At 41.4% G+C, this 72,089-nt stretch overlaps 1 protein-coding gene across 1 annotated transcript; it reads right to left on the reverse strand.

Annotated features, from left to right (window-relative positions):
- Positions 1–437: 437 nt before the first annotated feature.
- On the reverse strand, positions 438–36,285 carry ZBTB10 (zinc finger and BTB domain containing 10). Its single transcript, XM_066378826.1, has 6 exons — positions 35,207–36,285; positions 26,668–27,556; positions 11,534–11,632; positions 6,325–6,501; positions 5,958–6,130; positions 438–5,716 (listed from the first exon to the last, which is right to left on the reverse strand). Exons 1-6 carry the CDS (start codon positions 36,146–36,148, stop codon positions 5,411–5,413), a joined length of 2,586 nt encoding a protein of 861 aa, XP_066234923.1. The 5' UTR covers positions 36,149–36,285; the 3' UTR covers positions 438–5,410.
- Positions 36,286–72,089: the final 35,804 nt, after the last annotated feature.

A 72,089-nucleotide genomic window follows, 5' to 3' on the forward strand; every position in this document is an offset into this window, starting at 1 on the left:
GGACTGGGGGCGGAGGACACAGGTTCGAAACCTGAGGTCTCCAGCTTGAGTGCGGGGTCGCTGGTTTGAAGCCAAAGGTCTTTGCTGGCTTGAGCAAGGGGTCACTCACTCTGTTGTAGCTGCCGCCCCCCCTCAAGGCACACATGAGAAAGCAACCAATGAACAACTAAGATGCTGCAACAGAGTTGATGCTTCTCATCTCTCCCTTCCAACGTGGCTGTCCCTCTGCCACCAAAAAAAACCCCCCAACCAACCAACCAAACAAACAAAAATATCCGGGCATTAAATGCTACATGGACATCTCAACCCACCTTTAATTCACCTTCTCCAAACTAAATCATAATGCTCGTTCCTTTAGTAAAGCCTGAACATCTAGTCATGCCATGATTTTCCTTTGTCCTACTATTAACACTACTACAAAAACCTGATAAAAGTATGTTTTCTCCATATTAAAGTTTTAAAGACTTTAAATTTCTACATTTATTTTTACTCCACTAATCCACTAATATACAGTTAAAATGGGATGAAGTGATTTACCTTTGCTCTTCAACCATTTCCCAAATTATACACACATGTAAATCACAGGGGAAATATTTTAATGTTTTCTAAAATCTGCAGAGAATCCCTCAAGGAATCATGATAGACGGACATGCTGATTACAAATCACTGCTGTTAACGGAAGCAGCTTTCCAAGCGCTTCTAGGAGGTAGTTTGAGTCACTTATGCACTTCATATAAAAACATACAAACAAAAACCCTTAAAATATTCTATAATTCAAACTTGTAAACCTTAAGTACAAAGATATGAATTATATATATATGTCAAAGTTTACAAAGGAGTTCCCCTACACCCCAATGTCTAGTTTTGTACAGTTTAAACGCAAAGAAATCTGTATTAAATGTCAGAGTCAACAAAATTCACAAGCCAGAAGCAGTTTTAGTGCTCACAAGTTTATATTTTTAGGTTTGATAAAGATTCTTGTGTATTTTCTAAATACACAGACAAAACAGTTTTGGAAGTTTACATACATGTCTTAGGACACTTATACTAGGTAGGTAAATTACATTTAAAAAATTGGTCTTTGTAAAAGATCTTCCCAAAGAGCTTTTACAAACAGCAGGCAGAAGAAAGTGTTCTTTTTTTTTTACAGTGTTTAAATGCTGATTCTCCCATTTCGTAATGGCCTCAACCATCCCTCTCCTCAACCCAAAATTGTTCTCAATAGCCAGTGTACTCCAAATATAAGTACCCAATATCACAAAATGCAGGGCTTAACGTGTGCTTATCCCTGACACATCTGAAATGATCTAGAGCCGTTCAACTTCACTTGAAAGCAGGGATACAGCTGGAATAAAACTGTCCATTTCAATCCTAAAGTGACTAAGAGATCACCTGTTAGTTCTAAGCACATATATTAGGTACCATAGATAAATTTAAGGATCTGGGTGACTGAACGGCACAAAAACTGGGGTTCATATCTAGTTCTTCATTTAAAACCCATCCATTTAAAAATGAAAACGCCACAGCCAATTCCTAGCATGTGTCACACTAAGGTTTGGTGTCTTATTTGTAGCCGGGTGACAAAACAATGGCTGTATCAGGAGGAAACAGTAGTGAGGATGTTTGGGGGAGAAAGGATTAGACACCCCAATTTCTAACATAGCTGTTGTAAAGGGAAAATATGTCTCCATAGAAGATTCCTTAAAGAGCTGAAATTCTACAGAAGCTGTCGCATGAGGCAGCAGTAAGGCCTCCCACAAAGTGCCCGGCGTCAGCATAGCCAGGGCGGCGGGCGCTGTCTGGAGCCCTTCCTCTTCTATCAAATGGAGACAGTAGCACCTGCCTTAGAGGGGAGTAGATTAAACAAAGCGCAACGGCACGAGTAGGCACTAAAAAATGGTAGCTTTTGGAATCATTATTCAGAAAAATAAACTCTTCATTCTATGTTGACAAAGTCCTAAAAATATAAATAAAGCTTATCAAAGTTTTAAAATCTATGATTTTTAAAACCCATCTTCATCACGCTTTCCCCATGATTACACTGCTCCAGGTAGTGTCAGGCCTGTCTCTCTACTGCAGTGACAGAGGTTCCCAGGCCCTGATCCTCTCATTTCCTGTTTCCTCCCTCTTTCCCCCTTCTCGTGTCTTCTTTCCCTTTTGGTTCCCACCATGGGACACGACCACCAGAGTACTCTAAGCGCTTCCCACGCCGTGCTCCTGATTCCCCCTCCTCACAGGACAGCTCGGTTCTCCCTCCAAACTTCAGAGCTGCTCATGACTGTTCAGTTCCCCTTCCTAGTGTTTCTTCTTTTTTAGCTCTTAGTTGGTAGGGTACTAAAATTTAGCTAAACATCTAGTGAACATGAAAAATGAGGGTCAAAAATAATGACAAAGCAGGGACCATAGGGAGGTAACTGTCTCTGAGAAGCCAAATAAACAGTGCATGACCTTGATTTATGTGAGAGGGTCTGTTACTACAGAGTGAGTAGGAAAGAAACAGCTTATACTCTTCTCCTTCATTAAAATTAAAAGCTCTAAAATATTTTTCATTTAAAATATAAGTTATAAGAGAAAAAATCAGCATATGTTTATCACATAATTCTGCCAGGGCTCCACAGACAAAATTATGAGTATTCCATTGATATCTCTGAGACCAATCCTAAGTTCTTAGTATCTATCAACTTCCTGAAATTGTACTGTAAGTCAGAAAAAGAATATACTTAAAAAAATAGAAACGTCCAGTAGTATACCTTAGTACTAAACTACTTTTTAAAAAAGATCTGGCAGGGAAAAGGTAGTCCCCCTCAAGATCATGGAACAAAATAAGTTAGGCAGTCAGCAAGTAGAAAAATCCATCAGTTCCGTTCCTGGTAAAACGTTCACTTTAAACAAGAAATTTCTGTATAGGCTGAGGCTAATATATTCAAGAGTATAAACATTTTCCTTTGGATTACCTTTCTAAAAACAAAATTGTAAAGTATATTTCAGTTGACTAAAAATATAGCCACATCTGTCACAACACAACATAAAAGGTAATGGACATTTATAGAATATTTTAAATTAACAGTAACAAGCAATCTACATCAAACCTTGTTTCCAACTAAAACCAAAACAAAAGCACAACAATCCCGTAGTGTACCAAGTGTGTATTTCAATTTACTGTATGCAATCTAACAAAAATTTGGTCATAATTTACCAGATATACATAAATGATTTAAGTAGTAAAAGAAAATTCAGCTTAAAGAGAGTAAGTTCATATCTTGGGTAAAGTAAAAGCACATTAGGAACGTAAAGCCAAGTCCAGTTTCTATGCAATAAGTGAACTGTAGTCTAATAAAGCAGATTTAGGTGATTTTCAGATATATATCTTTTCTCTTTAATATATATTTATATATAGACAGATCTACTGATTGTAAACTATGGTTTATTTTAAAGGATGGGGATAAATGGGATGAAAGAAATCTTTATACTCTACTTACATATTCACAATGCAAAACATTACGCTTAAAATACTTTTTCATTCATAGTATCTTTGCCCAACTAACATCTACTTTGGACCCCACCAGAACTACATTTTACTCATTTATCTAGAACATTGAGAATAAGATGTATTCTTCAGTCTTAAACAAAAATCAAACCAAAAACTATTCATGTCAGTTTTACAGTTATGTAGAAACTACAATAAAGTTTAGATAACAAAAGATGCATCTAACCATGTGACTGTACTTGATCTTTGATTTATCTGAGCAGAAACATCAATGTCTAACATTTTAACCTTTATTCTGCTGAAATCAGAGACTAGAAAGCTTATCTCTCAAAAAAACCTGTTTCGACTTTGACCAAATGAAGCACCAAAAGGATTATGTCTGTCAAGGTATACTTGCACCTTTCTCACATAACTAGCATAATTTAGTTACCTGATATAAAATAGGAAAATATACTCAATTTCTATTTAAAAGAAAGCTGAAAATATGATATCCCTCACTCTTATATAATATACAATATGTTCCTGATAAATGTTGTGCACGTTAACACTATGTGAAATGTTGCTGTGAGTTTTACAATCAGCTAATTCATCTACCGTCAGGCTAAATAAATCTGACAAATTCTACTTTGTAATACATCACTCTTGTACCCTGAACAATTTAGTTAATAATAAATTGTAAAACCTCTCACTATGTTATTTGTAAGACTTTGCTGATTGTTGGATCATGGTGACTACTAGAACAACTATATATCAAGGTGTAGTGACTTTAAGAAAATGAAAAAAAAATAATTGTCTTATCATAATTTTAAAACACTCAATATCCCAGTAAGTATGAAACAAAAGAGAATGCAATTTTTGTGTTAATTTTAATGATAAAAGGGCACAAGAGTAAAAACCTGATATTTCACTTATATTGCATAACAAGCTAACCAAACTGGACATGGAGGATAAATTAGAAAACAAATCATTTCACTCATTGTTTCTGAGACTCTTCTTTCATTAGATCTGTCTTTTCAAATAGGACTGAGGTATAGTACACTGGCAAAAATAAAGAGAGGCCAACGAGAATAGTGCCAAAGTAACAGATACCCAGAACCGAACACCAGGCCAGAAAACGTCCTAGAGTAACCATTTATCAGACTAGAGCAGCAGGAGCCAGTCACTTCTATATCATAATCACTTAGTGGTACTGTCAACTTCGCCACGGTAACTTTGAAACATCATTCTTCATTTGTGTAGTAAAATTCATGTCAAAAAGGAAGGGGGAATGGAGGAAGTCAGTTAGTTCATTCCAATAAATTACCTCTCCAGTTCTTATAAACATGCCCATCAGCACAAAACTGAGAAATGATACCTAAGATTAGAAGAGACTTGCTTTAACTTTTGAAGCAAATTAGAATGGAAAATACAGAAAGTACAACCAATGGGGTTGAAAAGGCCCCTCACTGAAAATCTGTATTAAAAAAAAATAAAATTAATAAAAATAAAAACAAGTACTAGTACAAACTAGCCTGAGTGGTTTGATGGACAGAGTAATTGGGCCAGCTGTCACGGTGTTGTCATGAATGGGTTTTCTTCACTCATGTTAAACTTGTACATGAATGTCAGCTCTTTAAGGACAGGTACTCCATTTTCATCGGACCCAGAGTTACTGTATAGCCTATAAATAAAAATACTTTACTCTGATAACTGACTGAAGATGTGAGACTCCATGTGATCCAACCACAAGGTTGTTTGCTGTACAGTCCTGTGCAAATATAAAAAAATTTTTTTTGCTATAAGGCTTTTTGACCCTACAGTTTTCACAGCAACATAACTACCATCCAGCATGTACCATATTTTGCAAGCCTTCAAGTTCAACAATTCAAATTGTCGATTCATATTATGTCCAAATGCAGCATCCTTGAGGAGTAGAATAGGCAGTCAATCATCTAGAGACATGCAGACATCTCCTGACTCGTCCCATCGAGACGGGTCGTTCTGGTCTTCTCCGTCATCAGCCAGCTCCTCGTCGGCTTCTCCCACTTCATTCTCCTCGTACTCTTCATCCCGCGGGAAGTCTGCATCCTGTCCCTGATCTACTCCTTCTTGCGCTCCTGGCTGTGACTTATCTGCACAGTCTACACAAACACCGTAGCGTCGAGATCCGTGCCTGATTCCCACACTGGCTGCTAACATGAAGATCTTCTTACACACCATACATTTGTATTTTTTATCCTTTTTATGCACCTAATTGAAAGGGGGAAAATCCAGTAAGGATAGTATAAACATTATAACACATTTGAATGACCCAAATTAAATCACCTGCATAGCCATGAGTAAATACGCCATTGTTTTTTCTCTGTGAAGTTCAGTACCAGTTCATAAATCATATTGTTTAAAACTACTGAATAATCAACTTGTTTAAAATTGCAGGTAACAGGGTTAAAATATATTACATTTTACTGACAAGTTAGGTAAAGTTACTTACCAGGGAATGTCTTTTCACATGCTCTCGGCGAGTAAACAGTTTCCCACAGATATCACAGCTAAAAGATCTGACTCCCGTGTGAATGAGCAAATGCCTCTTTAGTGTTCGTCTGTATTTGGCTACATAGGTACAGTGAGGGCATTTTAACTTGTTTGTGTTTAGAGATGATTCACCTTTGAGAGCAAAAAAACACACAAAAAAAGCACTTATATATAAACAGAAAACTTGCTATTGAAAGCTTACCTATCTCTGAGAATAGGACTCTTATGGGCCTATGTATGGGAAAAATATGGAAAAGAATTTGGGAACTTTTAATTGTTAAGCATTATTTAATAATTCTGTAGATATTTAGTTGACTGATACTTGCCATTTTCCCAAGTTTCTTGTTTTGGCCACGATTCAGGCAATAATCCATACTTGAAATCGTTTGAAGCACCTGGTAACAATCCATACTTGAAATCAGTTGAAGTACCTGGTAGTAGTCCATACTTGAAATCACTTGATGGGCCAGGCATTAGGCCATACTTGAAATCGTGTGAAGTACCTAATACAATTGAAAAGTGATTTTGATGTAATAATGGTAAAAGAACGCTCTCTTGCTAGAATCATAAAACACAGTAAATGAGCATTATAATAGAAGAGCTTAATATAAAAAAGCTAAACAAAAAACTCTACATTTTAGTCTAAAACTGAGGTGTCTTCTTCATACTTTATTACCCTAAATATAATATTCTGATTGGCAGGCATCTTTACACAAAATGAACCAAAGTTTAAAATACAGTTTAACAGGAAAAACTCAGTGAAATAAATCTGAATACTATTTTTTTTTTTAACTTTTCCATTGATTTGGGGGAAGAGGGGAAGAGAGAGAGAAGCATCACTTAGTTCTATCTAATTGTGCACTCAGTGATTGCTTTTCATGTGTGTCCTGACCAGGGACCGAACCCACGACCACAGCACACTGGGACAATGTTTTATCCACTGAGCCAGTCGGCCAGGGCCTGAACACTATTTAATAGTGTGTGGAGGCCACATGAAACTACTTCTTTAAATATTCTATTTCAAACATATTCAAAACAGAACAAAGTTGCCTGACCAGGCGGTGGCTCAGTGAATAGAACATCAGCCAGGGACGCAGAGGACCCAGGTTCGAAACCCCGAGATTGCTGGCTTGAGCACAGACTCATCTAGCTTGAGTGCAGGCTCACCAGCTTGAGCGTGGGGTCACTGGCTTGAAGCCCAAGGTTGCTGGCTTGAGCCAGGGGTCACGTGCTCTGCTGTAGGCCCCCCTGCCTCCGTCAAGGCACATATGAGAAAGCAAGCAACAAAGAACTGATGCTTCTTATCTCTCCTCTCCTGCCTGTCCCTCTCTCTGTCTCTAAAAAAAAGAAAAAAAGAAAAACAGAACAGGGTCTTAGTAGTTGTTATTTCTAATGATTCTGTCACTGGAGACTATCACCCTTGGGGCCGTGGGACAGAATAGTCTCTTTTGTCCCCCCAAATCACATGGTCTTGCTTTAAGACTAACTGATACAGAAAAGTGGACCATGAAAAATATAAACACAAGTGATGTAAAGTTCTTGGATTATTAGACTCGTTTGCCGTATCAGGCACAATGGGGGGGGGGGGGGAAGGGCGGCAGCAAGGTAACTGAATGCCTTTTTGAGGTTTCATCAAGATCTCTCTTTCTACATCTAAGCATTTAAAAATCCAGAAGGTAGATTCAAAACAGAATTGCTGAAGTCCCATAGGGACTTGGTGCCCGAGGATCTTCAGACTAGCTAAAATAGGAATGACCCTGCCCTGGCCAGATGGCTCAAATGGTTAGTGTCACCCTGATGTACAAAGATTGCAGGTTTGATCCTGGGACAGGGTACATACAGGAACAGGCTGATGTTTCTCTCAAATCAATAAATATTAAAAAAATAAATAAAATGGGAATGATCTCTGCACTTAATCTGACCTTGATATTCCTTGTATCCAGGAATCTTTTGGCAATGTGAATCCAGAATCTTCCATGGCTATTGCCACCATGACCCAATTAACCATAAACTCACAGCAGGTTATCTGCCCTCCTAGAGTTTTGTTTAACATAACAATCAGATTCTTTTAAAACTTAAAGAAGACACCCTGCACTACTCTGCTCAAAAGCTTGCAAAGACTATCCGTCTCACTCAGAGTAAAAGCCAAGGACTTCCAATATCCTACCATCTAATTGACCTAGCCCTTGCTCCAGCACCCTCTTGGGCATTCTGTTCCAACCACACTGGTCTCTGGGCTGTCCCTCTGTGACAAGGTGGCTCCTACTTCCAGGCCTTTGCACTCACTCTTTCCTCTACCAGGAACACTCCCTTCCAGGAAACAGACGTAGCTCACTCATACAACAATTTGTGCATTTTTTCTCTCACAGCATGAATTTGATGAAAGAATGCTTGCCAAAAATGGGTTATCTAAAAATTCATTTTCCTATATCTATTTTGCAGGTACATTGCCTCTCACATAAATGAATTTAAGGCTTCTTCTTTGGTGAAAGTATCAATACCCAACAGGGCAAAAAGGTCTCTGAGGTATTTAAAATCTGCACCTCATTACTATTTATGTAAATTGTTTTATAGTTGGAAAACCACCCATTCTTTTAAATGTTAGGCAAGCTCTCTCAAAAACCAAAAACAAAGAAAAAGAAAAGGAAAGCCCTCTGATTCCGTAATTATAAATTCAACTATACTGTATTACTGTTCCTGAATGGCTCACCTTCACATTTCTAATGTGTGAGCTCTGTGACTCACAGTTCTTGTCCAAAACAATGTAAAACAAAGTAAGCTCTAAGAGCAAAGACTGTGCCCGTCCTTCTGGTATTTCCAATGTCCAAAACAGATACTTTCAGTTATTTGTTGAATAAATGTATCTGGCAAATGCTAATATGTACACATGGTGTTTCTGGCTTGCCCAAAATACTTGAAAAATTAACATAAGAAATCATGTTAAATATACTGCTATACTCACTAAATATTATTCACTACTATAATAGAGATAGAATAGTCCTAACAGAACACAGAATTTGATAATCCAAGAGTGAGAATTAAAGATTTTTAATCCATGTTTTTCTAAATAACCTATAGTAAAAATATAATAAAAAGCATTCATAATAGGCAAGAAAGAGGACTCTGATATTCAAACTAATTCAAATTAAGAAAGCTGTATCCCAAACTTCTGTCATCTATCTAAATCCTTACAATTAGTAGTGGTATCTTATAGGAAACATAAAGGCAGCTTGAAGAAAGGTATTCCTTTATAATTCAGTGCACTGAAGGACCATTAAGGGCATTAATGAGCTACCTCAAATTTGTGTTTACTGTTCAGTAATACCCTTCTGGGTACATTATTCCATAATGGCAAACTAAGAATAAAGCACTGTTCTTAGAATCAAAATTGTAAGACAAAGGCTGATCTCAGGTGCAAAAATTCCAATGCATCAAAGTGTTCCCCTAAGGAGAAGTGACTCTAAATCAAGGGCTGACTTTTCTGAGAATGAGATAAATTATATGGACCATTACCCCCTGAAAATATGTATATGCAAATTTAAAACTTTACATAGGAATTCACACAGCCCAGCTGACCCTATCTATTCTTGGAACAGATTTCTAACCAAAAGGACAATAAAATATTCCTGTACTGGGTGATTCTCTGAACAAGCAAAAAGTCTTCAAATTTCAACCCATCTTATCTGTAAACTACTCATTTCCAAACCTTTTTTGTAAATTCTTTTCAACAGTTAGGAGAAACCACCTCAAGGCAGTTTCTTCAGAATTTTATCTTAATTTTGGTCACTGTATTCAGAATCCCAGCAGCTCCTGTAAGGACTATCACTAGCTGTCCCACCCCCCATCAATTTTTTAAAGAATTTCAAAGCTATAGAAATGGAAACAATGAACACTAATGTCCCTTTATATATACACTCAACAAATGTTAGTTTTGCCACATGTGCTCTATGTATACATATATACATCTTTTATGTCTATTTGAAAACAACCTGCACACTCACCACCTTACCCCTAAACACAGTGTGTATCTTCTAGAACTTTCTCCTCCATAACCACAGCATCTTTATCACAGCCAAGAAATTTAATATTATTAAACAACTATCATTTGACCCATACAACATACTCAAATATCCAACTGTTTCCAAAATGTGCCTTTTGTAACTGTTTGGACCCAGGGTGCAATCAAGATTGACACAGTACATGTAGCTGGTCCCCCTCAATCTAGTGGTTCCTCCGTTTGTCTTTCATGGCCTTAACATGTTAGAATCTGGACTAGCTGGATCTGTGTCTCATCTTCCCATGTGATCAGATACGGGTCAACATTTTGGCAAGGATACCACACAGATGATTCTGTGTGTCAGCATGTACACCATGTCAGAAGGCCCGTTATTTCAGTTTCTTTTACTACTAGTGCTAACTTTAATCCCTTGGTTATGGTAATGTTCATGAGATCTCTGTATTGTAAAATACACTCAAAACACCAATCTCTTTTGGAATTATTTCTTAGGCAGACATAGAAAGGCTATTTGCAAGTACTGAAAACCTGCTTAATGCTATAAGGCACGAAGCGTAAGACATGGTTTTCAACCACAAGAGTAAGTGCACGCTCAAGCGGAAGTCCAATGTCTTGGACAGGAATGAGCATTTGCGCCTGGGGAGCTGGGATTTCCCCTTTGTAACTGGAAGACACAGAGGCCATGGAATACACTTTTATGACACCCCTTTGCTCAGTCATCACATGGCTTAGCATCCAGTGACGACCTTGAATTTATTTCCTGTGTAGGTTGCAAGATAGGTATTTTTACAATTATATCTTTCTTCTATATTTATTAGCTTGGCATGCTGTAAAAAAAAGCTTTTTTTCCCTTTCTAATTTACTCGTAATGTACTCATGTAATTCTTTGGAATATTCTCTGTCCTTATGTTCTGGATGCTTCCCAAAAGCACGCTTGATATAAACATTAGTATTTAGAATCTTCTACAGCCATTAACAGCCATAGTACCCAGTTTACATCAAAGCTAACTCTTATACATTAACCGTTCTGCCTGACCTGTAGTGGGGCAGTGGAGAAGGCATCGACCTCGAAAGCCGAGGTCACCAGTTTGAAGCTCGGGGCTTGCACAAACAGGGCACGTAAAAGAAGCAACTAAGAGGTGATGCTTCTTGCTCTTTCCCCACCCTTCTCTCTCTCCTCTCTTTAAAATCAATACATTAAAAAAAATCAAATACATTAATCATTCTGATAATTACCATTCTCATTCCCTCTATATATTAGCAGGAAGCCACCATAATTACTTTAGGTATTTGTGAGTTTTAAAACGTCCTCCAAACAAACAAGCACTTATTTATTCATATTTACCAGGCTTCTCGAGTTTACCATAATCATAGCTACCACAGATGAAAAGTATTTACACATAATACTCTCCTTTCAGGAAAAGAAACTGTAATAGGTCCTTAATAAACATATACAACAAACACTTCCCAATCCTCAACTCCTCTTAAATGTACTCTTTTAAAAGACCTATCGTACCTACCAGCATCACCTCCGTCTTGACCCAAGCTGGCTTCAGCCAGTAAGTTTGCATTCACATTCCTATCACAGTCTGGCCCTGAGAGTAGAGCACCATCCAGATCTGAAAAGGAGATGGAAAATAATCTGTTATTTACAACCACACTATAGCTATCACCCAAAACACCACCACCTTTTGGAATTATTTCTCAGGCAGACATAGAAAGGCTATCTGCAAGTACTGAATACCTGCTTAATGCTACAAGGCACGAAGTGTAAGACATAATTTTCAACCACAACAGTGAGCACAAGCTCAAGAGGAAGTCCAGTGTCCTGGACAGGAATGAGTGTTAGAGCTGGGAGAGCTGGTATTCCAGCTCCACTTGTTATCTGCTACGTAATGTGCCTCAGTTACCTCGTGTGCATCCACCTGTGTCAGATTTGATACAGAAATCAGGTTAATGCAAGCTAAGTGTTATAATTACTGTGTCTGGCACCCACAAGACAGCCAGGACTGCTGGCACAAATGGATAAACATTGTTTATGTAGCAAGCGTTGTTTCTGTGCTGGTTCAGAAGTGGAAAAGACCATTTACAGCTAGAACAGAAAAGGAAGCTATCAGGGAAGAAGTAATTCCCCAGTTAATTGTGAACTATATAGAAAGGATGTGGGGAGGAGCATAAAAAAGAAAACTAGTGTGATGCATACTTTTGGTTCCAATCTGTTCCCTTTAAATTGGTTCCATTCCTTCCTCCGCCACAGCCTTCATCTGGGCACTTGCCCTTACTCTCCTGTAAGTCAGCAAATGACTCTCACAGTTCCTTAGTCTCCTTGCTTCTGAAACATAGTGCTCCCATCCCATTCATTTCCTACATACTGCCCGAGAGATTTTCCTAAAACATAAATCTTTAAAATGCTCCGTTACTTAAAATCTTCAATGGTTAACCACAGTGTTACAAGAGTCTTCGAACTCCTTAGAGTGCAAGGCAATTTTCAGGTTCCTGCTTATGAATCTAGAATCACCCCATTGGCACTATCTACTCTCTCAGATGAATTCAAGTTTCTGAAGCCAGTTTTGAATGCCACTTTTTATGGACAGTCTTTTCTCTGCCTCCCATTCATTGTAGCACCATCCTGTAGTACTCTAGATTCCCAACACTGAAGGTTTGAAAAAAAGAAAAGAAGAAAAAACCAAACCCCTCCTCTTTACATAAGATATTTATGTTTAAAAAAATTAATGGTGCAGTATTGTCATGCCATGGGCTCCTACCTAGCAGTGGTTCTAGTGTCCAGTGATAAATACACCACCCACCTAACAGGTGTGGTGCTTCCACGCTAAGAGGCACAGGATTGCACACCTTCATAATGACGAGGGAAAAACGTGTACATAGGTCATGTAGACCCAAGCCCCCTTTGTAGGCTTCAGAAAGAGCAGTAAAAGTATTGTAAACAGGGTGTTAATCTCATTTGCCTTAAAACAAACACACACACACAAAACGATTCTTGGTGTTATGTCAATGAATTAAAGGCTACAAGAGATACAGGGAGACCAGTTAGAAAGCTATTTTGATAATTCAGGTGAGAGCTGGTGGTCACCTTGATTTAGCTGAACAGTGTGGCAAAATGGAGAAGAGTGGATGACTTTAAGGAAGTCTGTGGGGGAAATTGCTAGAGCTGGTGAGACTGACAGCTGGGGCAGGAGCAAAGAGAATGCATGCTGTTTCCAGCCTGTTACTAGAGCAGCGGTTCTCAACCTGTGGGTGGCGACCCCGGCGCGGGTCGAACGACCAAAACATAGGGGTCGCCTAAAGCCATCGGAAAATACATATTTATTATACAATACATTTTTAAATAAAATATGTATTTCCGATGGCTTTAGGCGACCCCTGTGTTTTGGCCGTTCGACCCCCGCCGGGGTCGCGACCCACAGGTTGAGAACCGCTGTACTAGAGGTAGTTGGGGACCCCAAGATAGCCAGTTCTAAAGGGAAGTTTACTTATGAACTTATTCAGTGTGACATAATTAAGAAGAAAGGTTTGAGGTGACAATGACAATGGTGGTTAAAAACAGTAAGCTTGAGACTTCCTGGGACCAGCTCTGCCACTCCACAGCCATAAAGCAGGCTGTCTGTGATTGAGAACTGCTGCACTGGTTGGTCCCTAAACCAGACAAAATGCTATCTGGGAACTTGCTAGGATGTAATGCTCAGTGCCATCCTAGACCCACTCAGACCCTCTGGAGGTGGAGGGCCCGTGATCCATATTTTGATAAGCCCTCAATGTGAGTTTGATGCTCACTAAAGATTTAGGGCTGTTCTAATATAAAAATGGCAGAAATACCAGGCAAAGAGCTAACTACTTTTCATTTACTGTGACTGAGATAAATGACAAGTGCTTATTAGCTCTTTGCCTAGTATACAGCAAACACTCAAAATTATAACTCATATTTTTCTTCAAACTCCCGAGTGGAGAAATTTAGTACCAAAGGCTGCAGATTTGGTGCCTGAGGTGGTGACAAAAATGTTTGTTAGAACATGCACAGTAAGTAAAGCAAAGCCGTGGGAGTAAGCAAGAGACCGAGAGGGAGAGGGAGAGGGAGAGAGGGAGAGAGGGAGAGGGAGACCGCCTAGCACAGTGAGGACTCCAGCAGAATAAGCTACAGAAGGGTGGACAGACTTAAGGAGAAGTGTGTCAGCAGTGGTCCACTGTGACAACGCTGTCAAGAACTGCAGGCAAGCCCCAAAGTGTGCAATTACTTTCACTTCATCTGAGACACAGAGCACAGAAGTGGGAGGCTGGGGAAGGAGCAGCTAGAGTGGCCTGGGTTCTGGCTAAAGATGATGGATGTGAGCATAACAAAGACAATGTCAGAAATGTGGTTGTAAAGGGGAGAGTGACAAAGAACGAGAGTTCTGTTGTTTTAAGGTGAAAGTAATAAACATATTTAAATGCTAAAAGAAGTCACTAGGAAGGGAAGTTAAAGATACTGAAGAAATACTACAAAGAGAAGTGGTCAGATGTTAGATTCCTGGGGAGTCCGTCTGGCTATGTGAAGGGAGACAGCCAAGACAAGCTGTACAGAGAGAATTCTGCAGATAGGCCCTGCAGGACAGACGCGCTGTCAGGTGGGGCGTGAGGTCACTGCCAGAGGAAATGGGCGGGCCTCAGGAGGTTGGCCAGAGTTTCCCAAGCAGTAAACAGACTCCTCTGCCTGTCCCTTTAGAGTCGGGACACTGTGTAGGTTTCATTTTACCAGTATTTATCAAAGTGTACGACAAAAAGCTTTTCAACAAATGTTAAATACTGGCTTAAATATTCTGCCCTTTGCAACCTGTATTCAAGTTTAGTTGTAATTAATAGTACCTGAAGAATAATTCCTCAGTTTTCTGGTGTACAATAAACACTAACACACACCCAAAAACTGAAAATAACTAACTGAAATTCAAAAGCTTTGTTTTACTATGAAAAATTAAATATATTTTGAGTCAAAATAAAATTCAAATCATTATCCAAACAATTTTACTAGGTTTCTCAAATATCATTTTTAAAGTTATTCTAAAGTATAGTCTGTTCAGAAGGTACTTCTTAAAAGTCTCCCAAGTGGGTTTGAAAAGGGCGTTTCTATTTATGTAACATTCTATAGTGATTTGTTGAAGGCTTTCCTCTGCTGGTTCTTAAAATAGGCATTTCCTGCCTGCTGCTCTATCTCTAGAGTTTTAGAATTTAATTTGTGATCTTTAATCCTACATGGACAAGTACAGAACATCTCACCCTACCCTAAAAGCTTACTAGACAGCATATGCAGTCTTCCTGTGACCACTATTTGCTCTAAGAACAAAACCATACCTAGCATGCTACACACAGATCTCTTGAGAGGTACCAACTGCTTGGTTCTTGGTATCAAAAGCAAACCTTAAAGCAGGTGAGCTCCTTCAGGCTGACAGTAAGGTTTCATAAACAGCGTGCGTAACTCAGGATTCAACTGTATCTTACTTGAAACCAGCCAAACTGCCTAACAACTAATTTTTAATCAGTTTTGTTGATGTGACTGGGATAGAAGCCAGGCAACCAACCATTCATTTCATTGGGAGTGAATTTTGCCTCACTGGGAAGCAAAGCACTGACTCACCGTCTTTTTCTCTAAAATTATAAAACTAAAAAATACACTCCAGCACAGTGGTAGGCAAACTCATTAGTCAATAGAGCCAAATATCAACAGTACAACGATTGAAATTTCTTTTGAGAGCCAAATTTTTTAAACTTAAACTATATAGGTAGGTACATTCCTTAACGAGGTGGCGCCCACAACATGGTATTTTGTGGAAGAGCCACACTCAAGGGGCCAAAGAGTGGCATGTGGCTCGCGAGCCGCGTTTGCCGACCAGAGCTCTAACGTTACTTGTTTTTTTACATTCATGACTTGCTATGGGTATCTTTCACTTCATTTAAACTTAGCAAAAAGGGCTATAATCTCTCTACTACTGACAGACCTTTTTGAAGAACTGTTAAAATGTTATATGCACAAGATAATGGCTCTTTCTGAATGGTTGCAGGTATTATGTGCGCTATGTAATATCACTCAAATCATCAGAGCTAAATGACAAACCATATACAATTTCTTCTGTATTTACAAATGTCCTCCCATGAACAGATCATAGCAGACCCCATCCCAAAAGAAGACACAAAGACCAGATTTTATGCATCAAGCAGTAAAACCATTGGCATGTAACAGAAGGAGAATATTCTCATCCTCAGCTGCATGAAGAAGCCTAGGTAAGCTGGACGCAGAGCGCTACCTTGCTGACTGACTGAGCACCAAACTTGTGGCCCGGCACACAGCAAGCAATCAAAAACAGGGCTTGATTTGCAGTGCTGGAAATGAAAGTGAGAAGTATATCCATCCTAAACTTACTTTTCTAGTGATACTTGATAGACTTTTCTGTTAAAGGAGCAAAAATAAACTTTATGTACACTGCTCAACACCATTCACTTTATTAACCTTTTTATTTAATAAAACCATCTCAAAATATTAAGTAGACCTTAGATTTCAGCTATTATTGTTCTTTGCAATAATATATTTTTATTTATCTTTAAAGCAACCTTCTCCTTAGGATTCATTTTTTATTAATTCTTTATGGACTTTTTAAAAATCTGATTCACAAGCAATAGAAAAACAATGCTTTTATAAACAGATGAAGATTATTCTCTTTTCCTTCACTGTGATGAAGATTTTCCCCGTTCAGTGGAGTAAATTCAGTTGCAATGTATTATATAAAGCACACGGGAGTTGCTGCAGCAGCCTAGAGACTCAGCAAACAGTAGTTGCCCCTCATCTGGAAGCCTGGTGACTCAAAGTGACTACCTGTCTTGGACTAGGCTCCACTGTTTCTTTGCAATCCACAAATAAGGCTGCCATGACTAGGCCTTAACAGGGCTCCTCAGGTCACTCCCCACTCTAGGAACAATACCCTGTAGATGTTTTGGGGTTAAAGGTAAATAAATATAAGCATATCAAATCTCTAGTTAAAACCTCTCATTGTCTCAGAGTCTGTAAAATAAAACTCACAATTTATTTTCACATCAAACCGAGACTCACAGTCCAGCCCTAACCTGCCGCCCCCCAACCTCAACTCCCCTTTCCATTCTTTCACTCACTATTCCAACTTCTTGTCCCCTAAAGTTGGTGACGGTCCTCCTCCCACCCTGGGGAACTCCGGCACAGACAAGAGCCAACCCAGCTGCTGCTACTCCAGGAAGCCTTCCCTAGCTCCTATGAGCAGCGCACCTCTGCCCACTGCCGACGTAGCACTTATCCCGCTGCAGTGGTCCCTGGTCCCACAGCTGTCCTGTGTGGACATGGGCTCAGTCTTACATCAACAGCATCTGGCATGCTGCCTGGTTTCTCAGGGTTTTAAATAAAAATTTCATTATCAAATTTCCCCTTATAAGTCCCAGAAATATAATACAGTGTGTCCGTAAAGTCATGGTACACTTTTGACTGGTCACAGGAAAGCAACAAAAGACAACAGAAATGAGAAATATGCACCAAATAAAAGGAAAACTCTCCCAGTTTCATACCTATTCAGTGCAGTTCAATGTGGGCTCATGCACAGATTTTTTAGGGCTCCTTAGGTAGCTGTCCCGTATAGCCTCTACAGACTCGTCACTGACTGATGGCCTACCAGAACGGAGTTTCTCCACCAAACTGCCGGTTTCCTTCAACTGCTTATCCCACCGAGAAATGTTATTCCTATGTGGTGGCGCTTCGTTACAAATGCGCTAATATTCACTTTGTACCTTGGTCATGGATTTGAATTTAGCAAGCCACAGAACACACTGAGCTTTCCTCTGTACCGTCCACATCTCGACTGGCATGGCCGGGGGCTGCTCCGCTGTATACACAGTGTTATGTCATCATCTGCGCATGCGCACATGCTGCCACATCATCCTATAGAAACTGGGAGGGTTTTCCTTTTATTTGGTGCAGATTTCACATTTCTATTGTCTTTTGTTGCTTTCCTGTGACCGGTCAAAAGTGCACCATGACTTTACGGATACACCGTATTTGGTTATAAAGTAACTTTTATGGAGAGGAAAGCTTTGAAAATGTAAAACTATCTGATCACCTCAGAATATTAAAACTATGTCAGAAATCAAAGGTTCAGTATTATAAAAACTCAGGGTTTGACATTTTAGGGGTTTAGATAATACCCTCAGCAGGTAGAAATGACAAAAATGATTTTCCAACTAATCCACATAAAGCTTCTTCAGCACTCAGCATAAGTCTGGGTCAGACAAACACAAGAGAGACAGGGAAGGAAAGGAACACAGGCGGAGGTTCAGAAGCAGAAAGGGGGAGAGATGGCAGGATATTCTTGCTGCCATGCAACTGCCTATTAGCATTCTTTCAAGATTAAATACTGAATATTCTTAGGAATTAATATATTTTATATATTAACTACTTGTGGGCATTTATATTTAAAAATGAGCACCAGGCCTTCTGGAATCCTTAGAGGAGGAACAAAACAAGCCAAGATTCTGACCCATGGTGTAGTCTCTGAAAGTCTTGGGGTAAGAAGCAGAATGTAGTAACTTCAAATTTTAGACGAGTAATTAACTATGACACTCCCAGTGGGGTCTACAGTAGCATCCTGTAATCAAAAACAGTCTTTTTGCAACAAAACATACACTTACATTTAAGGAAATAACGAAATAACTGGATTTGCTGCCAACTGAATATAAGGTTTTGTTACTAAAATGATTGAGAAAAAGCTCCAGGTAGTTTTTACAGCTTTCTAGCTTTCAGAATTAGAGTTATGACATTTCCTTCCTGCTCTTCCATGCTTCCACGACACACCTTATGTGGGATACACTCAAGGCTAATTACAGTGGCAAAATTTGAGTCTGGGGCCCAAGCTCCACGTTTGTTAAACATATTTTAACTAGTTCATACAATAAATGAATATGGCATGGTCAAAATATTAGAAATCTCAAATCAGATGGCCATTTTTCAAGGTTGTAAAAATGTTTCATAATTGAAGAAACATGACCATTTAGAAAATGGTTTATGCTTGGCCTGTCGTTGTGCAGTGGGTGGAGCGCTGACCTGGAACACCGAGGTTGCTGGTTCAAGGCCCTGGGCTTGCCTGGTCAAAGCACATACAACAAGCAAGCAATGAACAAAAACATGAAGCTTCTTGCTCCCTGTGCCCTGTAAATTTAAAAAAAAAAAAAAAAAAAAAAAAAGAGCCTTGGTAATATTAAAAAAAAAGTTTTATGATTCTGTAGCATATGAAAGTAATGCCAAATATCAACTATTACCCAAAATGTAGCAGGGCAGATGTGCTGGTTAGCAGATAATTAAAGAGTTTACTGTAATTAGAGGTAATAATTCATTTCAAATATGAACTGTATCAGGATATCTTAAAGATACTGAGTTTGAGCATTCTTATCTCAAAATATTTAATACTCAAATTATATGCCTTTTAACCAAAGGCAATTATAAAAATTGAAAAGGTAAAGCGTTATATCTGATTCAACACTACTTGTAATGATTAATAAAAACATACAAATGCTGTGCAGTTGTTTTCCCACTGGAAGTACAGACGGGAGAAAGAAACTTTTAGATTGATTTCATAACCCTTGATTACATCAAAGCACTTTATATCTGCATATCTGAACAGCACTAAGAAAAAAATCATCAGTATAGAATTCTATCATGACTTTTAAAGATAAAAGTCAACTGTATCATGGACTGCAGCATCTACTTGAGAATGCTGAGGAAACTGTCCATTACACTAGCTCAGTGGTAGTCAACCTGGTCCCTACCGCCCACTAGTGGGCGTTCCAGCTTTCATGGTAGGCGGTAGCGGAGCAACCAAAGTATAAATAAAAAGATAGATTTAACTATAGTAAGTTGTTTTAAAAAGATTTAGTCTCAGGCCCTGGCCGGTTGGCTCAGTGGTAGAGCGTCGGCCTGGCGTGCAGGAGTCCTGGGTTCGATTCCTGGCCAGGGCACCCAGGAGAAGCACCCATCTGCTTCTCCACCCCTCCCCCTCTCCTTCCTCTCTGTCTCTCTCTTCTCCTCCCACAGCCAAGGCTCCACTGGAGCAAAGTTTGCCCCTGCACTGAGGATGGCTCTGTGGCCTCTGCCTCAGGCGCTAGAATGGCTCTGATTACGGCAGAGCGACGCCCCAAGATGGGCAGAGCATCGCCCCTTGGTGGGCATGCTGGGTGGATCCCAGTCGGGCGCATGCAGGAGTCTGTCTGACTGTCTCCCCATTTCCAACTTTGGAAAAATACGAAAACAAAAACAAAAACAAACAAAATTTAGTCTGCCAAACTTAGTGAAAACCTGACATAAAGACTTGGTAAGTAATTATTATTATATGCTTCAACTTGCTGTAACTCTGCTTTATAAATTTTATAAAGTAAACTTACTTCCCTACTTTATAAATCACCATTACTGTGGAACCGGTGGGCGGTTAGAAAATTTTACTACTAACAGAGATACAAAAGTTGGCGGCAGGTATAAAAAGGTTGACTACCCCTGCCTAGCTGGTATCTGCTCCTAGAGAGTCCACTGCAGAAACTCCCTGCCGAGGTCAGTGCCACAAGTCTAAGCCCACAGAACTGTCCCCTGTGAGAGAAGCTGATGAGACTATACAACGTTTTAAGAAAGGCAAAATATAGAGGCATAAAGGACCAGTAGTTGTCAGGCATCTGAAAGGGAGGGAGGGGGAATAAATAGGTGGAACATGAACTTCAAGGGCAGTGAAACTATTCTTTATGATACTGTAATAGCAGATACATGATGTTGAGCATTTGTCAAAATCCACAGACCTTGACAACACAAAGAATGACCCTTAATGTAAACTGTGGACAATATATTAATAATAATTCATCAATATTGGTTCATTAAATATACCACAAATAGATTCAGGGGAGGAGAGGCATACTGGAACACTATATTAGCTGCTCAATTTTTCTGTAAATCAGAAACTAGTCTTTAAAAGAAAGGTCTAGTAAGGAAAAAATAGCTGCTTAGTACAGACACACCTCATTTTATTGCACTTCACAGATGTGCATTTTTTTTACAAACTGAAAGCAGAACCATCCACCAGCAAAAAAATCAGAGCTTGCTTTATTGAGGTGCTCTGAACCCAACCTGCAGTATCTCCAAATTGTGCCTGTGTCTTAGAGCCAATTAAAAGCTTAATTAGGGTGAAGATTTTAACACTCTGTTGACTAGTACATTGAACTTAAATTTTATCTGCTGTCTAACCATGGACATCACAAGTTGTCTCCCTTCTACCATGTAGACAGCTGTGCCTTAATTTTTCTTCCAGATACAGGGGGCAATCTGCCTGTTTTTCAAAGTGTTTATTTACTGCTGTTACTATTTGATTAGAATGTATTATATTTTTAAAAACTGACTTTTTTTTCAGGTCAGAGAAGGATGGACTGTGAGACAGACTCCTGCATGCACTCCATACAGGATCCACCCAGCAATGCGTTAGTACTGAGCTATTTTTAGTGCCTGTGGCTGATATCCTCCAATAGAGCTATCCTCAGAGCCCAGGGCCACACTCAACCAATCAAACCAACTGAGTCTCTGGCTGCTGGAGGGGAAGAGAGAGAGAAGGGGGGACGGAGCAGGTGGTCACTTCTCCTGTGTGCCCTGACTGGGAATCAAACCCGGGAAGTCCATATACAGGGCCAATGCTCTATGCACTTGGCTACTGGTCAGGGCCTAAAAAACTGACTTTTACAAAAAAAAATTTATATGTATTTTGCTCATTCATTTCTTCTGAGTCATTTCACAATCTTTGTTCAAAATGAGGTATGTATGCAAAACAAATACGTATCCATGCAAAAACAGGTTATTTACAATGGGTGCAACCTGCTAGTGTAACTAATATATATAAAATCTAAATTCAGGAAATCATGTTCCATGAGTGCAGACCAAAAATGGGATTCAAATCTTAAGATGTGTTGATTAATAGTAACATATAAATAGTTTGAGAAAAAAATGTAGGCATAAATTATTCCTATAATTTAATTCTTAATTTTTTATCTACTTTATCTGAAATTTGTTTTCTGATTATAAATCAGCAAAACAAGGATTTGAAATTTTTACATTATCAGAGCAACTGACACCTTTATTTAAATTTTGGTATCCAGACTTCAGTGTTTCCCTTTGGTTTTAATTATCCTAGAAACCCCAAAAAACAGTAAAAAGGACAGTAAGTTTCTAACTTTCCCTGAGTTCTACTTTCAAGTATCCTCATATATCAAATTAGTCAAAGCGAATGTCAGTAGTGAATCAAATAACAGATATGCTAGCGTAAGATGAAAAAATGCCATCTGAATAAAGTCTGATATAAGTATGTGTGTACATCTTATCTCAACATCTTACAGCATTTCTTTGAGGCAGACAAACACCAGCTTCAACATTATGTGGCAAAAAAACATTATTTAGAGCTGTGGTTTACAAACTGTAGTCTTAAGAATTCAGGGATGGCACAATTCCTACAAGACATCCAGAAATCCAAATATGTGAAGCACTGCTTGGAGAATAAGTGACGAATTTATGACAATCCTCCAGACATTTAGGTATAGAATTTTAAATTTATTTAAAAGCATTTATTTCTGGTTTACTAGACAGTCCTAACAAAACATAAAACCTGTCTCTATTATCTATGAGCTGAATGACCTTGAAAAAGGCCTCATCCTTGGTAAACACAGATCCACTGTGTTCATACTGGTCAGAACTTGCCTGAAGACTTGTAGTCAATTCTGTCCACCAAAATTTCAAGGTGAAACAAGCCATGTCATGTCTATGACTAGAAGAATTCACAAGGTGGGAGGTATAGCACTTAGGCTGTAAGGAGACTTCAGGGAAATCTTTTAAATGCTGAATATCTGAAGGGTCATCAGGGAGATTAGAAGTTAGGCTCAGATTATACCACCCAAAATGGCAGAATTAGGAAATTAAAGCAGAGCAAGTTTTGGCTTAATATAACTTAATAATTATAGTCATCCTATACTGTAATAGGCTGCTTTAGAAAGTATTCTAAATATTCAAGCTGTCTATGTATTCAGAAAGTCAAGCTGAAGCTACAAAACCATTTAATCTAGAATTTAGTGGAAAGTACACTACTAGAAAACTGATTTCAAGTAACCTCCATAGTCTCCCAACTTTAAGGAGGATTAAAATTACATGATAGTTGTGCTTTTATGGTTGCCATTTAATTTTCGTAATAATCTTATTACTATTGTATTTTAAAGATGAGGAAACTGCGGGCAAGAGTTGACCTGATTATGCTTACACAGTGCGTAGGTAGAAGAGCTCCTTTTCAAATCCTGCATCTATTTGGACTCTTTCTTGTATCAGTGGATCTCAACACTGGCTCACAATATAATCTGTACACTTTATAAAATAAAAATCCTACCAACCAGGCCACATCCCAGACCAGTTAAACTGAATCCCTAATGGAGAGACCCAAGAAAGTTCCTAAGTGATGCCAACATATAGGTGTGATTAACATCCAGTGTTCTAGACAAAGGCTTATTAGCAAGAAAGCTTTACTATAACACACCCATGTCCACTTGTTTACATGCTCTTCATGGCTGTCCTGCTACAATGGCAGAGCTAAGGAACTGATCTTATGACCAACAAAGCCAAAATATTTACTACTGTTTGGCCCTTTACAGTAAACATTTGCCAACCCCTGGTTCTGTTATCAATTATATTCTAGCCATCATACTCTTTATAAGACCCATTTTCTACCACTAAATGAGGCTGGACTTAGAGGCACTAAAATGTTATAAAAAACAGAAACAACAAAATCAACCTGAATGTAGCACATATCACTGTTACAACCAAATTTATGAGTTAAGCTGCGTTCAGATACCAACAAAACAAGAGAATTATCTTTGATAAGATTTAAGAGATGAATTGAAAGTTTTTTTTTTCTTTTGAGGTTAAGTTTAATAAATCTCGGGACAGTGAAACAAGGAAGGGCCTAGAACAGCAGCAGCAGGAGAGCCTGGGCGGGGCTGCTTTGACTCACTGGGAAGTCAGAGACAAGGGGGCCTTGGAGACAAAGGACTCAGCCTAGGGTGAGCTGCCCGCTGCCCACTGCTCCCCTGGTTGCAAGTCTCCCAAGGACCCTCAGAGTTTAGGAGATGCATGCGCCTTCGGAGAGAGAAGATGGAAAGCGGATGGATGGCAAAGGCATGGGCATGCTGCTAGGAGGCAGAGGGCCAACTGAAAGCATATTTGACTATCAAAAATTAATTTATCCTCACATCAATACAACCTTAGCTAGAGATGTTTGCTAGGAGAATCGCTAATGCTGTTACTTTTTAAAAAGATTTTATTGATTTTACAGAGAGAGGAGTGGGTGGTGGAAAGAAGTATTGGCTCATAGTTGCTTCATTCTAGTTGTTTAATGCTTGCTTCTTGTGGCCTCAGCATTCCAGGTTGAGGCTTTATACACTGCGCTACCACAGGCCAAACTAGTGATGTTACTATTTTAAAGTATGCACTGTGGGTCAATATTAGTGCTTTCCTTTTCTTTAGAACACCCCAATTACATGTGCAATGAATTTTAAAACTAGCTCTGACTAGTTATGCCAAACAGCTACCACCGAGAAACTCTCCTCACTCACTCCTTAAACTGGTATACATTTACCTATTTTTAAAAAAGCATGTACCTCCTACATTAAGAATTGCTTCAAGGTCTTCTATATTAAAAAATTAAGCCAGACTGACCTGTGTTGGGGCAGTGGATTGGTGTTGACCTGGAATGCTAAGATGGCCCGTTTGAAACCCTGGTCTTGCCTGGTCAAAGCATATCCGAGAAGTACTACTGAGTTGATGCTTCCCGCTCCTCCCCCTCTTTTCGCTCTCCCCAACTTTTTGTCTCTATCTAAAAAAATAAATTAAAAACCCCCAAATAATGCGCTGCTACTTTAAAGAAATTGCCTGAGGTTTTATAGCTAAAGACTTCTTTTGCTAAGTGTGGTGAGAAGAGCAGCAGTGTTCATTTTCAAATGAGTAAAAGTTCTGATGAAACTTAACCCAGACCTAAAAAGCTCAAGGAACCCTTTCACAGGACTACTATAAAATTTTGCCCTTTTTTTTTACTTTATTTTTTTTAGTGTGGGGTGGAGGAGAGAGGGACAGACAGGAAGAGAGAGAGATGAGAAGCATCAACTCACAGTAGCAGCACTTTAGTTACTATTCATTGATAACTTTCTCCTATGTACCTTGATGGGGGGGGGGGGGGACTCCAGGCAAACCAGTGATTCCTTGCTGAAGGCAGCGACCATTGGGCTCAAGCCAGCAACCATAGGGTCATGTGTATGATCCCACACTCAAGCTGGCAACCACGTGCACAAGACAAGAACCTCAGGGTTTCAAATCCGGGACCTCAGAGTCCCAGGTTAATGCTCTATCCATTGCACTACCACTGGCAAAACAATAATTCATTTTAACTAAGTATTCCACCCCTAGATGGTCACATTATGGAAATCAGACCTTGAACAGTTACAGAGCTTTAGGGCAAAGCAAACATGAAATCATACAAGCAGGGTGGTGCATGAGTATAGGTCTGCACAGAAAACATCAAAACCACTGAACTGCTTCTTCAAATATTATAAAAATAAGTTAGACACAGGCAATTAAATTACATTAAAGTCTCAATCTATTCATATTCTTTAACAATGCTCTCTCACCCCCTTTTTATAAAAAACCCACACAACACCCTGGCCTGTAGCGGTGCAGTGGACAGAGCATCAGTATGGAATGCTGAGGTCGCAGTTTGAAACGCTGGGCTTGCCCAGTTCAAGGCACATTGGACAAGCAAGCAATAAACAACTACAGTGAAGCAACTATGAGTTGATGCTTCTAGTTCCCCCCACTCTCTCCTCTGTAAAATTAATAAATAAAGTCTTAAAATAAAAACCCACACAACAAATGTGATATGCAAAGATTCTTATATATACTTCTTTGGGGATATAATGAAGTCTCAGAGTTCTCTTAACTAGTGAAAATAAGGTGACAGTGGGACAAACAAAATATTCCTGCTTCTGTAACATTTACTGTTAGAATAGTAGCTCTAAACAAATTAGAATAATCCTAGAACCGTTTGCAAAATTCTATGAGCAACTTGCAAATGTTTAATTTACCAAAAAAACTGAAAAGTAAAGAATGTTAACAAGGTCTTAAAAATGTTCTGAAACAACAAGGTACATATTTCACTACAAAAGTTATTTTTCCCAGCACTGGGTGCAAAAAAAGTGAGCCAAGTTCAAAGACAGCAAAGTCAAAGAACTAACTATGTACTTTAAGTGGAGTCCACAGGCTGCACAAAAATATGGAGGAGTGCCTACTAACAACACAACCTTTAGTTAGCACTAATCCACATATACATGCCTGGAGAAGAAACTAAGATACTAAAATTATGTACTTGAGTAATTTTTCCCCTCTTCTAAGTATTTATATTTAGTATTATCTATGTGTATTACCTTTATGACAAAAAAAATTTTTTAAAGTATACTTCAAAGTTTTATCCAACCAAAAAAAAAAAAATTATATCCAACCAGAATTAGAAAACTGAAGTGCCTTTGTAGGTATGACATTTATATTTACCTGGCTCCTCCTTAATGAATGACAAGTCTTCTTCTGGATAGGCAACAGGTGGCTGTATCACTGAGCAATCTTCTACATTTGTTTCATTACTAGGTGGTATATTATAAACAAATCTCTTTGTAGTTTGGTTTTTCCTCCTTGTTTTGCCAGTTTCTTGAATTCCGTGGGAGCCCATATTATTCCAAATAAACACTTTTGTTTGACCTTGGGCTTCATTTTCAGCCAATTCAGGCGAACCATCCTGGACCCAACTACTGTCATTCATTTGGTAGTTTTCTATTTGGCCCTCATCGACATTACAGCCATCATTTTCAATTTTTACATTACTTGCCAAATTGGTAAGATTCCGCGTTGCCCAAAAACTGGCGATTTTTTGATCCCGTGATGAAGACAGACCATCCCTGGTCACTGGCTTTCTGTTGTTGTAGTCCACAACCACAGACTCCGGGGCTTCTGACTTAATGCTTATGTTTAAGGCATCTTTAATGAAGTTTCGGCAAGTCTGAACCACTTCGCTCATTTGAAGGTAGCTGGCCACTGTCATCACCTCAATGGCATTTTGGCTTGTAAGCACCAGGTTACCAGAATACAAGAAGTCCAAGATGACTGAGAAACCTTGAACTGCAGCAATGTCTAAGTGGGTTGTATTGTTTTGGTTAGGGCTTTCTTTGTTTGAAAAGCAATATAAAGTCTTAAAGAAACGGCTGCCTGCAACCAGGATGTTCTTATGAGCTTTAAAGATTTTTCCACTCACCACAATGCTGACGTCACAAAGAATACCTTTCTTTCTCTGTTCATTTAGTTGTCGAAGAAGTTGATAGCAATAAGAGTTCTCATTTGGCCTACTATTAAAGTCACAGTACCCCTCTTCTGAAGGTATTTCTGATTCCTGTAAGTGAATGAAAAACATTAATATTGAATTTTATTTACTTTTTAAAGCCCTCAAACCAAGTAAAATAAGTATCATCATCAATATAATTTTTTTTAAAAAATAGCACTAATCAAATACAGTATCCTGCAGCATCCACAGGGTTGGTAATGGGACACTTCCCCCTATCAAAATCTGTGGTTGATCAGGTCTCTTATGTAAAATGGGTAGGACTTGCGCATAACCTGCGCACACTCTCCTAAGTACTTTAAATCGTCTCTGGATTACTTATAATACCCAATACAGCCTGAAAAGGCAGTGCGCAGTGGATAGAGCATCAGACTGGGATTCGAGGACCCAGGTTCGAGACCCTGAGGTTGCCAGCTTGAGCGCGGGCTCATCTGGTTTGAACAAAGCTCACCAGCTTAGACCCAAGGTCACTGGCTCGAGCAAGGGGGTTACTCAGTCTGCTGTAGCCTCACAGTCAAGGTACATATGAGAAAGCAATCAATGAACAACTAAGGTGTCGCAAGGAAAAACTAATGATTGATGCTTCTCATCTCTCTCCTTTCCTGTCTGTCTGTCCCTATCTACCCCTCTCTCTGACTCTGTCTCTGTAAAAAAAACAAACAAACAAACAAAAAAAACCCAATACAACGTAAATGCTGTGTATATAGTTGTTACACTGTGCTGTTCAAGAATAATGGCAAGAAAAAGTCCACCATCTCCAGTACAGAAGCAACCACCTTAGGCCTAACTACACAGTGTGAGTCAGCAACAAGTAATCACTATTAAGTGTTCACAACCCAAATACTGAAAGGAAAAAAGTGAACACCTTGGGACAAGTTGCTGCTATTTTAAGAAAAATCAAACATCTGAATGAGGATCAGCAGGGCTTCATTTATAGAATAACATGTATCATGTTATTCTTCTGAAATATAAACTAAGAACATGAATTAAGAATTTTTAAATATTAAAACAAACCCTGGCATCATACCATGATGAAGGGTCTATAGAAGCAACAAATTAGCATTTCCAAAGTCAAGTACTGCTTCAAGTTTACATACTCAGCAGTCCGACCCTTTATGAAGGACTGGCACCCTGGCTGGGTAGCTCAGTTGGATAGAGCGTCGTCCCAATATGCCAAGGTTGCAGATTTGATCCCAGTCAGGCCGCATACAAGAGTCAACCAATGAATACATGGGTAAGTGGAACAATACATCAACATCTCCCTCCCTCCCTCTCTTTCTCTCTCTCTCCCCTCCCTCTCTAAATCAATAAATTAAAAAAAAATTTTTTTTAAGGACGGAGGTGGCGATGTCTAACAGTAGTCACCGTGCTCGTGCTCTAAATGTTCTGGGCTAGTGCCAACTTCTGAAATTCTCTGCCATTATCAGACCAAATGTCCTAATTTTAAAAAACAACTCGCCTGACCAGGTGGTGGCATAGTGGATAGAGTATTGGACTGGGATGCAGAGGACCCAGGTCCGAAACCCCCAGCTTGCCGACTTGAGCACAGGATTATAGACATGACTCCATGGTCGCTGGCTTGAGCCCAAGCTCACTGGTTTGAGCAAGGGGTCACTTGGTCTGCTGAGCCCCCCCTCCCCCTCAAGGCACATATGAGAAAGCAATCAACAAACTAGGGTGCCACAACGAAAAACTGATGCTTCTCATCTCTCTCCCTTCCTGTCTGTCTCTATCTATCCCTCTCCTTTGTGTCCCTCTCTCTGTCACAATATATATATATATTAACTCAAACTCAGACAGCTGTCAGAGTAGCTGAGTAGCATCATCCTGATATGCCAAGGTCAAGGCTTCCATCCCTGGTCAAGGCACACACAAGAACCAACCAAAGGCCTGATCTGTGGTGGCACAGTGGATAAAACATCGACCTGCAATGCTGAGATCACTGGTTCAAAACCCTAGGCTTGCCTGGTCAAGGCACATATGGGAGTTCCTGCTCCTTGCCCCCTCCTCTCCTTTCTCTCTCTAAAATGAATACCGTACTTCTCCATGAGTAAGACACACATTTTTTTTTTTTTTTTAAATTTGGGGTCTCAAGACTGGGTACATCTTATATAGTGGCTGTAGATTTTTTACTTGCATTTCCTGCTTTTTCACGCTTGTTTTTGCACTCATTGTTTAAGACAGTGATTCATCATCAGACACAGATGAGGACAAACTAATGAATGGGAGTTTTGACAGTGATGAGGAGTTATATAAATTTTATGATGAATAAAACTTCAGTTCAGTAACTTTATGTAATAATTTTTTCCCCCAAATTTCGGGCCCCCAAATTAAGGTGTGTCTTATAAACAGGGAAATACAGTAAATAAAATCTTTTAAAAAAAAATCAACCAATGAATGCATAATCAAGCAGAACAACAAATTGATGGTATTTTCCCCCTCTCTCCACCTTGCTTTTCAAGTGAGAGGAGGGGAAACAGTGAGACAGACTCCCACATGCACCCCGATCAGGATCCACCCAGCAACTCCCAGGCTGACATGCTTGGACCAACCGAGCCATCTTCAGCGCCTGGGCCAATGCTCAAACTGAACCACTGGCTGTGGGAAGGGAAAAGGGAGAGAAGGGGGAGAGGGAGAGGAAAAGGAAGAGGAGAGGGAGAGGGTGAGGGAGAGGGAGAGAGGGAGATGGAGGGAGAGGAAAAGGAAGAGGAGAGGGAGAGGGAGAGAGGGAGATAGGGGAGAGGGAGATGGGGGGAGAGGGAGATGGGGGGAGAGGGAGATGGAGGGAGAGGGAGGGGGAGGGGGAGAGGGAGGGGAAGACAAGCAGATGGTCACTTTTCTTGTGTGCCCTGACCAGAAATCGAACCCAGATGTCCATATGCCAAGCCTATGCTCTATCCCCTTAAAAAAATTTTTTAAAATGCTTTCAGACAATAGCCTATCCATCAAAACATTTGCCCATTCTAATGTGAACTATACAAGTCAAGCACTATTAGTCAACCTCTATTTTTTCTCATTACCATTGCATAACAGTAATGTCCCCTGCTTTTACAAGCAACACTAGCAATTCTTTTTCACTACTGATTCTAGCAGTAGGCTGTGTTTGAAAGCAACTATTAACTATGCCCTTAGCAATGAAGGCTTTACAAATCAAGAGTTTGTATACTCTCCAAGGGGAGTATTACCTGAGTATTTGGGTGAAAGAGAGCTGAAATAAATGGCCAATATTATTTCCTGAACCAAGTAAATTCTTAGTACTAAAGACCAAAGTTATTACTAGTGAGCAAAACTCTTAAGGTACTGAAGAATATGTCAGGAGTGTTATGAGAGCAGACAGGAAGCATATGTATCCCAATTTTTCCAGACGTGGTGGGATGCCTTTTGGAGGAAAGATTTGAGCAGAGCCTTAAAGAAGACAAGAGTAGGCTGGAAGGATGTGCACTCTAAACGAATAAGATACTGTGAGAAAAAGAACCAAGATGGTCTAAGAGTGTCCTCATAATTCCAGATTTATGAAAAACTTCAGGGTGATCCAAAAATCCCCAAGATATGCAAATGTGCACTGATGAGCATTTTGAGGTAAGTGTCTATAGCTTTCATCAGATTATCTGAAGAGACTGGAATCCCTGACTAGATTAACAACCACTGCTAAAGGTGCCTTACAGAGCTTTAGAAGCAGAGTGAGTGGATTAGCGAAGAGCTGACTGGAATCGAAGTGGAGGATTAATACTGGGGACTAAGACTGGAAATACTCGGACCAAGGAAGTTACTGTTACCGTGCAACATACTTGCAATAAACAAGGACCTTAACTAGGGAAATAGGACAATGTCAGTGGGGGAGAGGTGGTAAGGCAGTCTAGAAAAATATTTGTTAAGGTAAAATCAGAACTTGAGTGATTAACTAGATGGGGGGAGGAGTTCAAGGAGAAGGGAATCACAGGGTCTTCAGCATTCTAACTTGGGGAGCTAGATAATGCCACCAACTTGTAGAGAAATCTACACCACCCTTCTGAGGGGACAGTGATAGACATAACTTCAGTTACAAATAGTGAGCTCAACTGTAATCAATACATTAAATAAGAAAATGCTATTTAGCTAAAAATCAAGTAACTAGTATTTACTTACCTACCCAGAATTTTAGATTTCAGTAAATGATTACAGAACCTAACACAATAAATGTTAAAACCTACATACATATTATTCTATAAAATGGTTATTTAATGGACCATAGGCTCATTTTTAATATTTCTCCTTCTTAGTGAAAGGTTTTTCAAATTTTTTCCTAAATTGCTTAAAACAATAAACCTTGAGCCAAATTTTTGTCAAATTCAAACAAGGCTGTTGTTTCCCCCTTGCTTTAATTGATGACCTCAACATACTCCAAATAGTTAATTCAATCAAACCACTGATATGAATTCAGTCTTTACTTTATGGAAAGGTTAAACAAATTTAGAAATATACATCTGAGGGCATGTTCCAAGGAAAGAGTTGACAGAATGTGTGATTGCGGGTATGAAAATTTCCACATGGGAACAAAGTGATCTGAACCATGATACAGTGGTAATCACTGTTATTAAAGCAATTTTAAAGTTCTCTAGACTAATTGGTCAAATCCTGTATGAGCTAATTATTGAACTTGAGTCTCTGAAGATATACTCAGTTGTCACGCAAAATTAAAACTATATGCTGTCCTTTATACCCTATACTCACACATCCTTTTAACCAATATAGGAAATCTCTTTGAAATAGAAGGCTCAGAACAGATTCTGACAGCTTATTACAGACTCTTTCATGAAAAGTCCTTAACAATCAACATCCAATTAACACAAGAATATCAAACTTTTTAAGAGGATGCCATGTTTTGGTCACTACCATAGAATTAATGAAAAAGAATTTTTCTTACTTACAGAAAAAATAAGAAAGAAAAGTAACCTGTAGTGACATACTGAGATTTGGCCAAACTCCTCTCAAAAAACAGGCTTCCTTTAAATAAAAAAAAAAGGGTAGTTGTATGTGTGGAATACTGAACTACCACAGCCTCAAACTGAATTCTTTCCTGAAGCTCTGAAAGTTTCATTTCAATATTCTAAGACAGGAGAAAGTTAATACAAGTTATTTTTTATAAGACTGAGACAAATCTCAAAGTTCATAGAACTGAATGGCCAAAGTGTCTGAAGATACGAGAATGGGACCTGGTTTGCTCTCTAGAATCAGAGTGATTCCACGAGATCAACTTAATTGGCTTCCAAACTGATAAAATTGGTAACCCTGAGACATGAGGTGCCAGGCCACAAGAAAAGCATCTTGCTACACTTACTTGCTGAGAAAACAGGAATGATGACTTAAAAAAAAAAGTTTTTTATTTACTAAGTGCCAAGTCCTGGCACATATACCTTGCATGCCATGAGGAAACGAGAAGTTCTGCCTGCCAAGAAAGAGGATCAGGACTTGCGTCCTCCTAACCTTAAACTCAAAAGTTCTCTTACAGATTGTGTTATACTGCCTCCTACAGGCCAGCAAGGACAGCTGACCAATGGGAAAAAATGAACTGTCCACAAGAATTTGTCAGTTCTTGAACCTGCCATTCATATTAACAAAGAGAAATGAGAAATATAGGTGGTACCTGCAAGGCACACACAATAGCAAAGTAATACTCCAAACTAGAATTAAAACAGAAATGATTAGGATCAATTCAGAGCAGAAACATCCAAAAACCCAATCAAGGGAACCAATATATAGCCTCAGACAAAATACACTGAATCCCCTCATCTAATGAAAGAATGTCCCAAGAAAGAGGATGGGCTGCAGATTAGATCTATAAAAAGGGAGCTTCAAGGGGATGGGAGGGGAAGGATGATTCGGAGATCAAGTTTAATAATGGTTCTACCTAAGAATGAATTCCGTGAGCCAGATACATGCCTAAGGGGAAGGATACGTGCACCATACCAAGTCTGTCATAAGGTGATCCAACTAATTCCCCTTCCTCTGATTTCAGGTTCACTAAGCAGCTAATTATAATTTGCATTCCCATTCATATTTGCCTACAGGGAGAGACTACTGATAAGAGGAATAACTGGTCCATTGTATATTAAGAAAATTCATTCTAATTGTCTTTTTAAAAATTTTCTATATAACTAGCCATTATTTAGAAAAGTCCACTTTCATTTTCACAAGTCCACCACCTCCACCCACTTTACTATTTAACTTCAGAAATAAATTACTTAACCCTTTAAAGCCTCAGACTCTTCTTCTGTAAAATGAGAGCAAGATAATTACTTTGCAGAGTTAAGGTAGGGGTGATTGGCATATGGAAGACAAGGAAATGTCAGTTCTATTTCACTCCATTGCCAAAGCTCACAAAGCTAGTAATTGCAGAAAGCTGAGATCTGAACCCAGATTTCCTACCAAACCCATTCTTTTCCCATTACAACATTCCTTACAGACTCACTCTAGTCTCAGTTGTCACCAAGGGCTCTAAGACTCAGGACAATTTACTTAACCTTTCTGGATCTTATATCTTTAAGTAACTTTCCTTCTATGGCTCAGGCAGCTAAAATTTTTGCAATAATTATTGCCATTGTCCACTGGGAAAAATAAACCTATGCTTTGAAGTTCAAACCTTAAATCTGAGAAGCTTCTGGGCTGTGTGGTTATTAAATACTGCCTAATTAACTCCAGTGTAAGTGTTCTGAACAGCAAGACCACTCCAATAAACATAAAAGGACTAATATCTACAAGTCAACTTTCCAAACCAATTGCTGGCTACCAGTACGAAAGAATGAATCCCACCCACCACCACAGGTTGTCTAAAAGTCTTAAGGCAGAACGTATGAACATCTGCTTGCCTTAAAAGGGCACTATCAAAATGATAAAGACTACTATCTCTACAATGAAACTATTAAAATAAGAATTCTGAACTAAAGAGCAGTTTACTTGTGTTGTAACTAAGGACCTCACAAGGAGTTTGGTAAATATGTTCTCTACCAGTCCAAACCAACTTTTGAAAAGGGGGGACTATATAAAATCTCAACACAGAAATCTGAGGAGAAAACAGGTAAGAACTACAATAATTTACCAAAAGCAAAGTTCAACAAAATGTTCAACGGAGAAGAATTTAGTAAAATTTAGAAAGGAGTGCAATAAGCAAATAACTCCCCTACATTTACACACTACTCTCATATTTCAAACTATTCTGACCTGATACAAAGAATTTTCTCAGTTAAATGTTTTCCTAAAAGGATCAGAGTCAAAGATGAACTGTCTAATTTCTTCTTCAAAGAGTTGCCAGATTTGACTTCCACCAGCATGCTAAGGACTATGACTTAAGGAGCTTTTCAAAAATCACAGGCAATAAAAATGTTGACCGCAAAGTCGTCAACCTTTCAGAGCTAAAACCTACAACCTTATTTTATTAAGTTTTCTTTTTGAATCAATCTGATGGGCAAAGATATCTGGTTCCTAAAAAATAAGACAAATTCAGCGCTACGGTCGGTAAATTGTCATTCCCTCTCCCTCCCCCCAGCACCCAGATAACTTCGGAGAACTTGTTCCCAGGCTCGCTGACCTCCCACGCACAAGTTGCCGGCACCTCTCCCCACTGGTGCCCCACTGGAACGATGCTTCCCCAGGGAAAGCGGAGGTTTTAGCTGGCAAACCTTTCCCTAAAGGACCTGAAAAAAGCAGGAGCAAGATATACAGTACCTGGGCGTTGGCTTCGTGGAGTTTGTGCTCGGCAGAGACGTGGTGCCTCAGGAGGAGGGTCTTCTTGTAGTTGCGGGTCCCTCGCGACAGCTCATCATGCCCCACTGGCGGAAGGTCCCCGCTGCCGCCGTCCTCGGGGGTCTTCTGGCACCAACAGCACGACATGAGGCCGGTATCCTTGGAATAGCGCAGCCAGGGGAAGTCTTTGAGCCAGGCGGTCTGGAAGGAGCACTGGAGCTTCTGCATCAGGGACTTGGGCCGCGCGAGCGGGAAGTGCTGGACAGCCTCGCCGTCGCCGGCCCCCACGCCGCCGCCCTCTGCTTCGTCCCCGCCATCGCCGCCCGACCGCCGGCTGCCGCAGCCGCCCTCCGCCCCGCTGCCGTCGCCCAGACTCGCCCCCTCCTCGTCGTCCTCGGTGCTGTCGCTCAGGGACGCGCCGTCCGGCACCAGGTCCTTCCCCTCCAGCGCGTCCAGCTCTAGCTCCACCGCCGCCGGCCCGCGCCCATTGAAGTGCCGCGGGGGCCACGCCGGGGGGTCGGGCCGGCCGCGGCTACTGCCATTGTTGCCGAGCCCCCCGCCGCCGCGGAAAGCCAGAGTCCGACGGTTCCTCTCCGCCTGCAGCGGACCGCCCGCGCCGCCGCCGCCCAGCGAGCTGGGGCCGCCCGCGTCCGGGGGCAGCGGTGGCTCCGGGGCTTCGTCGGCGGCGGCGCCGGCGGAGGCCTCCGCGTCCTGGGGCTGCGGGCCCTCCAATTCCACTTCCTCGTCCGCCCCCCGCCCGTTGGGTTGCGGCGGCGCGGGCGGCGGGGGCTGTCGCGGCGCGGGCTGCTGGGGCCAAGCCGAGGCCTCCCCGCCGGCGTTATTGTTCCCGGAGCCGCCGGCGCCGGCGAGCAGCCCGCCTCCTCGGAACGCCAGCGTCCTGCGGTTCATCTCGCTGAACGACATGGCGCGCGCCGCCGCCCGCTGCCCGGCTCGCGCCGCCTCGGGCCGCGTCCCGCGCGCTCCCCGCGCTCCGGTCTCGCGGCCCGGCCTCGCCCTCCCGCCCGGCCCGCGCTCGCTCCCGGGGCCGCCTCACGCGTCCGCCGCCGCCACCGGGCCGCCGCCTCCGGCCGCCTCCGCGTCCTGCGTCCCCGCCCGCCGCGCTCCGGCCGCGTCCCGCGCGGAGAAGGGGCGGCGGGGAGGCGAGGAGCGGGCGGGCGCGTGCGGCCTTGGAAGTTGGGCGGAGTGCGGACGCCCCTCGCCGCCCCTCCGGGCGCCGCACCGATCCTCCGAGCCGAGAGCCCGCCCGGCGCGCCGCCGCCGAGCCGCCGCCGCAGGTCCGAGGCGCCGAGGACGCGAGGCTCTCTAGAGCGCAGGGCTCCGCCACATAACGCCCGACAATGAAGCCGGCGGAGCGTTTCCGTCCGACCAGGCCCCGGCGGAGGTCGAATGGCAAATGAACAACGGACCGTGCGCCCACAATGCACCGGGGTAGCAGCCACCGCTGGAGGGGGAGAGGGTGGGGGCCGGGCGGGGAGGGGGCTGGGCTTGGGCCGGGCCGGTGGGGTGGGGTGGGGGCGCCGCGACCCGGCGGGCGGGGGCGGCGGCGGGCACTGCGGGCGGGGGCCGGGGCGGGGGCGCGGGCGGCGGCGGCGGGCCGGGGTCTCGGGAGGGGCGGGCGTCTGCGGCCGGGTCGGCCTCCGCGGGGACAGACAGCTGGCGAGTGTCAGGGCTGGCCGCCTCCCCGCTGCCCGCACGCACCTACCCGCGCCCGGGACGCTCATTTTCCTCCTCTCGCCACGCGTCCACCTGGGAGTCGGGAAATGACTGTGGGAGCGGTGGGAGCGGCGCTCCGGCCGTGTCATTTGCCGGGGGCGGGTGGTGGCGCCCGAGGAAGTTAACTTATTTTATTTCGCTCCGTGACAAAGACTGGCCCGGGCGGTGCCTTTTGCGCGAGGAGGCTCCTACCGCGGACACCTCCCGCCGCGACGCCCGCTGTGTGCCAGGCGGCACCTCGGGCCCCGGGCGACAGTCGTTTCGCTGAAAATGCACCGCCCCGAGTGTCTTATTGCTGTGATGAAATGGAAATTTAAATAAAAGGTCGAACACGTGCGTTCACTGGGAAGTATTGACATGGGTGTGACATCACCAGCAGCCAATCAGATAACTGCAGTGGTGTTTATACTTCTACAACCACCTTGTGAGTATTACACTATGTCATAACGTTATAAATATTAGGCAGGGTTTTCCCCAGGAGCGGGGAGGAGTCTGCTCACACGCACGTTGTATGGGACTCGGATCGCTCCCTGTACAGACACAAGAATCCATTTCCAAGACATTTTTTAACTGTTTACATTGCATATGGAATTTGGAATGATTAGAAGAATAGATTGAAATGGAAATGAAACTCATAATCTTAGTCGAGTTTTTCCGGATAAAGGTTTTCTAACTTAGAGCACTTATGCTGATTTAAAATTTTTTAATATGCTAAATTTAGCAAATTCTAAAGTGTTTAAACTGATTTTACTATATTTATTTTTTCTTTTAAATTGAATTTGTTGAGGTGACACTGATTAACAAAATGATACAGGTTTCAGCTACCCAACTCTATGACATATTTCTGTACACCGTATTTTGTGTTCACCCTCTAAGTCAAGCTCATTTTACTATTTTTAAACGTGAACTAAATCTCAAATTACTTTTATTCAAACTTATTTTGGGTAAAAATGATATTCTCAAACTATGAAAAGGGGTTTTAGTCTTTTAAGAAGTACATTAAAGGGTTAATCACAAACAAAATATCAATGTATTCAAGATAATTGAGTGGAAAAAGGATATTTACATTTTTATATTAATACATGTATATTAGGATGTACGTAGACAAATGAGATGTACATCTGGACTCGGCAGTTATAGTTTATATAGTGTTAAAGATTTTAAGTTTCCATATTGTATATTAATGGAATATATTACATATTAATGTTCTATAAAGAGCATGTGTTACAATATTTAGGCTCTCTAGTTTTATGTTTCTGTTCTTTTAAGAAATTTCTATTTTTAAAATAAAAGTATTTAAAGTTTTGAATATGTAATGTATTATAGAATAAGGTATGTTTTTCAAGATTAATTTTATTTTTTTTGTTGTTCTATCTATTTATGCAATCATTTCTGCCTTGACCAGAATCATACACACAACCTTGGAGTATCTGACCAACTGAGCTACCCTGCCAGGGCCAAGATTAACTTTTAAAAATGGATTTTCTGGGAGATAGTATTATAAAACACCATTTATCTTAATATTTATATGTATATATATTTAATTTATTTATTTTAGAGAGAGCAGGGGACGAGACAGACGGAAACAGATCTTTTCCTGTATATGTTCCTTTATATTCCCTGATCAGGAATCAAACCCACACGTGTGTGCATTGGAATGATGCTCTAACCAACTAAGCTGTCCAGCCAGGGCTATCTTAATATTTTTAAATGGACTACATACATACAGGCACAGCTAGACTCTACTTTTTATTGATTGTATAGATTTACTCAAAGCAACTTCCACTTATTCACTGTAATTTTACCATCTATAATAGATGAAATGTAATTTTAATGTAAAGAATGATGCTACTAACCTGCCACAAAAGAGATTTTGGCTTTGAATTATTTTTCCAGTCATAATCATATTTTCACCTATCCATATTGTCACCTGGCCACCAGTGATCATCAGCTTGAAATTCCAATATAGGGAGGGTGGCGGAGGACGATCTCTCTTCGGGTGATGGGTATGCAACAGAACTAAATGACAAGATAACCTGGAAATGTTTTCTTTGAATGTATGTACCCTGATTTATTGATGTCACCCCATTAAAATAAAAATTTATTTATAAAAAAAAAATTCCAATATAGGTCCTCAGATTGGTATGGTTTGTGGATTTTTAAAAATTTTGTCCTGCTATGTTTTAGTAGTTGGGAAGTTTAGGTCAGTAGAATCTCTGATGTTGACCTAATTTGTACCTTGAAAAAATGAGAGGATTCTGCCTGCGTGGCTGTATTTATCTTTAAAAAAAATTTTTTTTTTTTGATTTATTGACTTTAGAGAGAGGAAGGGAGAGAGAAAGACAGGAATGTCGACCTGTTTCTTGTTCCTGTATGTGCGACCAGGGATCAAACTCACAACCTCTCACATCTGGGCAATGCTCTAACCAACTGAGCTATCTGGTCAGGGTTTTGTGGTTTTTTTTTAAATATATACATGGCTGTATTTAATATGTGCCTCCATGGGCTATATGGAAGAGTATAATTATATACTGTGCTTTGTCCTCAGTGCATATTTATTTATTTATTTATTTATAGATTTTATGTATTGGTTTTACAGAGAGAAGGGGGGAGTGAGAAGTATGAACTCATAGTTGCTTCACTTTAGTTGTTCATTGTTTGCTTGTTGCTTCTCCTATGTGCCTTGCCAGGCAAGCCCAGGGTTTCAAACCAGTGACCTCATGGTTCCAGGTCAATGCGCTATCCATTGTGCCACCACAGGCCAGATGTCCTTAATGCGATTTTTAAATTCTAGGCAGTTTGCAAATACATGCATTGTTTATTATATTCTAACCACCAGCAGCTCCTTCACCAAAAGTGGAAAGAGCTGTTGAAATTAGTTGCTTGTGTAGGATTAACGTGATGGGAAGTAAAAATGGACTTGAGAATTTTTATTTCAACTTCAAAGGTTGTTTTCATTACAAAACTGTTAAATTCATATCTTTGCTTCTTTTCATGTTATGTGCCTAGTACGTAGTAGGCACTAACTAAGTTTATACTTGTATTACTATTCTTGTTTTCTGTTAGTGGCAGAATCCATGATGGTATTATGTCAAAACTGAATTTTTCTCACATATCTTACTTTACAGTATCTTCTGTCTCAAATGATCTGTGAATATGGACTCATTAGAAATGAATAAGAATTAGATTCCAGTGGTACAAATAGATGACTTAAATTCTGGGACCACTGAACTCCTATCAGCCAAGTGTGCTTGTGTGGTATATGCATATATGTGTGAGTGTATATATACTCTTATCATTCCGTATGTATAAATATATATTCAGTTGTCATTCTCTAATCCTTGAAGGAAGGTGGAGTCAGAAATGAAGTTCAAGAGGATAGTACCCACAGATGTCTCAGAATACCCTGTGTGAGGGGACTTTGAGTGACAGAAGGGGATCTCCTACTTTGTAAATGGGAGTTTTAAGAATTCCCCCTACTCCTTCCAGTTTAATACTAGCAAGCAGGGATCTGTACTCCCCTCTAGCCCCTCTATTTACAGTTGGGGTTCTACCATATTCAGGGGATTCCCCCTTATGCTTACCAGGGGAACCCCCCAAGAATGGGGTATCCCCAACCAATTTATCCTTTAATTTCAGTTTAGGCTGTATAAAGCTGCTGCAGGCCACCTGATACAGTCTCACTGTCACTGATGAGGCTGAGCTCCCATATCTGGTTCAGCTGACCTTTGGTGGTCACACTTGACTGTACTGCCTTAGTAGAGGCACCTGGCCTCCTAGGGGTCTAGGGATAATGGCCTATGATTCTGTTACTGGATAGACATGTGTCACCCTCCAGAATGAAGGACCTGAGAATAGACACTGTATCATTCACTCTTAAACTCCCCTAAGCAACCCCAGCCTGGCGCACAATAGGCAGTTAGTAAATGTCTATTTTCTCTTCTCTTACAATCTATTTTGGTAGGGAACTTTTCTTCATGCCTACCCCCCCCCCCCTTAGCTAATTAAAAAGCAATCTTTTGAGAGGTATTGAGCTAATGTTTTCATCGTACTTACATTAAAAGCACAATAATATGTGTATACAGGACTATTATTCAGCCCTTAAAAAAAAAAAAAGAAGGAAATCCTGCTGTTGGTAACAACATGAATGAGCCTGGAGGGCTGAGTGAAGAAGTAAGCATAGGCACAGAAGAAGAAATACTACATGATCCCGGGGTGTTTGTGTTTGCCTAGGGCTGGAGAGAGGGAATGAGTGGTATTAGTCAAAGGGTACAAAGTTTCAGTTAACAAGTTGAGCATCCTCCAGGTCAGTCGCACAGCGTGGTGCCTAGAGCTAGCAGTTCTCCATTGTGTACCTAAAGCTTGCTAAGAAGGTAGATCTTAGGTGTCCTTATGAGAAAAAAATTATAAAGTGGGCAGCAGGAAACCTTTGGAGCTGATTGATGTGTTTATGGCATAGATTGTAGTGATGGTGTCACGGGTATATACTTACCTCCAAACTCATCCAGTTGTTTACATTAAATATATATAGCTTTGTGTATGTGTCATACCTCAGTAAAGGGATTTAAGCAAAAAGAGCAATGATAATAATGTAGTTGAATATAATATTAGTACCATTTTCTATGTAGCTTACACTGTATTACAAACGCTTTACACAACTTCCCTGTGAGTTAAATCAAGATTCTGTAGATACTTTTATCTTCATTCCACAGATGAGGAAAGCCAAGTATTTATATAAAGGGTTAACTGACTTGGTTATTGAATGAGGCAAAAGTTATATCTGTAAGGTTGAAGACAATGGTAATAGTCTGTAGTCTATCTACTAAAACACTCATGATACACTTAATGTTACATCTGCATAATTACGGGCTATACTAAATTTTAAACTTTTTTATTATTCAAACATACTCATAAGACAAAAGAAAAAGAAGACAACCCATTATTTCCAGTACCCAGAACTAACCACTGTTAGGTAAATAGTTTTTCTGTGCGTAGCTGAAATCATTTGTTTTGGTGTTTATGAATTGGCTTTTAGTGTATTTGTGTTTTCAGTAAGGAATATGTTTTAAATTGATTCAATCTTTTTAGTATCATGTTAACGGCTATGGATATACCATAATTGATTTAACCAATCTGCCATTGTTGAACTTTTCATTGTTAACAGATTCTTTTGCCATTTTAAACAACTCTTTAGTGAATATCCTTGAAACTACCAAGTTGTATTTTATTTCCTTAAAATAAATTCAGAAAGGGGAATTTCTGGCAATGGGAATGAATACTTTAATAAAATCTCACTGGCACCTCCTGGTTGCCCTCCAGAAACGCTTTCAAAAGTGTAAAGCTAGCGAAAGAAAACACTTTTAGGTACATATTTTTATCCCAGGGTTTGAAAAACCTGGTTCTCAGGAGAACATAAAAGCCAGAAAGTTGACAGAATTGACTATGTAAATTATAAAACTTGTTTTTCAAAGCCATAATTAACAAAAGTGGGGTTTTAAAATTTTTTCTTTTTGTGTGTGTGTCTTCAACAAAAGTTTTTTTTGTTTTTTGTTTTTTTAACAAAAGTTTTTTTAAGTGAACTAGGAACTTGGAGTGGAGGCGTGAACACACAATACAGTGTACAGAAGATGTGTTATAGAATTGTGCACATGAAACCTGTATGAGTTTGTTGACCAGTCACCCCAATTAATTCAATTAAAAAAATAAAATTAAGAGAACCTGACCTGTAGTGGCACAGTGGATGAAACTATTGACCTACAATGCTAAGGTCCCTGATTTGAAGCCCTGGGCTTGCCCGGTTAAGGCACATATGAAAAGCAACTACTTTGAGTTGATGCTTTCTGTTCCTCCCCCTCCCTCTTTCTCTTTTTCTCTCTAAAATTAATAAAATCTTTTTTAAAAAATAGAGAACTAGAAAAAGAATCTGGGATATATATGACAGACAAGGCTTTTTTCCCTTTTTTTTTAATTGGTTTTAATTTATTGTGTTTACATAGATTCTAGTGTCATCCGAATGCATCCCTTCCTCCCCCGTAGACAGACAAGGCTTCTAATATACATAGGGCTCTTATAAATCAACAAGACCAACACATATCTTATAGAAGAAAACGTACAAAGAACACATATTAGAAAAATCACACAAGAAAAAATACAAGTGACTATTGAATGTGAAAATGAATATAGTTGAGAATACAGAAAGGAATAACATTTCTGATAGACTGGCTATATGCATCAAAGTTTGAAAAAAAATTATATATATAATTTTGTGTCTTTAACCCAGAAATTTCAGTCCTAGGAATTTACCCTGGACAGGTATGTTAAAATGTACAATACTTGGGGGGAAAAAGAAAAAAAAAGATGTACTTGGGCTTTCATAATATGGGGTTATTCACATACATTGTAGCACATGCCTATAATTAAGGTGACCAACTTTTTTACAATGAAAAGGACAAAAATAAATTGAAGAAAACAATATCGTAAATAAAAGAAACATTTTATTCATTGCAACAATAATACACTATAATATGAAAACTGCATAATAAAAACATTTGTAATATTTTATATTGTAATTATGCTTACATGCCTATTAATTTTTAATAATTGTAAGAAAAATTGAATGAATATTTTTTGTCAATGTATCATCTTGTAACAATATATTGGAAATATCTGAACAAGAAATATTCTTCATATTGAATTTTATGTGAATTGTGCTTACCTATGATTGAATAGTCACTGAGAAAGAAATAATTATGAGTCTATAATGTCATATGTGCCATGCAGTGTTTCAGTAAGAAGTACACAACCTGACCAGGTGGTGGCGCAGTGGATAGAGCGTCAGACTGGGATGCGGAAGGACCCAGGTTCGAGACCCCGAGGTCGCCAGCTTGAGCACGGGCTCATCTGGCTTGAGCAAAGAGCTCACCAGCTTGGACCCAAGGTCCCTGGCTCCAGCAGGGGGTTACTCGGTCTGCTGAAGGCCCGCGGTCAAGGCACATATGAGAAAGCAATCAATGAACAACTAAGAAGTCGCAACGCGCAACGAGAAACTGATGATTGATGCTTCTCATCTCTCTCCGTTCCTGTCTGTCTGTCCCTATCTCTGCCTCTGTAAAAAAAAAAAAAAAAAAAAAAAAGTACACAAAGCCATTTGCGTGCGCTCGGTATATCACGCATACTCTCAAGGTCTCCTGTGTAGAGTGCATGGGTCTCCTAATTGCGTCTCGCCACATGGTACTGATCCTTGACTAATTGTCATGTCAAATACAAATACGTCACATCACACGCAATGAATTGATTCTGCATCGATCGAACACGAACATTTACAGATTAGTGTTTCAGTATCAAAAAGGATGAAACTTACAAAAGAAGGACTGTCCTCCCTAAAGGAGGACGATTGGTCACCTTACTATAATGCATTATTGACTGGTCATTAAAAAGGGTGGTGTGGCATTACGTAAGTCCAAGACTTATTATTGAGTGAGAAAAGCAGTAAATTCATCCAATTAATATTTATTGAGCACCTACTTTGTTGAGCACTGAGCATATACATGTTGCTGAACAGAAGCCATGGTCCGTAGAACATATACAGTGTGTCCGTAAAGTCATGGTGCACTTTTGACTGGTCACAGGAAAGCAACAAAAGACAATAGAAATGTGAAATCTGCACCAAATAAAAGGAAAACCCTCCCAGTTTCTGTAGGATGATGTGGCAGCTTGTGCACATGTGCAGATGATGACGTAACACCGTGTATACAATGGAGCAGCCCACGGCCATGCCAGTCGAGATGTGGATGGTACAGAGGAAAGTTCAGTGTGTTCTGTGGCTCGCTAAATTTGAATCTGTGACCAAAGTGCAATGTGAATATCGGTGTGTTTATAATGAAGCACCACCACATAGGAATAACATTACTCGGTGGAATAAGCAGTTGAAGGAAACCGGCAGTTTGGTGGAGAAACCCCGTTCTGGTGGGCCATCAGTCAGTGAGGAGTCTGTAGAGGCTATACGAGATAGCTTCCTAAGGAGCCCTAGAAAATGTGTGCGTGAGCCCACATTGAACTGCACTGAATAGGTATGAAACTGGGAGACTTTTTTTATTTGGTGCATGTAAAGCCAGCAGCCGTGGCCAGGGCCACTATCAGAGCAGCCACCTGGCTCATACAGGATCGCATTGGATTCGGACAGTCGGTAAAGAAACAACGGAGCCAAAAACTGATAGGCCATTTTCTTTAATTCTAGCTTGCACCCGGCGGGCAAGTAAAAATATACACTGGGCTCCAAAACCTACTCACATTCAGTGCTCACAAAGCCACTGACTTACCCGAGTTTCCTAGAATCAAAGGTTTCTAGCTCACCAGACTTATTCACCACTGTTCCCCATCTCCTTCCTTCTCCAGCGTCAAGCTGCACAAACTGGCCTCTCACTAAGCACTCCACCATCTTGGCTGCTTCTCCTGGCCACATGGCCTCTTTCTGTTCTCTGCTCTGCTCCCTCTGCTCTCTTATGCTAATCATCCCAGGAACCAAGAGAGCAAGCTCTCGTTCTGCCCCCATTTTATAGTGTAGAAATCCAAACCTTTAATCCAATATACAAAATAGGGAAGTCTCTAATACAAAGTCACTTCTCTGAGGCATGATTGGATTGTACCGCCCCACATCAAAAAGGGTGGGAAAGGCTTAATCCCAAAACCAAGCCCCAGGCTACAACGATCCTGCCTGCCCCCAACACACATTAATATCACCTGGGCAACGGCCTCCACGTGGGCAGCGCCATTTTTAACAAAGTGAGCATAATATATTTTATCTGCCCAACAATCCACCCCTATGCTCACTTTACTACCCACCAATTTACATCACCAGCATCCCCGTGCAAGGAAATTAGGCACATTACACAAATTACAACATGACAAATCATGTAGTTTCAACAATCACAAAGGTACACTTCACCAGTCTCTGAGCACTTTGCCCAAAGCGCAAAATGTCCTCGGCCTTCTTCCTAGCCATGGGAAAAGCTTCCCGGGGCAGGGGAGTGCTTCCAGCAAAGCCATCCCCCACCCCCATCAGGGTATTTCACATTGTCCAAAATCCGTAATCTGGAAGTCCATCCAACAAAGGAGTCAGTGCCCACTCCGGTTGTAGTCCAGGAAATCAGTCCATGCACATGGGGCGTCAGCCACCCCCCTCATTCCTGCCATCCTGGCAGGTCTTACACTGTCCCAAAGAGGAGCACGTGGCAATGGCAGTCAGCATTTCCATTCCTGCTCCGGAGAACATATCCAGCCCTATGTCCCAAAATCGCAGAACTACCAGGGCCGTAGTAGGTGCTCCTTCCAGCTGGGCTTCCATCTTCTGGAGACTGCAGATCACAACTCCAGCCCAATTCTCCTCATCCTCCAAAAAGGAACTGGAAACACCAGCTCCTGCTGCCAGGCTTGTAGCCCCGGGCCTGGCCTCAGCCCAGGCCTCAGCTTCAGCCTCAGCCTCAGCCCTGGCCTCCTGCTGCTGCTGGCTCTCCACAACATCCAGGGCAATCTGCAACTCACGAACCTGTGAATCCTCCTCCAGCAGCTGCTCCATTTCCAGGCGAATCTCACAAACCTGGTCGACCTCCTCCTCCAGCGCTTCCTCCAGCTCCAGGGTCAGCATCTATTTCTCCCGTGTTTGCTCTAGCTCCATCCACTGCTCAGTTTGCAGGTCCCAGGCAGCTTCTTCCACAGAGCTCTCGGTTTCCTCACGCATGGCTGTAAAAGTCAGCCAGCCTACAATCCCCAAAAGGACAGCCATGGGGAACCCTAACACTAGCCAGTCCTCTACTCCACTACTCAAAAGCTCCTTGCCAATCTGTATCGAATCCTGCCGACTACGCCAAATGTAAAGCCAGCAGCCAGGGCCAGGGCCACTATCACAGCAACCTCCTGGCCCATGCAGGTTTGCATTGGATTCGGACAGTCGGTAAAGAAACAACGGAGCCAAAAACTGATAGGCCATTTTCTTTAATTCTAGCTTGCACCCGGCGGGCAAGTAAAAATATACACTGGGCTCCAAAACCTACTCACATTCAGTGCTCACAAAGCCACTGACTTACCCGAGTTTCCTAGAATCAAAGGTTTCTAGCTCACCAGACTTATTCACCACTGTTCCCCATCTCCTTCCTTCTCCAGCGTCAAACTGCACAAACTGGCCTCTCACTCAGCACTCCGCCATCTTGGCTGCTTCTCCTGGCCACATGGCCTCTTTCTGTTCTCTGCTCTGCTCCCTCTGCTCTCTTATGCTAATCATCCCAGGAACCAAGAGAGCAAGCTCTCGTTCTGCCCCCATTTTATAGTGTAGAAATCCAAACCTTTAATCCAATATACAAAATAGGGAAGTCTCTAATACAAAGTCACTTCTCTGAGGCATGATTGGATTGTACCGCCCCACATCAAAAAGGGTGGGAAAGGCTTAATCCCAAAACCAAGCCCCAGGCTACAACGATCCTGCCTGCCCCCAACACACATTAATATCACCTGGGCAACGGCCTCCACGTGGGCAGCGCCATTTTTAACAAAGTGAGCATATTTTATCTGCTCAACAGTGCAGATTTCACATTTCTATTGTCTTTTGGTGCTTTCCTGTGACTGGTCAAAAGTGCACCATGACTTTACGGACACACTGTACGTAAGTTCATATGTGAATACAGCATGGAAGGCAGTTTACAAGTATATTCATTAGAATGGAGACAATAATTGTCTCAGGAGTAGAATTTCAGTTTCTAAAAAATTTTATTAGTACACTTTCTATACTGTCCTATATAGAGAATATAATTTATATTGGATATAGAATTCAAAAAACACCCTAATAAAGCTATTTTCATATGGGGGGATGTTAATTTTGATAATCAATGACACGTTTTTCCCCTGTCCCAGGACTTCTGGGAGGGAATACTGTTCATTCTTTTTCTCCACTTAATTTTGAACCAATTTTGCCCTCCTCCCTCCAGTAAACAAAAGGTTTAGAAGATAAATACCAGTTGTTTCTTTTCTTGGAAAGTTCCAATCCTTTTAAAACATTTGTTTTTCAAAAGCTTAAGTTTACATGCATATGTTCAAGGAAGCATCTATCTCAATAAAGCCTGCATTCTGGCTCTGCCCTCTAATCCGTTTCTCCAGTGAAGCCAGTAATCTTTGCAAAATGCAAATCTGGTTCTATCACCCCCACCCACACTTAAAACCCTAGAAAGGTTTCAATTATTTTTTATTGGTCTACATATCAAAACACTTTTTTGCCTGCAGAGCCTAGCAAGATCTGGCTATTTTCCACTACTCCAAGCCTCATCTTCTGCCTGGTTCCCTCCCTCCTCCGACACTCTCCTTCTGTCCTTCTTGTTTGCTTTGATCCCTGTCTGGGCCTTGCACTAGCTGTTCCCTGCCTGTAAAGCTCTTCCCTCCCGGTTCCTGGTTAATCCTTAGATCACGACCTCAGGGCGGCTTTCCCAGACCACCAATCCCCTCCCCCCAATATTCAAACATCCAGCCTCAGATTCTCCAAGTATTTTTAAACTCTCCATGGAACTTGTCACAGTTGCAGTTTCTACACATGCGTAATTAATTATTTGATTATTGCACGCTCCCTGGATAAACTGACAGCTTCCGGAGGGCAGGGACCATTTCTGGTTTTGCTCACTGTTGTATTTCCAGCAGCTAGGAACAGTGACTGTGAGATAGTCGGTAAGGATTTGTTAGGTGAATCAGTAAATGAATGTACAAATTTACAAGCACTGGGGACACACAACCTTGAACTTTCAACAAAAAACAAAAACATGAAAATTATACTGAATAAACAGAACAGAAATATGGGAGCTTTACAATGTTGATAAAAAAATTTAAAGTAGCCCTGGCCAGTTGGCTCAGTGGTAGAGCGTCGGCCTGGTGTGCAGAAGTCCCGGGTTCGATTCCCGGCCAGGGCACACAGGAGAGGCGCCCATCTGCTTCTCCACCCCTCCCCCTCTCCTTCCTCTCTGTCTCTCTCTTCCCCTCCCGCAGCCGAGGCTCCATTGGAGCAAAGATGGCCCGGGCGCTGGGGATGGCTCCTTGGCCTCTGCCCCAGGCGCTAGAGTGGCTCTGGTTGCGGCAGAGCGACCCCCCCCCCCCCCAGGAGCAGAGCATCGCCTCCTGGTGGGCAGAGCGTCGCTTCCTGGTGGGTGTGCCGGGTGGATCCCAGTTAGGCGCATGCGGGAGTCTGTCTGACTGTCTCTCCCCGTTTCCAGCTTCAGAAAAATACAAAAAAAAAAAAAAAAAAAAAATTAAAGTAAATCAAAAATGTTGATAAATATTTTCATGTTATTCAGTGTAAGACATTTCCATAGAGTGTACACTTGTAGGATGGTTATTCCGAAATTTTTAAAAAATTAAAACAAATGAATAAAAATAAATCCAATTAAAATTACTGGGCCATTAAAAGTGTTCACAAATAAAACATCTGTGAAGTTATGTTTTGTAAAGCCAGTAGCTGCAGCCACCATCAAAGCCGCCTGGCCTGTTCAGGTTCTCACTTGATTTGGACAGACGGTAATGAAACAACAGAGCCAAGAACTAGTGGGTCATCATCTTTATCCTAGCTTGTACCCAGCGGGCAAGAAATACACACAGTGAGAAAATGCTTCCCTTTTCATTCAGGGCTCCCAAAGCCACTGACTTATTCGAGTTTCCTAGAATCAAAGTTTTCTACCTCACCAGCCTTATTCACCTCTGTTCCCCATCTCCTTCTCTCTGCACAAACTGGCTTCTCCTTCAGCATTCTGCCATCTTGGCTGCTTCTCCTCTCCTCCACGTGGCCTTTCTCTGCTCTCCTCCAGCATGGGCTCCTCTGCCCCATTTTATAGTGTAGAAATCAAAACTTTTAATCCAATGTACAAACAAGGAAGTCTCTGATACAAAGTCACTTAGGGTGGGGAAGGCTTAATCTTAAAACTAAGCCTTAGGCTATAACAACCCTGCCTGCTTACAGCCTGTCCCCCACACCAATGCAAACTATGAGCGAGCAAACACATATATCATATTTACAAATTTATTTGACCAATATGTTTTAATTAATTTTTGAAAATTCCAAATTTAAGAATAGCTAACCATTTTGTGATTATAGTTTCTCTGTATTCTAATTACTAGCAAATAGGAGTTACCTCACTGTATTCTCAGATGAAGTAAAAAGTAAAATGCCTCCATATATATGAGTTATACAAAAATAAATTCTTTTTACAGTATGAATTTTTATATGGGCTGCAAAGAATGAGAACAAGGGAGTAAGGATTTGATATTTATTTTTTTTATTGCAAACTGAATTATTAAAACCAAACATACATTACTGATTTCTGTAGGAGATCCATCTCAACTATTTAGTTTGCAGCTACTGTTTGATTCACAGATTTGTTTCACCAATATAGGTCAGTTTCCTAAACTCTGTTCAGTTGCCACCAATTTGACACTCATCCATCTTCACAATGCAAACCAGTTATCTTCAGCAGGACCTGGCATGGAAGGAAGATAGATATCAAGACTATAAAGGTCCAGTGCTACGAAGAAATGCCCTACAGCAGGACTTCCTACACAGCTTCACGCAATAACTTCATAGGTCGCTCCAGTTCCAATTTAGGTAACTCCCTTCCCCCAGAATTTGGAGGTAATACGAGGTTGGGAACTAAAGCTATGGAATCAATGAAGGTCATGAGATGGGTCTTTATAGAAGAAGCCCACCACCCCATCGATGTGATCAAGCAGACTCTCCCCTGTGCTTGAGATTGAGGGTACATACGTTATTGGAGCATGACTGCTTCAAGGAGAACTGATGCTTCTGGGTCTGGCACAGTGCTCTTCACACTGGGGTATGCCTCGCCCTGGAGGCATACAAAGAGTTTCCATGGCATATGTCAGCTCACGGGCAGTTTTAAAAAAAAGATTTAGTTGTCAGGCATTCAACTTTCCATGTGCACTCTTTTCCCCCAAAATGGAACTGGTGAGAATGCACCCCTCAAACTGGTGTTCCTCTCCCACCTCCTATTCCACAATCCCCTGCTCCCACTTGGCAAAAAAAAAAAAAAGAGGTCAGCCTTTCACCCATCCCTAATGTGCTACACTGCCCCAAAACAGAAAAGGGACCCCAGAGACAGAGTAGATGTCACTAATCACTTGGAAGCGACCCTTCTGCAGCTCTGATAGCTTCCAGTTTTTGACTTTAGCAGAACTGAGGAAGGACCTAGTTGAAGTGTGAGTTGATCGTTAAAAATAATTTTTGACGACAGGTCACCAAGGGGTTTATGCACATAACTTGGAAGGAGTGTAAAGAATTTTGAGACATAGCTAAAACAAAACCCTTCCTATTCCAGTCATCCATAATTTTTTGTGACCAAGTGTTCTCAGCATTTATTCAAAAGAAGAAAAAGGGGAAGAAGATGTATGACACCCCCTTTCTCACTCTAGCAAACAAACTCTTAACACATTAACTAGTTGGAAAAAACCCTCAAATTTAAGAAATGCATTTCCAATAAATGAATGTTTATGTCCTGTTTAATATCAATGTTTATGTTGCTTTGACCACATGTGCACTAATAATTATAATGGTAACTCATTTCAGGATATTTTATAACATTCAGAGTCATAGAAATAAATTAGTTTGATAATAGACTTTTGAGTATAAATACCATATTATAAAACTGTGGGGAAGTAGGATAGAAATAAAGGAATAGCCTAAATTTTCAACTCTTAAATTATTTTAAATGAATGATGTTGGTTGTCAACTAATTATGGCATATTGGTTCCATTGAATGGATTTTCTAAGAAGATATAAGGTTACTTTGCTGTGTCAAAATTTACAACATGCCAGAACAACATTTATTACAACAGTTTGAACTTAAAATGAAAATATTTCAGATGCTACCTTAGAATGTATAAAATAATACCCAGCATTTCACAATTATTTGGGGAGAGGACACTGACCTAGTTCAATATTTTCTAAATGCTGATTTTTCACCATTTGGAGGTAAAATGAAAAATAAAGACAATCTAGAGAATTTTTCATAAAGGTAAATTTGTTTACCTTAAAAGACTGCCTATTATTCTGAAATCGTATCCCTTCTGCTGATTTAGACTAAAAATATATATCAAAATTATGATGTTAATGCATGGTATCTTTTTTCTTCATTGTTTCCCAGATTGCTTTAAAAAATGCTTTTTTACTCAAAAAATTCAAAACCTTCCTGACCAGGCAGTGGTGCAGTGGATAGAGCATCGGTCTGGGAAGCAGAAGACCCAGGTTCAAAACCCCAAGGTCGCTGGCTTGAGTGCAGGCTCATTTGGTTTGAGCAAGACTCACCAGCTTGAGCCCAAGTCACTGGTTTAAGCAAGGGGTCACTCGGTCTGCTGTAGCCCATCCCCCACCACCGTCAAGGCACATATGAGAAAGCAACCAATGAACAACTAAGGTGCTGCAGCAAAGAATTGATGCTTCTCATCTCTCTCTCTTCCTGTTTGTCCCTATCTGTCCTTCTTTCCGACTCTATCTCTGTCACACAAAAAATAAAAAATTCAAAACCTGGGAGAACCACTGATCTAATGGGATGTAAAGAGGGATATATTATTCAACAGAATATTCTGGAATAGAAGTATTAAGGAATGGATAAAGCCATTCGCCACCTACTTTAATGGGCACAGACAGCAACCAGTTCAAAAGTATTTTTTGAGTTTCTACCATGTGCCAAATATTAGGATTTAATAGATATATAAGATTGCTCCAACCCAAGAAAATCACATTTCAGTGAGGGAGAGGAATATGTAAAGTACTGTATTTCCTGGTGTATAAAATATACCCTTTTTTGAAAAACTTGTGGTCTAAAAACTGGGTACAGCCATCTTATACAGTGGCTGTGGCATTTCAAATGCCATAGACGGCACTGAGGACGAGGCAATATATGAAGACAGTGATTCGTCATCAGACATGGATGAGAACAAGCTAATGGGTGGAAGTTTTGAGTGATGAGGAGTTGTATGAATTTTATGATGAATAAAACTTGAGTTCAATAATTTTATGTAATACATTTTTTTCCAAATTTCGGGCCTCAAAGTTAAGGTGAGTCTTATACTTGGAAGCATGTTATACATGGGAGGATATGGTAATAATTGTAATGATCGAGTGTTGATAGCTGTACACATTGCTATGGAAACATGGAGGAAAGAATGACTGTGGCTGGTTTCAAAATTTGAACTGCTAGGGAATATAAATCTTTGAGATACAGATATGAATTTTGTCAAAATGAAAGGGAGTTTATCCTGAGAGCAAAGACATGTTCAGTAGTTCAATGTGTTTGGACTACAGAAATGCTTGAGGTGAGATTTGAAAAGGAAGGAGAACAGGAGGTCAATAAATGGTTTGGGTTTTATCCTGAAAGCAATGGAGAGATCAAAAGAGTTTTAAGCAAGGGACTACTAAAACAGATATTTCTTAATAACATCGAATTCCTAATTATATAGTCACCAACCAATCTGATCTTTCATTTGGCCTCCTATGTAGATTCATCCAACTGGGAAAATATTCTATTAGCAAACAAGGTTATCCTGCCAGATAAATGTCTTATTGAAAAATAATGAATTGTCAGTCTTCTGAATTAGATTGGTTTGCAGTAGTGTCCAGAATCTAATATATTTTAAATATAGTGATCAAGCCAGTCTTAGGCAGTTTTGGGATACCCATACCTGAGTATAATACGGACAGTATTATTGAGATCAATGAGTTATTTCGCTCTCTTGTAGTCTTGACTGAGAAGCTAATAGGACTTCTAAATGACTCTCTGTCATACCTGGAAGATAACACATCCATCAGCCTCCCACCTCTCAGGTGGGCTGAGAATTCCATAGTCATGATGCTGGTCATTTCATAAATGGTGATGATGATACTTAAAAAAAAACAAACCAACCCTTAACTTCCAGGAATGAAGATGAGACTCTTCCAAATGTTCATGATCAACCAACATAAAATTTGCCCCAGGCTTTTAGGTATTACTCTTGCAACCAGAGCCATGCAGATGGCCGTGCGTAAATGCCTCTCTTCCCGAAAGGCAGGGACCAGTGTGTGGGGAGAAGGAAGAATTTGGCGTACCTCTGGATACACATATGCTACTTACAGTGGCTCAGGAGAGTCTTTTGCATATACAAACACAGTCAACCAAAATGAGGTAGATTGTCTTCCTGATGGTGAAAAGAGATGTAATTAATTTTGCTTTGATGAGTTTCTTGACTGTTCTGAGACACATGTCCCCAGGCCAGTCCCAGTCAGTGTTGTACTGGGAAAGTTGTCATGCCTCGCTGGTCAGTAGAACAGTTAGGCTCATTGAGCAAGTACAATTCAGGCACAGCCGACTTGATTTTCTTTCTGTTTAAGCAACCTAGCCCAACAACCATGGGGTTGTGTTGTTGACTCTTACAGATCTCAGGCTTTTCAGGTTTGCTCAAGAGATAGAAATGATCAATTTGAGATTCAGAGATTTCTTTCTTCTCACATTCTCAATTACTTTGGTTAATATGTTCACATCTACAGAGGTACCCCCCAAGGGATGGGCACCAGACGCGCATTTTTTTTTTTTTTTTTTTTACTGTATAGGACTTTTAGTTTTTACACTGTGAGACGTGGGGAAATTACCTGTTATCTATAGACCCTATTTTTCTCACTTGTAAAATGAAGCTTCTCAGAGAATGGGAGCAGCCTCACCAGTCTGCTGTGAGAATGTAATGAGATAGTCTCTGTAAAGCACCCACAGCTAGCTCAGTGCCTAGCAAATGTGCACCAACCAATTAATTTATTCAACTTTTCAAGCCCTGATTGCTCACCCGGGGCTTTGCTAAGTGCTGGGAATAACATGGACAGAACATAGGTGCGGTTCTCACTCTCTGGAAGCTGAGGCTCACGGCCCAGTAACCACAGAAATAGATGTGAAAAGAAGAAGAGGAGGTGGAGGAGAAAACATGGTGCTTTTGGAGCTTTGAATGGAAAGGTTTGACCTGATCCTTGAGGTGATCAGAGAGTACTTCCCAGGGAAGGTGAAGGGTGATTGAGAGTGACTTGGTGGCAGAAAAGAGAGGGCTTTCCCACTGAGCAGACACCTGGGGAATGTATTGTCCCAGGTAGGAGGACAGGACTGGGATGCAAGCGTGAGGCTGGGCAGCTGAAGGCAGCAGGGTGGGGCTGTGTGAAATGACTGGTGGGGTCCACTGTCCAGGGCCCTGTAGCAAGGTGTTTGTTTTTGTTTTTGTTTTCTTAAAGAGCAATGGGAAGCCCCTGGAGGGCTTTTGAGTGAGTTTGGAGGATGGGGAAGAACGCAAGGTCATGACAGGTTTGCATTCTGAGACCAGCTTGGCTGCAGGAAACAGCTACGACTAGGAGACTAGGATGGGAGGAAGTGGAGGCTATCATAGAGGATGATGAAAGCTGGGACTAGGCGGACGCTGGTGCAGGTGGACAGACCTGGGCATGTTGGAGAGGTATTTCAGAGGGAAAGTTTGCAGAAGTTGGTGATGGATTGGATGTGGGCATTAAAGAGGGAAGTGTTGGGTGTCTGACACCATTCACTGTGACTGCTAACATCAGAAGAACAACATTAGGGGGTGAAATGATGAATTCATTTGTGGAAATTTGATTTTGAAGTTCTTTTGAGCTATTTAAGAGGGCACATTAAGTATGCCAGAGCTCATAGGATATACCTGTGATAAATGAACATATATGTGTATATACACAATCACACATAGGTCATCTACATAGATGTGGCAACTTTCTCGTTCTTCAAAGGAATGTTTTGCCTGACCAGGGGGTGGTGCAGTGGATAGACTGTCGGACTGGGATGCAGAGGACCCAGGTTCGAGACCCCGAGGTCGCCAGCTTGAGCACGGGCTCATCTGGTTTGAGTAAAAGCTCACCAGCTTGAACCCAAGGTTGCTGGCTCCAGCAAGGGGTTACTCAGTCTGCTGAAGGCCCGTGTCAGGGCACGTGTGAGAGAGCAATCAATGAACAACTAAGGTGTTACAATGCGCAATGAAAAACTAATGATTGATGCTTCTCATCTCTCTCCGTTCCTGTCTGTCTGTCCCTCTCTCTGACTTATTCTCTGTCTCTGTAAAAAATAAATAAAAAAAAAATTTTAAAAAAAGGAATGTTTTAAGAATTGAGTCGGACATGATGCACACAAAGTACTAAGCACACGTAGATGACTCTGCTAGGCTGGAGGAGCGAGGGGAAGGCATGGGTCCAGGGTGAAGAGTGGCATGGGAACACCTGCGATAATGCCATGGGGAGTGTGGGACGGCAGCGTGATTCTTGTCTGGTATTTGCTGCTCTGAGTCACTAGGTTCTGTTAGGAAACGCCTTAACACAGATGTTTTCTAAATGATCGCTTATTGAATCTGGGGCCTGGAAAAGCTCTGATCAATAGTAACTACAACATAAAAGTATTCAAGGGGAGTTTTCATGAGAATTCATGAGCGTTCAGTGAGGATCATTAGTCCAATGTAGTAAGGCCAGAGAACAGTCCCTGGAATTGGAGAGTGGAAGGCGACCACAGAGAGACATGCAAGGTGTGCATTCTGGGAGGAGTAACGGGTACAGAGGCTCACTGGAAAGCATAGTGGGATGGAAGAAGTGAAATCATCTTGGAATTAATAACATTTGGGGAGTGACAGGAAATATAGGTAAGTCAGGGGCCAGGTGATGGAAAACAAGTAAGTGATGAGGACCCACTGGAAGACTTCAAGCCAGGAAAGGACATAATCAGACTTGCTTTTATTTAGAAAGGTTAAGTGAGCCTATAGACCAGAGAATGGGATTGCAGACCAAAGAGACAGGGGTGCAGTCATGATGCTATTGCAATGGAACAGGTAAAAGACAGAAACATGAGGTCCAGGAGGAAATTAGTCTGGGTTGGAGGTATTTAGAGAGATATTTGGGAATTATCAACTCATAATGGGTAATTAAAATCAGAATAAATAAAATACACATGTAAAGAAGAGAAAATTGAAAAAGAATCATGTGATATAGTATAGAATAGCATGCTAGAAACCTATATGATTTTATTAACCAATGTCATCCCCCAAAATTCAATGAAAATATTTTTTTAAAAAGGTAAAAAGAGACCCTGGCTGGCAGCGGTAGAGCATCAGCTCGGCGTGTGGAAGTCCTGGGTTCGATTCCCAGCCAGGGCACACAGGAGGAGCGCCCATCTGCTTCTCCACCCCTCCCCTTCTCCTTTCTTTCTATCTCTCTCTTCCCTTCCTGCAGCCCAGGCTCCACTGGAGCAAAGTTAGCCTGGGCGCTGAGGATGGCTCCATGGCCTCTGCCTCAGGCTCTAGAATGGCTCCAGTTGCAGCAGAGCAGCGCCCCAGATGGGTAGAGCATTGTCCCTTGGTAGGCATGCCAGCTGGATCCCAGTCAGGCGCATGCAGGAGTCTATCTGTCTGCCATTCCCCCTCCCCCCACTTCTCACTTCAGAAAAATACAAAATTAAAAAAAAGATAAGAAACCCATGAAACAGTATCATATAATGAGCAGGTGCAAGAAGAGGGGCCTGAGAAGGTTTCTCACCCCATTGTCCTCATTCTCTGAAGTTCTTTTTTATGTCTAACTCAGACCTTTCATGCTGTCATTAGTCAGTTCCATTCTGTTCCCTCCCCGGTGGAGACAGAAAGCAGCTGTGCCTTGTCTTGTATATAAACACCCTTCCCGTGCTCGAATACTGTTATCAAGAAACCTGGTAGTCTTCTCTAACTTAGGCTGAATAATTTCTAGCTATTTCTCCAACCCTTTAATCATCTCTGTGGCTCCCTGTTGAGTCCCTTCTACTCTCTCCGTGTCCCTCTCTAAGTTGTGGCATCTGCTGCTGGATCTTGTCCTTTTGAGACTCCCCTTTGAGTATATGGAAGAATTTTCTTAAGCACCTTATGCGACAGCTTTCCCTGTCCCAGTGCTGTGCTTGGATTTGCTCCATGTTAAATACGAGATTTCCAGTAAACCAGCTTATTTTGTCTATTTATGTTGAACAGACTAAGTTTTTGTATTTGTTGTTAACATTGAGTTCCTGTTGACTGTGACGGTCCAGAGATAGTTTTCGGCACCCTGACGTGGTAGAGTGAAATAAGGTGACCTGCGCCTGGTCTCATGGATATCAATTTCAGTAGGAGGCTCGAGCTTTGTACTCCATGTATGTGCATAGGATGACATAGATTAAGAGTATTTTTTTTCATCTCCCCTTTCTATTTTTAACTGTAAAATCGGATTGAACTGTGATTATGAAGGAACCTTCCTTATTCCACTTATCTCACATATCTGTCTCCCTTACTCCGCTGCGAACGCCTTTTAATCCAAGGAAAACGCACTCCATGCCCACCTTCAGTTGAGTGTGGAAAAGGAAGGTCTTGACCAGCAATGACACTCCCAGGAGTCGGTAGTAACTTAGTTATTGCTGAGCAGTGTGATTAGAAGGATTCTAAATAGAGTGCTGCTTCATCAAAAAATGCTGTGGCAAGTTGGACTCGTTGGGAATCAGAATTTATGACTTGCTATAGCAAGTTGTTTGCTTTGGACATGGGACATAGGAGAGGAGGCATCAGTAACCCATATTGGCCATTTAAAACAACAACAGGAGTTATGCCTTCATTCCTATACAATGCCTTGGTCCCAATCTAGTAATGGACTACTCCTATAAGACTGAAAACAGCATTCCGTTCAGTTATAGATCATAGCGAAAGCAATAGGAAACCTCAGAGGTCATGGCTCTACTTAAAAAAAAAAAAATCTACCCACTCATTTTGCACAATTGCACACGATCTATTTTTAGTAGCTCTTGGAAATAGTGTGAGTGCTAATCTGCATGGTTACCACACACAGTTCTGAAATGTCATTACAACCGTTCACAGTTCTTTCCTTGAAGCTGCTCAGAACACAGTTTTGACTTAGCTTAAATGTCAGCAAAAATAATAGAGACTTTAAGAAAATTAATTGAAGAATTCAGCTGTCATTTCAAAAGTTCCTGCAAGAAATCTGTCTTATGGTGCTATTGCTTGCTAATTGTTATCCTGACGGCATACTGTCAAATGATATATTAATAGTCAAACAACTGGATCACTAAAAAATTAATGACATCTTTCTTAGAGAGGTAAGGTGCGGTATGAAAGCTGAACCAAGGGGTAAAACAAATAAGAATGCGCATGTCGGGGTATTGTGGAGCCCCTGGTACATTAGAAATAGTCTTGGAGTACTGTCTATGTTTCCATTTAAGGTACACTGCTGTTCCCTTTTGTTGTTCTGTGCTTCTTCACTTAGCGTGAGCCTCCATGGAGAACAACCTCAATCATAACTAAATGAGTGGCAAATCCAGTAGATTGACCCACTCACAGGAGGCCCTGTGTCTAAAGCTCCCAGTTGGTGATGGAGATAGGCATTCTTCCCTATAACTTCAGTGAGTTGAGTGAGAAAATTTTCACATGACGTTCTTTCTGCGTTACTGGACCATTGACATGATTTTAACTATCGCTTGGGAATGACACCAAGGCAACAGCTACACCCGGGAACCCTCTGCAGAAACAGCTGGTTGTCTGCTATGTGTATGCTCCGTATCCAGGTACCCCTCAGAGGCACCAAGTCTGAAGTTATGGAAGTCATCACTTCCTCTGTATTTCTGTATTCCTTCTTGCACTTGGCGTTGATGCTATGCTTCACAACCGTCTTTATACCTTTTCCATTTCCTCCATGCCCCACATTCTGTCAATCACCAGCCCTTACCAATTATACCTCCTCACTAGTTCCTGAGTTCTCCTACTGTCCACCTCTACTATCACTGCCCAAGTCGGCTCTCATCACCCCTCACCCTGAAAACTGCAGCTTCCCTCAACTGGTCTCCTAGTCCCTGTCTGGCTCTCTCCATCCATACTGGCCACACCACACCATTTTATCTCCTTGTCTTGAAAGTTTAGTGACTCCTCATTGCTTGTAAGATAATTCAACCTAACCATGGAATTTGAGAAGCCTATGCTCGGCCCCCACCTAACTGACTGTTTTAACCTCTTGTCACCTCCCTGCACTGCTTATCTCTCACTCTGCTCCCTAGCTAACCTGCTGTTTCACCTCTGTCGGAACCAGTGACACCCTCCTGCTCTCTATTCTATTCCTCACCATTTGCTTAATTCCTGATTCTTCTGTAATAAAACCTGCCTCATCTCTTACCATCTCTTCCTAGCAAGTCTTTTCTCCCCTCCCCCCACCTTTGTGCCTTTATAATACCCAGGACCCATGTTTATCTTTGCCCTGTCACCCTGAATTAACAGGCCTGTGCATGGGCCTCTCTGCTGCACCATGCTGTGAACTCTCTGAGGAGACACCACCTCATAGACATCACCCTCTGTATCCATAACACTCTAGCATCCTACCTTCTTCTGGTAATCCTTCTATCAATGTTGACTGAGAAAACTGACAGTGTATCATTATTAGTGCGTGCAACAGAGCACAGTTAGAAACTTATAACCAAGATTCTAAAATTAGGCAAGCACATAAGGATGACTAAAATACCACTCACTCCATCTTTAATTGATTAGTAGGAATGCTAGTGCCCTGAGAGATGCAGGGAGAGGGACTGAGAAGTCAGAGGGACCCCGGCTCCTCGGTTAGACTTCTTTGTTGTTCTATTTTATTTTTACCATGGATGAATTTAAAATGAGATTATTCAATGTGAACTTTACTTTTCATGGCAATTTGAGTAAAAAGTGTCCCTTTCTTGAACTCACATGAAACAAAAAAGATGCTATTTTCTTGGATATTATGTGCAGTTGTGCCTTCTGTGCTACTTTCTAAATGATAGCGATGTTTTTAGCACTCATTCTATTTCATAACATAAAAAATATTTAGGAATTTAAGAATTTCACAGTCAGAATATTAGTTTCATGAATACCATACTTTTTTTTTTTAAGTTTTCCATTGACTTGAAAGAGAGGAAGGGAGAAAAAGGTAGAGGGAGAGAAAGAAAGAGAAGCATCAACTTGTTCTACTTAGTTGTTTCATTTAGTTGTGCACTCATTGGTTGCTTCTTGTATGCACCCTGACCGGGGGTCACATTTGTAACATAGGTATGCCGGGACACTGCTCCATCCACTGAGACATCCAGCCAGGGCCAATAGCATGCATTTTTGAAAGATATATATCAAGGAATAAACAAAACAACCAATCAATGACATAAGAAGGATGATGTGCCTTACATTTTTCTGCATAATAGTTTAAATATGTTATTATGGACATCTATTATTTTGTCTACCAAGCAATCCTTCTGATGAAATGTCTTCTCCCTTGATTGCTAACAGAGCTGCCAGGTTCCTACGTGACATTGCTTGTCACACACAGGCGAGCACTTGAAACAAGCTAGGCCAGTGAATCTCAGACTTCTTGAACTTTAGATCTAGAAAGTAAGGTCAGTTGCTTTCTAATGGTTGAGATGATAAAATGTAGAGTCTGGATGGTGTTAGTGGCAGTGTAGTAGTCTAAAGTGTAAGCCCTGAACTTGAAGACGTTTCCCCACAATGGGACAATTTGAGCATCAATAAAAATAGTAAATGCAACAGACTGAAGCAATCAAATGTGTTAGAATCACCTGACCAGGCGGTGGCGCAGTGGATAGAGCATTCGGCTGGGATGCGAGGACCCAGGTTTGAGACCCCAAGGTCGCCAGCTTGAGTGCGGGCTCATGAGGTTTGAGCAAAGCTCAGCAGCTTGGACCCAAGGTCGCTGGCTTGAGCAAGGGGTTTCTCGGTCTGCTGTAGCCCCCTGGTCAAGGCACATATGAGAAAGCAATCAATGAACAACTAAAGTGCCACAACGAAAAACTGATGATTGATGCTTCTCATCTTTCTTGGTTCCTGTTTGTCTGTCCCTATCTATCCCTCTCTCTAACTCTCACTCTGTCTCTGTAAAAAAAAAAAAGTGTTAGAATCTATGAGTTCATCATGATACCAAAAAAACCCAATTAGCTACGTTTGCTAAGAGAACCAACTCATTATTTTGAATAATAGTTAATAAAAGAGTCCAGAATTTATCTTCCCTTCCTTGAACTTACTGTATGTTAGAGTAACTAAATAGTTAATAAAGAAAATGTTTCTCTATAGAATTATTCCAGCTAGTAAATGAAGACGGGATGATAGAATAGATTACACTCATTTGCAAACCTCTGGTGGGCTATGTAATATAATATCCACTGGCCACACACGATTATTGAGCACTTGAAATGCTACTGGTCAAAATGAGATGTGTTATAAGCAGCGGTGTGCTGGTAAATGTTTAATTATTGACTCTCCGAGATAGAAAAAAGTTATGAAACAACTAGAAATTTTAACGTTGACTGGATCATTGATTAAATTATGAGAGTATTGTTAATCATGGTTTTGCCATTATGTTAAAAAAATTTTCTTTCCAAGCTATACACTGAAAAATACATGGCTGAAATGAAATTATGTATGGGATTTGCTTCAAAATAATCCATTGTCAATGGGGAGTAATTGGTGTGAGTGGGAGTGAGCCTAAATTGATGACTGTGATAGGGAGGTTGTTAGTCCATGCATGGTGTGATAATTCCAGACTCTCTGCTTCAGTGTCTCTTTAAAATAGTCCATAAGCAAAAGTGGAATGTGGGCTTGCCTGTTCCGTAATGGTGCAGTGGATAGAGCGTCAGCCTGGGACACTGAGGTCCCAGATTCAAAGCCCTGAGGTCGCCAGCTTGAGCACAGGTTTACCAGCTTAAGTGCATGATTTCTGGCTTAAGGGTGGGCTCAAGATCACAGACTAGAGCCCGAAGCTGCTGGCTTGAGCCCAAGGTAGCTGGCTTGAGCAAGAGGTCACGGGCTTGGCTGGAGCCCCCCAGTCAAGGCACATACGAGAAGCAATCAATGAACAACTAAAGTGACACAACTATTAGTTGATGCTTCTCATCTCTCTCTCTTCCTGTTTGTCTCTCGCTTAAAAAAAAATTGAGAAGGAAGTTTTGTAAGTAGAACATAATGTACAGAAACTGTGGGAAGGGAAAGGCTTTGTAATATTGGAGGAATTAAAAGAAGTGTCTTGCCAGGAGTGAAATGAATGAGAGGAGAGTGGCGTGAGGCTGTGTTGGACAAGAGCAGGGCCAGGTCTACACAGGCCCTTGTAGGCCATAATATGACTTAGGGATATTACAGTAAGGCTGATGAGAAGATAGCAGAGGCTTTCAAACCAGGGGGTGACATAACCTGATTTAAATGGCTCTACCTGGGGTGTGGATAAAGGAATAAAATAAAAGCCATCCATGGTAACCCAGGACGGCAATGTCGAAGGCCTGGGAAGCAGGGGCAGTGTAGGGAGAGCGAGTAGTAGACACTGAAGATGTCTTTTGGGGGTAGACATTATGAAGACCTATAAAACAACTAATCGAACAAACTCAGGGAGCTACAAATGCTGTTTGTACTTGGAGTTACACAGAGTAGCATCACTGCATTGAATTTCTTGCCACCAAAGGGCTTCATTGATCATGATTTTCAAATCTGCAATGCATTGCCTGTCTTGTCCAACCAAATCACCTCCTTTACAAATTCCACCCTGCTCTGAAAATCTCATTATCAAATTCATGTGTTCAAGAAATACTCACTGAGCGACTCTACGGAGCACGGAACGCCCCCCCCCCCCCCAAGCGTTTTCCTTGCCCCTCTTTCTCCCAAGCTCCAAGAACCTTTCCTTTGCCTCTCTGTACCCCGTTTCCTGAGCCCATTTCTTCTACCGCTCACTTCTTCTGCTTCTGTGACTTTATAAATACACTTTCTCTCAGAAAAAAAATATTCATTGAACAAAAAACATAGAGCTCTGAACATAAATCTCTCTAGGTCTCAGATTTGAATATAAATTGATCCAAATCATAATTCACCTTATTTTCATGCAAAGATGAACTTGCTCTATAAATGGCTTTTTAACCACAAAAGCGGCTCCTTTGTGAAACTGTAAGCATTATATGCTAGCAAGAGCAGAGCCTGTAGATGGGAAATAGAGAACAGAATCATAATTTGCAGTGGCATTTAAGGTTACGGAGACTCAGAGTATTTTATATCTAAATAAAGAATGACAGATTAATCAAATAAAGACAATTAAGAATAACCATTGCATAAAATACCTTTGATTTTAAAACTTTTTTTTTTTTTTAGATTTTTTATTCATTTTTTAGAGAGAGGAAACACAGAGAGAGAGAGAGAGAGAGAGAGAGACAGAGAAGGGAGGGAGGAGCAGAAAGCATCAACTCCCATATGTGCCTTGACCAGGCGAGACTGGGGTTTTGAACCAGCAACCTCAGCATTCCAGGTCAACGCTTTTACCCACTGCACCACCACAGGTCAGGCGAAGCATCAACTCCCATATGTGCCTTGACCAGGCAAGCCCAGGGTTTCGAACCGGCAACCTCAGCATTTCCAGGTCGACGCTTTATCCACCGCGCCACCACAGGTCAGGCTGATTTTAGAATCTTTCTTTTACTAATAAAATGTACTCTAGGGATTAATCTTAGTGAGTTTTCCTATACCTTAGTGAACCCAAATATACTTCTATACAAACTAGGCGACCTACCCACCAAAACAAAACTTAACTAAAAAAGAAACGCTTTTTTTGTTCTGATTTAACCTTAGCATTCTTGGAGGAGGTTCTGAATTTCAGATAGATCCAATCACGCTCAAATGACAAAGTCTAGCCTATCCACCTACTGCTAGTCCCGGCCTTTGTACAAAGTAAATGGATTAACATCCTCATTGTTGAGCTTTTCTCCAATCTAGGTTTTATAGATTATCAGCAATTAAAACATCCACCCTTACAGCTCTTCTTAGCTTTTCTACCTTACCCTCCCCTTCCATCCCCAAACCACTTTCTTTCCCAGAAGAAGATATTATGACTCATTTAGAAAAGATGTTATTGATTGATTTTATGGGGATGTGGGGGGAGGCAAGAAGTATCAACTCATAGTTGCTTCAGTTTAGTTGTTCATTGCTTGCTTGTTGTATGTGCCTTGACCGGGCAAACCCAGGGTTTCAAACTGGAGACCTCAGCGTTCCAGGCTGACGCTCTCTATCCACTGTGCCACCACAGGTCAGGCTATGACTCGTTTTTGTTTTTGTTTTTTAATGCAGGCAATTGTCTAGTACCTTCCTTTAATCACACTGTTGCAAAGTATGTTCCTGATTGAAAAGCTTTTCATAAATGTTAAGCCCAGGGGTCTCTTTAAATTGTTTAACGTAGACAGAGTTAATGGTTTGATCCTGCTCTTCCCTATGCCTTTTCGGAGCACTTTTAGTACAAGGCAGATCAAAGTAAGGGTTCTAGGGGCTCATGTGCGAGCCCTTCCATGGTCCCTCGGTGCCCAAGGCTGTGGCTAAGATGTCTGGGTGTCTGTGTTTTCCTGTGTAACCCTTCACCCAACCCAAAGAAAGTGGCCTAAATCTTCTAACAGGTCTAAGCATGCCATTCAGGACCAAGAAGAATTTTCATGCCATGATTAAAGCTTGCCATCAAAGCACTCTCTTCTTTTCCAAAGATACACTCTTTTAAAAAATGTTTATTTTAATTTTAGTTTATTGATTTTAGAGAGAGAGAGAGAGACAGAAACATCAATCTGTTCCTTTATGTGCCCTGACCTGGGATCAAACTCACAACCTTTGCATATCGGGACGATACTCTGTAAAGCCAGTAGCCACGGCCACCATCACGGCCGCCTAGCCCATGCACATTCACATTTGATTTGGACAGACAGTAATGAAACAATGGAGCCAAGAACTGGTGGGCCATTAGCTTTAATCCTAACTTTCACCTGGCGGGCAAGAAATACACACAGTGGGAAAACACTTCCCTTTCCATTTAAGGCTCCTAAAGCCAATGACTTATCCAAGTTTCCTAGAATCAAAGGTTTCTACCTCACCAACCTTATTCACCTTTATTCCCCATCTCCTTCTCTGCATAAATTCTGCACAAACTGGCTTCTCCTTCAGCACCCCGCCATCTTGGCTGCTTCACCTCTCCTCCATGTGGCCTTTCTCTGCTCTCCTCCAGCATGGGCTCCTCTGCCCCATTTTATAGTGTAGAAATCAAAACCTTTAATCCAATATACAAATAAGGGAGTCTCTGATGCAAAGTCACTTATCTGAGGCATAATGGGATTCCTCATGAGAGTGCACCACCCCATAGAATGCAACAGTCAAGGGTGTGGGGAAAAACTAAGCCTTAGGCTATAACAACCCTGCCTGCTTACAGACTGTCCCCCATACCCAATGCAAACTATATAAGTGAGCAAACACATATATCATATTTACAAACTTATTCGACCAACATGCTCCAGCCAACCAAGCTATCTGGCTAGGGTCATTTTAATTCAAAATACAACTCTGAATATTATGGCCTCTTGAATTATACCTCCTTTCCCCCACTCCACCCTCCATGTCTCGACTATTTGGTCAAGTTTATGTTATGTATCTCTGAGTGTTCTCTCAAACACTGACATTTATAGGCTATATAATCTCATTATCTCATCCATAATGGAAAATTGAAACACAACTATGGTAGATATCAATCTGTGTTCTCCAATAGGCAAGGCAAGTCATTATTTCATAAATACACACCTGCAAAGTATGTACACATATTTCTCGAATGTGCCACATTTCCCACTGATGCCAGCCTCCCTTCCTCCACCCCTTCTGACCAGCTCTCACATGTACACCAGCTATCAGTAGAGGAACCACGTCTTCCAGGAGGTGAAACATCTATATTCTGACAAAAATGGCTTTCTGAGTATGGCTTTGAGTCCTGAACTAAATTCCTGACTCTCCATGCCCTTCCCCTCGCCAAAACCTTCACTGTCAGCATGGAGGTTGGGGAACTCAGGAACTGGGCTCCTTCCAGTCTGAGCTGCAGAACCTGAGCAAGATGCTTAGGTTCTCTGAGACTCAGTGTTCCTTCCTATTAAACAGGAACCCTACCTCGCAGGTTCAAATCACAGTATTTCATGAAGTGATCTACTAATATTAATTGTCACTTTCATTGGCAAGAGAAGGCAGACATTGTCAATAAACAACAGTAGGAATCTAAAGAGCCCAACTTTGGATACCCTGGTCCAAAACTACCTTGCCCTAGCCTGAATTTGCCCCCATTTTGTTGTTAAGTTGCATTCTGTTCTTCCTCCAAAAAATGTAAAAATTTGCAATGATATATATTCTGGGTCCTTTTAAAGATGTGCTCTGCAAATATTCAGAATCCATTAGTCGTTCACAGATGGGTGTTCAATTGGAATGTTTTAATGGGAAATTAAGCTAACTGCACTGAGGGCATGGGAGTTTTATTAGGAAAGAAAGACGCCATCATTAGGAAATAAGACATTTTCAAGGAGCTGGAACAGGCCCAATGGACTGAAGCAGTGAGGATTTGGCAGAGTGTGGGATGCTGGAGAAGCTGTCAGGAGAGAGAAACGGAGAAAAAGGTGGCACTAAGATTTCACATTTTCTAGAGTTTTCCTTTTTAATGTAGAAGATGGGGTGAGGTTTTCTTTATTCCGCTCTCTTCAGTAATACTTGTAAGCCCCCAAATTCGAGTAGGCAGTACACACCCGAGGCTGACCGGGCTTCTGTGCGCTCAGCCTGAGAACACAACCATCACTGGGTTTCTGGAAGAAACGTGTCACCCAGAATCCAAATAGCCAGCCCTCAGGTGCGTTTTTGAAATTCAGTCCTTTTTGAAAGTGAAATAATCAGGCAGCCTGTTTAAGTTATCTTTTCCAAAGGAGTTTGCTGATAGAAACTTATCAACTTGTATAGAAAACTGGTTTTGAATAAGGGCTGCGTTCTTTGGAGCAGTAACTTCATATACTTTTGGGAAGGAGGTAGGCTGTATACACATCATTGAAGTATGTAGATTAAAAACCCCCACATATTTAAATAGATTAAAAAAATTTTAAGACAGAGCTATAGAATAGTTTCACCCTATTTAGACATCCTGGACATCTTCTTTCCATAACCCTAAAATCTACTATTAGCTTTAGGATATAAAGAGCCTTCCTCAAATATATCCTAAGAATTATCTCATCTATAAAAAGCACATCTATGTGAAAAATACAGTGTGTCCGTAAAGTCATGGTGCACTTTTGACCGGTCGCAGGAAAGTAACAAAAGAAGACAGAAATGTGAAATCTGCACCAAATAAAAGGAAAACCCTCCCAGTTTCTGTAGGATGATGTGGCAGCATGTGCGCATGCACAGATGATGACATAACACTATGTATACAGCAGAGCAGCCCATAGCCATGCCAGTTGAGATGTGGACGGTACAGAAGAAAGTTCAGTGTGTTCTGTGGCTTGCTAAATTCGAATTCGTGACCAAAGTGCAACATGAATATCGGCGCATTTATAACGAAGCGCCACCACATAGGAATAACATTACTCGGTGGGATAAGCAGTTGAAGGAAACCGGCAGTTTGGTGGAGAAACCCCGTTCTGGTAGGCCATCAGTCAGTGACGAGTCTGTAGAGGCTATATGAGATAGCTACCTAAGGAGCCCTAAAAAATCTGTACGTGAGCCCACATTGAACTGCATTGAAAAGATATGAAACTGGGAGAGTTTTCCTTTTATTTGGTGCAGATTTTAAATTTCTATTGTCTTTTGTTGCTTTCCTGTGACTGGTCAAAAGTGCACCATGACTTTACGGACACACTGTATATGCTGTTGAACTTTTATAATCCTGTGGTCAGCTCCATGGTTTAGCAGACCCTATGAAATATCTAGAATCATTTACACTCACAATTTAAAAACTAAAGTGACAGGTTGGGGGCAACTTGATTTTTCAAAGTTCAACAAGTACTTGAACTTTTTAAAATCAGGATAGGTATAATTTAGAATTTCTTCCACAGTAATTTCACTCAAATAAATGAGTAATGAATTATTTATTACTAAGTTATTTCATCCCTTTTACGCCTTGGCTTATGACTGCAACCCCGTGAACTTTGTGTTCCAGAAAAGAACATATTTTTCTTCCTAAGGGCCATCAGTCATAAGTGAGGTGACTATAATTTATGGTCTAGGCCAGGACACTCTTCTCTGGAGAAATGCTAGACCAAAGGAGGTTATCAGGACTATAGGCACAAAACAAGGCTGTCTTGTAACATAGTGGCTGTGGTACCCGATTCCTAGCTGCGTTTTGGCTGCCCAGTTGTCCTTGTCCCCCCCTTTCTCAACACAGCAGGATGTGCAGTGGAGGAGAGAGAGCAAAGGTGAGTGCAAAGGACACTGACCCAGCTGAACCTGGGCTCTGTCCTAGAGAACAGATACAACATCCACCAGCTATTTAGACTTGAAAACTAGGAGACGTGGACGTTCTTACAGCCAATGATAACGCCTCATTATTTTCATTTCCGAATTCCATTCGCTTCCACCCACGCCATCTTCACTCTCTTTATTTGGTCGTGATTATCAATCCCTGGTGTTACTGCAACAGCTTTCTGTGGGCTTTAGTCTTACCCTGGGACTCTCCCAAGGCATTCTTCACACTGATTGGAAATCTCTCTGGACTAATCATTCTCCTTCTTAAAATTGTTATTGGTGTCCTGACCAGGCAGTGGCGCAGTGGATAGAGCGTCGAACTGGGATGCGGAGGACCCAGGTTCGAGACCCCAAGGTCGCCAGCTTGAATGCAGCCTCATTTGGTTTGAGCAAAAAAAAAAAAATAAAAAAAATAATAAAGCTCATCAGCTTGGACCCAAGGTTGCTGGCTTGAGCAAGGGGTTCTTCGTTCTGCTGTAGCCCCAAGGTGAAGGCACATATAAGAAAGCAATCAATGAACAACTGAAGTGCCACAACAAAAAACTAATGATTGATGCTTCTCATCTCTCTCCATTCCTGTCTGTCTGTTCCTATCTATTCCTCTCTCTGACTTTCTCTCTGTCTCTGTAAAAAAAAAAATAAATAAATAAAAATTGTTATTGGTGGTTGGCTCAGTGGTAGAGCGTTGGCCCGGCGTGTGAATGTCCTGGGTTCAATTCCTAGCCAGGGCACACAGGAGAAATGCCCATCTGCTTTTCCTCCCTTCCTCTCTCCTTTCTCTCTATCTTTCTCTTCCCCTCCACAGCCAAGGTTCCATTGGAGCAGAGTTGGCCCAGGCACTAAGGATGGCTGCATGGCCTCCACCTCAGGTGCCAGAATGGCTCCTGTGGCAATGGAACAATGCCTCAGATGGGCAGAGCATCACCTCTTGATGGGCATGCCAGGTGGATCCTGGTCGGGCGCGTGTGGGAGTCTGTCTCTCCGCCTCCCTGCTTCTCAATTCAGAGAAATTAAAAAAATTAAAAATTATTATTGGGTCCCCATTGTCCTCAGGTCAATCTTGAGTGTGTCCAGTAAGGCTCTGAGTAGTTGGATACACATCCCTAGCCCCTGAGCTGGGTTATCTTCAGTTCCTGAATGTACCTCCCATTTCACTACATTTTGCATAAACCCTTTCTCCTCCTTGCCCTCCATTCTAGCCCACCCGCCCCAGCTCCTGTGTCTGGAAACCAGTCTTCATTGTTTAGCTCTCACTTAAGAAAGGACTTGTGCCAGGAAACCTATCCTACACCACCCCCCAGACCCTTCCTGTATGCCAGCTATTATAGTAGTTAGTCTCTGCTTCCCTTCTTGAAGCCCTCCACAAACTGTGGGCCACTTCTGTGTGTGAAATCCCACTGGAGTGTGTGAGCTCACTGAGGGCCTGCACTTCAAAGGGTCCTGGCCTTGACCTTCCAGGAACCTGTTTTGCATAGTAATTCAAGAAAATCCATTTGCTTTCATGGAAGCCAGCCTGACTTTGTGGAAACTCCACATCCCCAAGTCTCCAATCCCCATTTTTATATCCTTTTGCGTATGTGAGTACGCAGCTGTAACTAATCTACTACCCTGTCTCTTACAAACCCCCCCTCCCCCCGTTCTATGGCTTCTCCAGGGAAGTCATTCCCTTGTCCCCTATGAGTACTCCAGGACAGACAGCTTATGGAAAGCAGAATTGGATTATTGCCATAAAAACACAAACTCAGCAGATTTTTCTCTCCTCCTGATCTTAACTTGATGAAGAAAGTGCTTACATCACCCAAGCTTCAGCGACCCCAAGGAACTCACTGACAGCCAACTTTTCCGTCCCTCCTCAGAGGACCACCAAGGGCAGGGGCCTCTGGTTACAGGGTCTGTGTGCTTCACCAGTGGTGAAGGTGCTTAAATCAGAGAATACTCTGTAGCTAATTCATTAAGGCGTGTGTGGTTGCTACATCCTAATTTCAAGTCTGAGACTGGCCTTCAAGCACAGGAGGATATAGAAGCATGGCCTCCCCCTTGCTTGGGAGAATAACTCCAGGTGCAAAAATTCAGCTGATGTGAGACAAACAGTGAGAATAAACTTCAAGCAAGCAGAGTAGTCCAGTGACCTCATGGAACCCAACTACACAGACAGCAACGCCTGTCCCTGGCTTCCATGTGGCCACTCCCTCGGGCTCTGTCTTGGATCAGACCCTGTCAGAAATTTCAAAGCCAAGACAATAGCTAACTAGACAAAATGTTGCCATTTGGACCCTGTAAAGCCAGTCGGTGTGGCCACCATCACAGCCACGTGGCCCGTGCAGGTTCACATTTGATTTGGACAGATGGTAATGAAACAATGGAGCCAAGAACTGGTGGGCCATTACCTTTAATTCTAGCTCACACCCGACGGGTGAGAAATACACACAGTGGGAAAACACTTCCCTTTTCGATTCAGGGCTCCCAAAGCCACTGACTCATCCGAGTATTCCTAGAATCAAAGGCCTCACCAGCCTTATTCACCTCTGTTCCCATCTCCTTCTCTCTGCACAAACTCTGCACAAATTGGCTTCTCCTTCAGCACTCCGCCATCCTAGCTGCCTCTCCTCTGCAATGCTGATGGCAAGATCTGAGCGAGCGTGCCCCCCGGTCTGCCTCATTTTATAGTGTAGAAATTAAAGCCTTTAAGCCAGTATACAAATAAGGAAGTCTCTGATACAAAACCACTCATCTGAGGCATAAATGGGATTCCTCATAAGAGTGTACCACCGCACATCATGCAACAGTCATG

This window comes from Saccopteryx leptura, chromosome 3 (genome assembly GCF_036850995.1).
Source record: "Saccopteryx leptura isolate mSacLep1 chromosome 3, mSacLep1_pri_phased_curated, whole genome shotgun sequence".
Classification (NCBI taxonomy): Eukaryota; Metazoa; Chordata; class Mammalia; order Chiroptera; family Emballonuridae; genus Saccopteryx; species Saccopteryx leptura.

Excerpts from the sequence above, each read along its gene's own strand:
- ZBTB10 (XM_066378826.1), bottom strand. The coding sequence starts at position 36,148 with ATGTCGTTCAGCGAGATGAACCGCAGGACGCTGGCGTTCCGAGGAGGC. Across the intron at positions 11,633-26,667 it reads ATTCATTAAGGAGGAGCCAG|ATCTGGATGGTGCTCTACTC; the intron begins GTAAATATAAAT and ends TCTCCTTTTCAG. Across the intron at positions 5,717-5,957 it reads ATGTGAAAAGACATTCCCTG|GTGCATAAAAAGGATAAAAA; the intron begins GTAAGTAACTTT and ends CCTTTCAATTAG.